The 72,089-nt window shown below is 38.4% G+C and overlaps 3 protein-coding genes across 4 annotated transcripts in view; 2 read left to right on the top strand and 1 right to left on the bottom strand.

The window, feature by feature from the left end:
- The first annotated feature begins 766 nt into the window (after nt 1-766).
- LOC137260227 (uncharacterized) lies at nt 767-11,472 on the top strand. 2 transcript variants are annotated; one of them, XM_067797922.1, is made up of 6 exons: nt 767-881; nt 2,280-2,316; nt 2,807-2,887; nt 4,133-4,174; nt 6,252-7,432; nt 7,654-11,472. In XM_067797922.1, exons 2-6 carry the CDS (start codon nt 2,304-2,306, stop codon nt 8,584-8,586), a joined length of 2,250 nt encoding a protein of 749 aa, XP_067654023.1. In that variant the 5' UTR covers nt 767-881; nt 2,280-2,303; the 3' UTR covers nt 8,587-11,472. The 2 variants fall into 2 exon arrangements, with proteins under 2 accessions (XP_067654023.1, XP_067654024.1); XM_067797923.1 differs by lacking the exons at nt 767-881; nt 2,280-2,316; nt 2,807-2,887 and adding an exon at nt 3,903-3,947.
- A 14,451-nt stretch (nt 11,473-25,923) lies between these two features.
- LOC137259832 (uncharacterized) lies at nt 25,924-51,655 on the bottom strand. Its single transcript, XM_067797453.1, has 8 exons — nt 51,556-51,655; nt 41,437-41,535; nt 40,710-40,957; nt 38,392-38,560; nt 37,365-37,612; nt 36,751-36,895; nt 33,554-33,685; nt 25,924-27,270 (listed from the first exon to the last, which is right to left on the bottom strand). Exons 2-8 carry the CDS (start codon nt 41,510-41,512, stop codon nt 27,227-27,229), a joined length of 1,062 nt encoding a protein of 353 aa, XP_067653554.1. The 5' UTR covers nt 41,513-41,535; nt 51,556-51,655; the 3' UTR covers nt 25,924-27,226.
- A 14,705-nt stretch (nt 51,656-66,360) lies between these two features.
- The window catches only part of LOC137259208 (NXPE family member 3-like), a 9,770-nt gene continuing 4,041 nt past the window's right edge, over nt 66,361-72,089 (top strand). Inside the window, exons 1-3 of the mRNA XM_067796808.1 lie at nt 66,361-66,537; nt 69,020-69,159; nt 71,483-72,089. The exon at nt 71,483-72,089 is cut by the window's right edge and continues 77 nt beyond it. Coding sequence (XP_067652909.1) covers nt 69,044-69,159; nt 71,483-72,089 — 723 coding nt within the window. The 5' untranslated portion in view covers nt 66,361-66,537; nt 69,020-69,043. The remainder of the gene's footprint in view (nt 66,538-69,019; nt 69,160-71,482) is intronic.

Below are 72,089 nucleotides of genomic sequence, written 5' to 3' on the forward strand. Positions count from 1 at the left end.
TTTGTCTGTTTGTTTGTTGTGACAAAAACAAGACCACCTCCTGGTAAAGTGGATAGTTGTATGTGAGGACAGCACAGAGTCGAAAAATTGTACTTGTTGTTGCTCTGCTTTTCGTTCAGCATTGCAAGGATAGACAAGTTCTGGCTGATATCACAACATGTGTGGCTACTAATACATGTATTCCAGTCGGGCCAGTAAATCTCCTCAGTCACTGGCCCGAATGACTTGCGAATGTTCATAGGGTCAATTTTTAAATATATCACTCTCTCCGACTCGTTGAGTTGTAATACACTTTTAAATCATGCACGATTGTGGCCTGATAAATGATGGTGTTTTATCTCTTTGTTCACTGTTTCGGAATTCAGATTTCGGAATTGTGAATTATTATGTGGGCTAGTAACTTCCATGCATAGCAATATATTACGCTCTCTGATTTGTTGAGTTATGATAAACTGACACGACCGCCTACTAGGATTTGTCAGACCCATTGTTGGAGTATAACGAATAATACTGGAGCTAAACTTACTTAGACTGCTGGCTAGCAAACCTTTCAATCAATTTCGCACACTGTATTCACGCGCAGGCAAGCGGATACACACGCACACACACACATGGGAGTACATGATGCTGTGTAATTGCTCAAGTGTAAGCTCCCGTTCGATCCAATGTCACCTCATGTGTCTTTTCTGTCCAGCAAAGTGAAGGACCCCCTCCTTACAACCCCTTACTAATGCAGTTGTGTCACGTGATATAGGTCTTCCTGGCGATCATGACAAGACAATGCGTTCGTTTTATCCACTTTAAATTACGGTAGTTGTGGAGTTATTCTCGCTAGTGGTAGGGCGAAAATCGAGTAGAAGAATCTCCCTCGTCTAACAGATGTAAGTATTTCATTTACAATGTATTCCAGCATAGCTGTGTGTGATTGTGGTTAAGTCCTCCATGGTTGGCTTCGGTCGATGAGCAGGTGTTAAAAGATGGGTTCCATCGTGTATGAGGTATACAGGATCAAGAGGATTATCACCTTCATTCGCACCGTCTTTCAAATGACCGTTCACCTGACTCTGGTCTACATGATACCACATATTACCCCACCAACAACACGCCTGACGACGTTTATTCGTTAAAAACAGGTCTCGCAGCGCAAACCAAGCATAGCGTCACATTCCAGGTAGAGGGCCTACACGTGTGGGTATGTCGGTCAACAATACCGTGTGTTCGTGTAACTTGTTCGCCTGAACAGATTTGTATGCGGAATCATAATTTACATGTGACCCAGTGAAATTTCTGTCATGCAAAGAAGATGGCGTGCAAAGGGAACTGTGTAAAAAATTACGGACCTATTACACTCTTGAGCTGTAGTTAATCTATTTCACACAATCAGCTCCCACTAGACGGTTGATCGCATTGTTTAGAATTTATCATCCTTCCAAAGTTCCAAAAACTGGATAATTGAAACCTGTTTTTCGCTTTTATTGATTTCCTTGGAAACCTTCAAAAATTAATGTTTCAAATGGTGGAAAAGGGTTATATCGAACAGCAAAGTTATTCATAGCATGTACCGAAAGGTTAAACCTTGTGATCAGGTAATGGCGTGATTACCAACTGTGTACGCCAGGGTAGGGTTTTACCTGACGCATGATTCATAGTATCAATAGTGTGAGTCACCATGACTCACAGGCCATAGTGTCATAGCGATGATTAAATATTTTTTTCTTAAATATATAACAAATTTGAGATGAATCCCGACTTGTAACGCTTCAGAGTGCAATATATCTAGACAAGGCCGGACGCTTCTGTGTACCCCACCGCCTGCTTTGCCGATCGCTACGCTACCATCGCATGGGATCGATAAAACTTTATCAAAACATAGTCATGGGTGACTGGCCTATCGATCACCGCTCATAACACCTACCAGTTCTTTATTGTTATTTCTACAAGCCGACTGAAATGCGATTTTGACCCTCAACTAAACGATCTTGACACAAATGGCGGATGATAGCATGGACGATTAGATGGGTGTGGTCAAAGCAAGCCCTCTCATTGGTATACTCTTGCTGTCGTCCGTCCGTACAATGTTGTTTATAAACAAATGGACAAACGGACAATACAGTTATTGTAACCAAGTGTTATTATCACAGAGCATGGGTTATGAATCTCTGTGAAGCTGACGTGTAAAAGCATGTTTCAGTTGGCATGTCATTCAGCTTTGTATATGCGCAGAAGAGTGCCTACAAATTTTTGCCGTCACATTATCACTGGCATACAATTTCTTTCAGACTCAACAAAACTGAGCTCCAGACATGGCAGAGAAAGGTGAGATAAACTGGTAGCGGAGGTTATCCATCTTATAAATCAACAGCCGCTCACAGTGTCGTTTGCCGGGCTGTGATCGAAAAGAAAAGAATGTAAAAAGAAAGATCGTGTCTACTGCACTACCCTAATATTCTTTTAGAAAATATTACAGGATTAATCCTTTCATTTCAAAAGAAATTCTTTCAAGTTTGAACAAACTTTGCTTAAACAATTTAGGGAACTTCAGGAAAGCAATTCTAAAAATCGTGGACATCAGTAAGGCGGGGAAGTAAACTTAGAATGGTCAATTTGATAAGTAATTTGGCTCTAGTTTTTGAACCAATGAAGTTCACAAAGATTTTCATCGAAATTGTTTTGGCTTTAAGAACATAACCTGTGTGCACATTTTGAAACAGCGGAATGACACAATATCTGTTATATTACTTCCAACACCAAACCTACTGGAATATCATTGTCTGTGCTTATCTTGATAACACGTTGTTTCTGTCAGGTACGTCTGTCCACGTGACTGGTAACCAAGGGAACGCCCACAATGTGTATGCCATCGGAATCCACCAAGGAACGCTAAATGGTAAACGTTCATATACTTTTATACCTCTAGTTATTCGCTCTACGCAGGTAGCAAAAAAACAAAAACGATAAGTCCCGGTGGTCCTTAGTGTGGTGATCTACCTTCAGGTGTCGGCGATCTATTGTCAATTCATATTGTCCTGTCCAAATTATGTTATTAGTTATAATACCCATGAAGGTCTCGGGGTAGAATAGGCCTTCAGCAACCCATGCTTGCCATAAAAGGCGACTATGCTTGTCGTAAGAGGCGACTAACGGGATCGGGTGGTCAGACTCGCTGACTTGGTTGACACATGGCATCGGTTCCCAGTTGCGCAGATCGATGCTCATGTTGTTGGTCACTGGATTGTCTGGTCCAGACTCGATTATTTACAGACCACCGCCATATAGCTGGAATACTGCTGAGTGCGGCGTAAAACTAAACTCACTCACTCACTATTAGTTTTAACTTTCGATACTAGTTTTAGCTGAAATTGTGACATTCTAGTCGTCTTACTGTCCTACGACGACAGATATATACATATCTTATATTTCAATGTCATGACATGGTTGAAGTATTGCCGATAAGATGTTAAATCTCAACTCAATCTATCAATTTATCTAACTATTCAATCTATCCGAGTAAAATCAGTTACTCGTTTTAGTTGTAATTGTGATATTTTAGCTGTTTTACTGTTCTACGACGACAGGGGTGTGTATATATCTTCAATTTCAATGTCAATTATGTTCTCGTCATGACATGGCAGGCCCTACACAATATGTCTATGGTATACATACAACACGCTCTTGTTTGTTTTATAGGCATGGGTCTAATCACACGTAAAGAGAATTAGTAGAAACTGTGACTTCTCATGATTCATAAAGTCCACAAATCCTTAATTTTTGTACGTTTTTTCTCTCTAAAATGCCATTATTTACTCAACAGATTGAAACAAATGTTTTCGTTCTTAGCGTGGGTCAGCGCGCCTGAATACACCCGTCGTTGTGCATATGCACGTGGGTTTAAAAATCCCGTGCATTTCGTGGCTATAGCGGGCGACACGGTTGAACTAACCAAGGGGGTAAAAGTTATTATTCATAAATTCCTTCCACTATCGGGAAGACATTTATAGATGGGTGCACTGTTTTGTTTCAGTTTGGGTGTCGTAAATATTAAGAAATGATTCTTTTGACTTTTCGTTTATTTTATACATGGGAAATATGAACTGCCTCATTCCAACTGACATTTTTTTATTTTATTTTTCAGTAAGCAACTCCGCGGAGGAAGAAAGACTATGTCATTTAAAAGGTAAAACTGGTGTGAGTTAAAGGGGCACTAATGCGGAGCGAATTATGCTTCTCGCCAACGGTCTAATTACGAAACCAAGTTACAAACTGGTCAGCACCCGCTCCCTCGACCTTGACGGACAAAGGGACTGGGACCCGTGGTATTCCTTATGTCATTGTTAAAAAATATCCCAGCAGTGTAGTTTTTTTTGCCTGGGCGGTATAGTGACTGACCCAATTTGATCCTATTTCTGTGTTTTTTACCTCGACATTTAATCCTATCTTGGGAAAATATGATGTCTACATACACGTAGCAAGCCATTTGTTTCATGTTAGTCCGAAAGATGGCAAAGCTTTATATTGAGATAGTTTTGAGTATTGGCCCAGCTGTGACAGCAAATGTCATACGTAAATTTTGTTAGCTATGGTAGCTACCCTGGTTCATTATCTGTGATAATAAAAACACACAGTTGATTTATTTGCATTCTTAAAGTAAAAACAACGACTTTGCCATTGGTAGAGAAATCTGAACATTTTCTTCCGTAAAATAACTGATTACACCTATTTACCCAAGTACACAGCAAATGCCTGTATGTATTTCTTATATAATGTATTTCTAATGTAACAGTTTCGGCCCGTAAGTATTTTCAGACTGCATGCGACACAGAGATTACATCTTCCTTGCTGTAACTCTAGTTTAATGGTATAAACCTACACGTGTTATTTGTCATCATTCACTTGATGGTCAGTTAATGAATTTATAACAGGTTTAATTAGTGGTGACACCATTCAGATTTCTCGACAAAGGTTCCCATTTGGCATTTCTCCTGTATGAGGTAAATACTCAACTTTATTAAGTAAGGTCTGATGTGGCAAATGTATTACATGTTATGTAATATGTGCATGTAAGGGTTTATGATAAACAAAAACAGACATCGAGCAAAGCATTAACCAATAACACACTGATTGATTGTGTGTAGATGTACTAATCTATATTGACTACACACCGTTGTGAAAGACCCGAAACGATGTGTCACTTTTTTCCAAATTAGAGTGTTGTAAGACACACGACATAGAGCAGGATTATTTACAAGGTGCAGGTGAATGGAATATCGTTCTTTTATGTGGGCATTGATGGATACATTCCCGAACAAGGTAGTAGGCTGACATTGTTGCTATAATATTAGTCTGTTTTAAATTCATTCTTTGCGTTTTGTTTTAATTTATTTGTTGTAACATTCAGTAGAATCTGTATGACAGAAAACACACTAGATCGCGTATAGGGAGTGTGTGAAATACGATCCGCATTGACAGTCTATACAATGTTTAAATGTTACAGTCATTTTAGATATTTACTAACTATAAGCAGAGAGTGTGTTCTTTTATTAATTTTCGAAATCATACAAATATGACAATAAACTAATTAGGGTTATGAGACAAAATATAAAGACGTACATTGGCTTCGGTTTTTTCCGTCCGAATAGCTTTTTACCATTTCTACAACTGGCAGATGATTAACCTTCAAAGTGTTTCATCTGTTTTCATAATGCATTTGTAATGAAGAAAAAATGACTTCACCTCAGTTGATCTGTCTATAATTAAACTCTCAGTTGCGCATACGGGCTGCGCAGCAGAGGTCACGAACCAGTCACGAATTCTGGGATATCATCCGGGTACTCACGGGAGAAAAACAATAACAAAAGGAACAACCAGTCCACGGAAATTGCTCCATTTGCCGACAATACATATATGCATTAGTCCATAATAATTACAAAAGTTCAGTTGTATTTATGTATAGCCTCTTAACATCACAGCATTTTTTTACATTAAAACACCACCAAATATGATTTAAAAGCAGATGATCGGTTACTCTTTATGATACAAATTTGTTTCTGTAATGAAACAAATAATCAACTACATGATTTTTTGACAACTACATGATTTTTTGACAATATATCTGGGAACATAGAAGTTAATGGCGAGCATAGATAGACCGTCTTGTCTTTTAGATACCTTGAAAAACGACGTAAACATTCATTCAGTTTGTACACTTGTCACAGGTGTCATGTTATCTCATTAAAGACCTTATATATTTCCAGACCAAACAAGGAAAGACATTGATATCTGGAACAGAGGAATGGTAAGAGTGTCTGCCATTGAAACCGTCATAGAGAAGCTTCAAACAAGACACAGATGGGTTACTGTCACCGGAAATGCTGGCGATGGGAAGACAACTCTTGCCTATATGGTGCTGAAGTGTCTGCAGGATGACGGGAAGGAAGTGTTCAAGGTCGATAGTCCTGAGGACTACTTTGTAGTCTTGAGGAAGGCTCCCCACAGTGTTGTTTTGATGAATGATGCTTTGGGCGCTTTTGATTTTGACCAAAGAGCTTTTAGTACTTGGTTTCCCGTTTTTCAAATAATTTTAGAAAACCAGATCAAGGAAACTGAACACAAAAATGGACCAAGTATAATATTTGTGAGTAGGCTCAATGTTTTCGAAACTGCAAGAAATCAACTTGGAAAATACGGCGACGTTGTTTTGGGAGAGAATTCAATAGTCACTCCAGATAAACTGAACACAGATAGGGAGAAACTTGACATCTTAAACTTTCACCTTTCAAGACATGGTATAAGTGACATTCCGGAAAGTACCAAGATGAAACTATATAATCGGAGTCCTCATGGATTTCCCCATTGTTGTGAGATGTACGTTGAACTGAGAGCTAGTGGACACGAAATTGATATTGTCAATTTCTTCTCTTCCCCTCTCAAATTCCTCAATTACACAACACGTGTTTTGATTGATAAACAGAAATGTTATGATCATTTTAAACTACTCCTGAAGGCTGGTGGTCAGTTGGATATTTCAAGCCTTACAGATACAACACTAAGAACAGAGATGCAAAGCACGGTTTCCAGCTTATTGGGCAGCTATCTTAAAATGAGTGGAAATGGTGTTGCATTCTCCCATCCATCCATCTATGAGAGTGTGGCAGTAGCAGTTGGAAACAAAGACCCTCTCTTTGCTGCACAAGAGTTTCCTATTTCAGTCATCATGCAAAAGTGTATGGTGCGTGTACCACAAGAAGGAGAAAATGAGATGTACATCTTCTTCAAAGAATCGTCATCAGCCATGAACGCACTTGTTCAGAGACTGGCTACAGAAATACGTCAGGGGAACTATACCGTGATACAACATGAGCTCTGCTGGGAACGGAAGTTCTGTGAGCAGCTGATAAAGAAAAGTGTCTCAAACACATTTTTTCCATTTGGCCAGGTAAGAAAAACGTCATATTCGTTTTCTCCAGTTGACGCACTGGCGTTAAGGGTAAATACCAAAGTAATACAGAGCATCAACATCCGAGGTCTTTCGTTCTTGTCCTTAGGTTTGTTTGTCGTTTATATTTTTAACTTTCAACAAAATATCAGCTATATGACGGCGGGATGTAAATCAAATGTCTGCTCATATTTATAACATCTGCCTTATTCCTTCTACAGGCATGGAATCGTATCAGTATCAACAAGAGAGACAGTACAGGGAGAACCCTGCTGCATGCAGCCGTTAGATGTTGTAACTACATCGCTGCTAAGATCCTGCTGGAAAATGGGGCCGATCCTAACGTTTCACCAAAGCAAGACATTTCACCTAAAAGTATCCTTGTCTGTGTTGTTGGAAGCATCTTCGAGCAAGACCCATATGCTCTTTTCAGATTTCTGGCTTACGGTGAGAGTGTTCTTCATGACGCATGCAGGCATCGAGATATACCCATTGATCTTCTTCGCCTGTTAATTGACTATGGAGCAAATGCAAATAAGGCTAATGAAGATGGGGAGACGGCATTGCACTATCTATGTCTGAGGGAAAACGAAGATGAGGGGGTATACCTAGGTGGATGGAGAGGGTTTTACAAAACTCTGAGAAATATCTTCTCAAAAGCCTTCCGAAGCCGAAGGCACACAAGCTCAGAAAAGGAACATACGGTCTTCACCGCAGACAGTTTGGAGACACTGATGGACCATTTGTGTGAGGAGAACGGTATGGATAAAGCGGAACTGGAAGCTACACGACGTCCTTCTGGGGAAAGGCAAGAGACGGAAGAGATGAAGGCCATCACCCTGTTGATACAACATGGGCTGGATGTTAACAAGGCCGATAAACATGGACAGACAGCCCTGCACGTACTGTGTCAGAGATCTCGTGTAGATGTCAGGACAGTTCATCTGTTGATCCAGAATGGAGCTGGTGTCAACACAGCGGACAGAGCTGGAAACACTCCTGTACACTACATCTGTCAGCGGAAGGCAGCAGATATTAGTACGTTGTATTTTCTGACAGAACGCAGGGTTGATGACACATTGCAAGATAGGTACGGGCGTACTGCCTTACAGTATTTGTGTGACAGACAGAACGTCAGACTGACCGAGAAATAGTTCTTTCGTGACACTGCTCAATTAGATTAATAGGGACAATTGTTGCATAATCTGTGCATGATGTATCTCGTGGAGCTGCCTTGCAGTATTTGTGTGAGAGACAGAGCGTCACACTGACCAAGAAATAGTTCTTTCGTGACACTGCTCAATAAGATTACTATGGACAATTGTTGCATAATCTGTGCATGAGAGACAGAGCGTCACACTGACCAAGAAATAGTTCTTTCGTGACACTGCTCAATAAGATTACTAGGGACAATTGTTGCATAAGCTGTGCATGATGTATCTCGTGGAGCTGCCTTGCAGTATTTGTGCGAGAGACAGAACGTCACACTGACCAAGAAATAGTTCTTTCGTGACACTGCTCAATTAGATTACTAGGGACGTGTGTTGCATAATCTGTGCATGATGTATCTCGTGGAGCTGCCTTGCAGTATTTGTGTGAGAGACAGAGCGTCACACTGACCAAGAAATAGTACTTGTTCTCTCGTGACATTGCTCCATAAGATTACCAGGGACGTGTGTTGCATAATCTGTGGATGGTGTATCTCGTGGAGCTGCCTTGCAGTATTTGTGTGAGAGACAGAGCGTCACACTGACCGAGAACCAAGAAATAGTACTAGTTCTCTCGTGACATAAGATTACCAGGGACGTGTGTTGCATAATCTGTGTATGATGTATCTCGTGGAGCTGCCTTGCAGTATTTGTGTGAGAGACAGAGCGTCACACTGACCAAGAAATAGTTCTCTCGTGACACTGCTCAATAAGATTACTATGGACAATTGTTGCATAATCTGTGCATGATGTATCTCGTGGAGCTGCCTTGCAGTATTTGTGCGAGAGACAGAGCGTCACACTGACCAAGAAATAGTTCTTTCGTGACACTGCTCAATAAGATTACTAGGGACAATTGTTGCATAAGCTGTGCATGATGTATCTCGTGGAGCTGCCTTGCAGTATTTGTGCGAGAGACAGAACGTCACACTGACCAAGAAATAGTTCCTTCGTGACACTGCTCAATTAGATTACTAGGGACAATTGTTGAATAATCTGTGCATGATGTATCTCGTGGAGCTGCCTTGCAGTATTTGTGTGAGAGACAGAGCGTCACACTGACCAAGAAATAGTACTTGTTCTCTCGTGACATTGCTCCATAAGATTACCAGGGACATGTGTTGCATAATCTGTGGATGGTGTATCTCGTGGAGCTGCCTTGCAGTATTTGTGTGAGAGACAGAGCGTCACACTGACCGAGAACCAAGAAATAGTACTAGTTCTCTCGTGACATTGCTCAATAAGATTACCAGGGACGTGTGTTGCATAATCTGTGGATGGTGTATCTCGTGGAGCTGCAGTCTGTGCCCATCCTGCTGGTGATCTTGTTTCAGACATTTGCATGTTTATTACAGTGGGGAGCGGTTGGGTAGTCTAGTGGTTAAAACATTGACTCGTCACGCCGAAGACCCAAGTTCGAATTCCCAAATGGGTGCAGTGTGTGAAACTCATTTCTGGTGTTCCTCGACGTGGTGACCAAACTAAACTCGGTTAATCAGTTATTACAATGTTTGCTTATTTCCTGTAGTTTTAGGAAAATATTCATGTGCATGAGGTTTGCAGTTGGTTCCCGCAAGTTTGTGCACTAATCAGCCGTCGATGTAACCATCTATATATACATAACACATCGTGAGTGTTTTACGTGAGTGTAAACTTTTGATGGGAAGTATATATTTACCGTCCTCGGCTTGTGGTGCAGATGAATCAATATGTTGAATACTTTTTGTGAAGTCTGATGTCGACTTATCTTTTTCAAGCATTCTCAGGCACCAAGAACACAACCACGCTCACCCCAAAATGGAATCTCCAAAAATGGTTCTAAGTACCTACTTCACCAATGTAATATATGGCATACATTGTAGGTGTTGACATCAACCGTCCACATACTACCTTCTCTATATGATCGCTTCAAATTATTTTTTTTTTTGTTTCTGACTTTTAATCCAAATACATATAATAAATATTGTTTTCAGGGAAGTGAGAATGTTTCAGGAGGATTAGATAACGTTTTAAAATATGTACCAGTTTTGACGTAGCTAATGTTTTTCATCACGGTTATTTTCCAGATCAGAGTCAAGTGTCCTTTCTTCCATTGTCAAAGCAGTGTATTATAAATTCATGATATGCATCGATTTTCGAGAGAAATCGGAAGTTGTCATGCACAACGTATCTTACCTTACGTTGTCATCCACAAAGTATTTTATCTTAAGGTGCCATGAACAAAGTATCTTACCATAAGATGTCACCCACAAAGTGTCTTACCCTATGTTTTCACCCACAAAGCGTCTTACCCGAAGTTGTCACCCACAAATTATCTCACTTTGAGCTGTCACCCACAAAGTGACTTACCCTAAGTTGTCACTCACAAAGTGTCTTACAGTATGTTGTCACCCACAAAGTGTCTTACCCAGAGCTGTCACACACAAAGTGTCTTACCTTAAGTTGTCACCCACCAAGTATCTTACCCTAACTGTCACCCACAAAGTGACTTACCCTAAGTTGTCACTCACAAAGTGTCTTACAGTATGTTGTCACCCACAAAGTGTCTTACCCAGAGCTGTCACACACAAAGTGTCTTACCTTAAGTTGTCACCCACCAAGTATCTTACCCTAACTGCCACCCACAAAGTGTCTTACGATAAGTGGTCACCCACAAACCATCTTACCTTAAGTTGTCTTCCACAAATTATCTTACCTCACGTTGTGACCTACATTTGTCGCCAATAGTTTCTGAAACATTGCTGATTCAGTGTTAAACTATATTTACTCACTCACTGGCAAAGGATCTTAGCCATCTTATTAATATTCATAAAGTAATTTGTCATCCATAAAGTGGTTTATGTTTCTGTTTATTCATAACTAAGTTGCATTTTATGAATTAATTCACTTTTCTTAATACATGTATTTATCAACTACGTTGTCATCCATGAAGTGCCTTACGTTTCTTATTATTCATGAACTAAGTGTACACTTGAATGAATTGGGACATTCTGAGTGAGTGAGTGAGTGAGTTTAGTTTTACGCCGCACTCAGCAGTATTCCAGCTATATGGCGGCGGTCTGTAAATAATCGAGTCTGGACCAGACAACCCGGTGATCAACAACATGAGCATCGATCTGCGCAATTAGGAACCGATGACATGTGTCAACCAAGTCAGCGAGTCTGACCACCCGATCCCGTTAGTCGCCTCTTACGACAAGCATAGTCACCTTTTATGGCAAGCATGGGTTGCTGAAGGCCTATTCTACCCCGGGACCTTCACGGGTCGGGGACATTCTGGGGATAAAGACGTCTTAAGTGAGTTCTTTAAAGCCAGAAATATCTACCGAATCACATGTAGAAAGGGAAGGGGGAACTGATGAACATGTTAGCGTACTACTGAATATTGCAGAGTTCATCACAGACACGACCCGTGAAGATCCGGGGTAGAATAGGCCTCCAGCAGCCTATGCTTGCCATAAAAGGCGACTAAGCTTGTCGTAAGAGGCGACTAACGGGATCGGGTGGTTGGGCTCACTGACTTGGTTGGCACATGTCATCGGCTCCCAATTACGCAGATCGATGCTCATGTTGTTGGTCACTGGATTGTCTGGTCCAGATTCAATCATTTACAGACCGCCACCATATAGCTGGAATATTGCTGAGTGCGGTGGGGTGTGTGTGGGGGTGGTGTGGTGGTGGTGGTGGTGTGGTGTGGTGTGGTGTGGTGTGGTGTGGTGTGGTGGGGTGGGTGGGATTTCCCGACCCCGATGGTTTTACATTGTCTACCAAAACCGAGAAGTGTTTCCTCTAACATATATACCGTCAATGATGGGTAATTACAATGTAGATGATCATTTAATGAAGCTACATAACAATAACTGAAGCGCGCCTAAAATCAATTTAATGACAGTAACTATGAGTAGATAATTTAACCCCACCACCTTCGTCGGCCTCGTGGCCGTGCGGTAGAGCGTGTACTAGTGCACATAGAGAACTGAGGTTCCTCTCCCGCTTTGGAAAACCTTCGTATTGTGGTTTTAATCTTGAATGATATTTTTCAATTGAATTCAAACACTCATGCATCGTTTAAATGTTGATGTTCATATAAAGTTAGGAAAAGTAAACCCTGGGAAGCGGCCTTACCAACGAAGAGTAAAAGCTATCCCTCAAATGCAGTTACTTTGGGAAAACAAGAGATGACCTAATATATAGTGAGAAGAACACTTTATGTTTATAAGTACGAAATTAATTGTTCTCATCACGGTATGGCTGAAATATTGCCGATGTGACGATAAATTTTAACTCGCTCACATCATCTGGGCTTGTAAGTATGTGTAATTTTCCGGACCCAAAAGTTTGAGACTCATTGCATTCAAACATTACCAATGAAAACAGGTAAGACACGTGTGCACTGACGGATACCTTATAATGTATGTTTATTTACCTGATCTGCATCGCTGTGTGTCCTGGGCCAAGATAGAAATACGACAGTTTTATTCAGAATCACCTCTTGTTTGTACTTCAGAAAACTTGGTATAATTGTTTCAAAACAATTTATGATAGGCCCTTTGTCATGAGTGAGTTTTAACAATATTTCAGACATATTTCTCCTTTGAAAATTTCAAGGTATGTTACCGATAGAGATGAGGATACAAATAATATGACCTATTATGTATGAATTCTAACCAGGACGGTAGTGTGGAATAGTAGTTAAAACGTTTGCTTATCACGCCGAAGAACAAGGTTCGATTTCTGACCTGCAGCTGGGTACAATGTTGAAGCCCTTTCTGGCGTTCCCTGAAGTAATACTGCCTTAAAAAATCTAAAGTCCACTAATGAGTTCGTTCAGTCAGTCAGGTGTTTGAGCTCACCGCTCAACACATACATTTGAATCCCAGTTTCATAAAAAACGTAAACGCTTGTAGATGTCAAATGTTGATAATGGCTGATCTTCAACAATAAAATTCGCTACTGCAAACATAAACGTCTGGATGATGTTGCCTACGACTGCAGCGTGTCAGAGTTGGAGCATGTGAATTCGGGAAACCCCGCATTAGTTATCTTGCTGGATCCCTCAAGCTGGCGTCTTTCATCACTGGTTTGGGTTTTGTTAATCTCTCCTTTAGGAAAGGGATTTTTCACGCACAATGTCTCACACACAACGGACGTACAAGTTTCAAGGGTAGCTGATTATTTCAGATCATCAGTACGGTGGCACACGGTGGCACACGGTCCTAGTGCAGCTGATCATTTCAGACACACGGAGCGGAGGTACAAGTTCCTGGTGTAGCGTATTATTTCAGAGATATATCACAGGGGTACATGGTCCTAGTACACCTGATTGTTTTAGGCATACAGAACAGTGGCAGGCGGTCCTAGTGTAGCTGATTATTTCAGACATACAGAACGGATGTACACGCTCCAAGTACACCTCATTATTTCATACAGAACGGATGTACACGCTCCAAATACACCTCATTATTTCATACAGAACGGATGTACACGCTCCAAGTACACCTCATTATTTCATACAGAACGCAGGTGCACGCTCCTAGTGCAGCTGATGTTTTTAGATCTACAGAACGGAGGCACATGAATTAAGTCTAAATGGTTATTTCAGACCTACAGAATGAAGGTACATGGTCCAAGTAAATGTATATGCACTTTATTTGAATACAGATCTGCATACATATAAATACTACACTGCAAAATACAACTCAAAATTGTTATTTCAAATATGCAAACTCTAAATTCGTAATTTCTTGTTCATTCACATAAACTCCTCTAATAAAGAACATCATGGTCACATCTAAAACAACAATAAACTTAGCATCAATGTAATCTCATTTCACGTCTTTAAACTTTATTTTTCATTGCTTAGTAAAATACTTTTAAAACTGTCAGCTGGTGACCACTGATTGTTCCCAACATTAAAAATTTGTTAGTGAAATTTCTGCCAAATGATTTGTAAAGCAAGTAATGAACGTAGCACCTAAACATGTAAAAACATAGCCTTCTAGTTCATTGACTAGATCTGAATACATCAGACAGGATATAGAACAACATATACATCAAATACATTGAATATAAATAGTGTTCACTTGGTGAAAAATGTGACTTATATGAATGTTGTGCCAAAAAGTCCTTTCTGGAAAAGTCAAGGATAAACACAGGTTCACAACTTAGCGGCAACGGAATGATACTCATTGTGTTACTGTGCCAGAATGGAGGACTGAGTGAGTTGGGCTTAATGCCATTTTTAGCAATATTACAGCAAAATGGTGATGGACACCAGAAATTGGGAATTGAACCTGGTGTTCGGCATGACAAGTGAGCATTTCGCCCATTAGGCTACCCCATCATCATGCCAGCAGTGAGAGTAACAAGTTGTGGCACAGATCTTCAATAACATGAAGCAAAAGGCTACCCCATCATCATGCCAGTGGAGAGAGTAACAAGTTGTGGCACAGATCTTCAATAACATGAAGCAAAATATCTCCTATCAGGAACTACAGACTAGGAGACTGATCACTTGGGTAACAGGCTCCAGGAAACTAGTTGTGCCTCTGGAATTACAAAATCAGTATGAAAATTGTAGTAGTGTGTTGGATCCAATGATAACTGTACGAAGACATACATCGGATGCAGACTTATGAATCCAGCGATGACTGCATTCAGACACGTGTTAGATCCACTGATGACCATTCAGACACATCTGATGGATCCACCAATGACTGTATACAGACACATCTGATGGATCCACCAATGACTGAATTCAGACACATCTAATGGATCCTTTGATTACTGCATGCAGACACTCTGACAGATCCTTTCATTACTGTATACAGACACATCTGATGGATCCACCGATGACCATTCAGTCATCTAACAGATCAACCAATGACTATGCAGACACATCTAATGGATCACCAATGACCATTTAGACATTTGATAGATCCATCGATGACTATGCAGACACATCTGATGGATCCACCTATGACTGTATTCAGACACATCTGTTAGATCCATCGATGACTGATGGATGCATCCAACATGCACCTTATGTCACCTTCTAGATCCATCATAAGAAGGGTATGCAGGGTCTGGCCAGCAACACAATGGGTTATGAGTTAAACTCGCACAATGATAATCTCACCTTACATGAAAGAAACATAATTTTTGACAGGCTAAGCTGATATGGCAAAAATGAGAAAAAAAACCCACCTGAAAACAGCACCAAAACACTATATTATTCCTAGTGCCAGGTAAGCTGACAATTAAACATCATGCACATCCTCAAATAATAATGCTAACAAAAAGAATATCATCACTTGCATAGTATATATAAACCGTTATATGTCAACACAGTTATAATACAAACTTCAAGCTGCATACATTAATTCTCAAGCTAAAGAAACACAACAATCATGGAAAATGATCTCAAAACTTAAAATCATTTTAAACAGATTCATTTTCAAATTATTATTTAAACATAATCTGATTTGGACCAGATATGCAAATTTCATAAACACAATATTTTATCTTTTGATTGAAATATACATTTGAATCAATAACACTTTTGAGTGTCAAAATTGTCTGACAAATCAACAAAATATTAAAATAAAGTAGAGAACAGAAAAAGTTGTGAAAATGAATATTTTGTGGGATGTTATTAGCAGTGTAAACTAAGAACAATTTCAGGACAATCACGATCCCATACCCTTCTGTTCAGTACAGTTAGAAAAGAACGAAACACATACTTATTAACAATTGATAAGTTCAAACTCAGGAGACTTGAACCAAATTCAATTTAACATATTCAACAGATTCCAAACATTTAAGAACGTAATTACATCAACAAGAAGCCAGTGGTGTAAATGGAAGCACATCAAGGAATCACATGTGAACTTTGGCCATCTTGAACCACAGAAATAGTCTCTGAACTACAAGCAATGAGAGCTGGCTAAAATGACTGAAAATCAGAAATATGATAGACAGCAAAAATTATTAATATGGAAATTTTGCCATTAATAACACTGTCCATAATCTTTTGTGATAAATTAAAGTTTGGGCTTAAAGTTACCTCTTCAATATTTATCGATAATTGATCAGTGCCTAGTTAACTGTTATCAATCTCTGTGATCATTATCAGTAGCCAACACTCTCATACTTCGCTGCAGCTGAGGTAAGATTCTTAATCCCCAGACTCGGCCACAGACACATTCACTACATTGTACCATTAAAAACATATTTACATATTTCTAAAAGAATGACATAAAGAAAAACACAATTCCAGGGAAAGCATGATTGAGGAAAACTGTCTCTTAAGTACACTTGTATATAAACAACTGAAACATTTAAAAATCAACAACATAAATACTTGCTCATTTATTACAAATATTATTGCAGTCAGTCTTAGGTATACACAAGGTAAGTCAAACATGAAAAACCCTCACAAATCAATGACATTACCTGAATCTGTTCGGCTCAAACTGATCTCACTTTCCCTCTCTCCAGGACCAGGATGAGCATGTACTGACCTAACATCCCAAACTAACCTGAACCAGCCCTAACTCACCTGCGCCAACATTTACTGATCTGACCTCTTCCAGTCCAAACTGACCTGGGCCAACATTTATTGACCTGACCTGCTCTAACCTGAACTTACCTGTCCCTACCCAAACTGACCTGAACCAGCCCAAAATGACCTTTCCCAGTCCAAACTAAAGTTAACTAACCCAAACTGAATGAAACCTATCTCAACCAAAACTGACTTGACCGCAAAACTTTTCGAATGCTCAAACTGACCTCATCCGGCCCAAACCGACCTGATCGAACCTTAACTAACTTGAACCAGCTCAAACTGACTTCATCCAACCCAGTAAGAAATAACAGACCCTATCCATGACTTTTACCTGACCTATATCCAAGGTTGACTGTAAGCACAAACAACACATATCACCTGTCTGTCTGTATCACATAGTCCTAACAGAATCTTTGCCTTGGATTCTCCACAGTCATTCGATTACTAATCACTGCAAGCTTCTTCAACAGAACTATCTGAGCACTAAAACCCCCACTCTTTAACATTCTTGGAGGTCACTGCACTAAAATAGCCGTGTGCAACAGGACCCTGGCCCAGTACAGTCTGATGACTTCACAGCATTCAAAATAAGCCATTCCCAATAACATTCCTCACATGTTGCATACTCCTCATGGAGCTGAGACTGGATTAATTATTAGAGTCTGGTTGCTGAACATTACTTCATTGGAACAATAAGGGTTCATCTTCATAGATCTAAAGAGCAGATAATCTTACCAAGCCAAACTAATCACAGTCTCATAGACTAAGCCATATTTAATATTGCTCTGCTGAACAATATTCCAATTACACGTATTCTGTTTTCAGCAAACAAACCCTTGTGCAAATTTACCCTGGCCAAAAAAGCAGAACAGTGCATGTAATCACAATATATACATCCTGCTTAGGTTGTATACTTCCCATGGAACTGAGAAATAAAACTGTGTGCATGATTTTGAAATTCAGAATATCAAAATTGTGGACTACACTTCTGTCCATCTTCACAGAACACTAACACTATACAGATCATTATACAGGCATGATACAGAGCAAAATACGGAGCATTACACAGAGCAATATACAGAACATTTTACATGCATTATCAAAGCATTATAAAAGCATTACTAAGGACATTATCCAGAGATCTCCACAGGTATTCTGTGGGATCATTCTTGATTTTCAAGGAACAAATGCACAAATTATTTTCAGGTATCACATCTCCATTCTTTGATGACAAATAACAAAGACCCTATCTGTACCAGACTTTATTTAGCATGTTCTCTCAGTTCAGAAGAGGCTTCTTATCTGGTTGTTGACTGATAGGTGGATAATCAGATGGAGATCATCTCTTCCACCAGGAATCAACAATTGTGTTTGTGTTTTTTTTTGTTTCCAGGACCAAAGTGAGAGAGTGTAGCGAGAGACAAAAATAGTGAATAGGGCTCCTACAATTCAGTTTGATTAATCTGCTGTTTTTACTTCTATGTCCAATTGAATCGAGGTTTGGGTGAAACGCTGGAGCTCCATTAGTGAAGCCAGGAATGAAGAAAGGAGGAAGTTATGGTGGTCGGTGTGTCCAAGTTTATTTATCGGGTTAGAATGGAGGTATAATACTCTGGATAATCAAGTTTATAAAGGAGGGAGTACCGCTGTATCCTAGCAACAGGAATACTTAGATTTTCCCAAGTATTTTTGAGAGAGAAATGTCATTTTCATATTATTTTCAAAACATTTTTCCCTATTGTTGACAAAATTGTAAACAATATTTTGAACAAGTCTGAAGTCTCTGTGGTGGACATTCTTGTTTTCAGCACTGTTGATATCATGTAATTTGTGTAGAATTTGTCCTGAAGAAGACTGAATACACTTTTCCTCAACCTTTCAATTCAGATTTCAGAAAGATACTTGTGCAAACATCCATATCAAGAAGATTGAATAAACTTCTCCTCAACCTTTCAATTCAGATTTCAGGAAAGATACTTGTGCCAACATCCATATCAAAATACAGACAGCATTGAAACAATTAAAGATGATGAAAAAGATAAGGCAATCCATTCTGCAGGTCATCTTGCTAATCCAACATAGATGTATCCAAAATATCATAAATAGTTATTTTTCAGGAATGTTTGAATGTTGCATGTGATCCAATACCAGCGGAACTCCCTCCTTCAAAATCCCCCAAAATCAACAAAACATATACTAGGGAAAACTATTGACTAAATACTGCTATATTACAGTTTGAATATAAATGCATCAATGTACAACATAATTGTACAACACTAGACGTAATTATATATACACCTGCTACAAGTATATAATGGACTGTACCACAAAGCCATCCAAGTGTTAAGCTATCATAATCCGTGTTAAAATCATCCCAGCTTGCAGATCACTATGTACCACAATGACATAAGCAAGATTCTACAAAGTGATCATTAGGTTCTTCTACAAACATAAGTCTGTGTTACAGAACAGGTATTCTGATGATCTGAGTGATAAGATCTGCTAGCGGAAAAGGTTCTACAGCATCAGACTGTATCAAGTGATTTTAGTTCTAAGGCTATTGTACGTTCATGTTAAAGCAGACCAGTTATGATCATCTTACATTTGGAAAAGATATATTGCATGGTAAACTTTTCAAAGCAATCTTGGTTCTGTACGCATCGTAAGTTTGTGTAACGTAATATCTTAGCACTAAAATCTCTTTAAGAAGATGCAGCAGGGTCAGTTTGCACAAACTAGGGGCACGATTCACAAAACATTCGTAATTTTATGACCTGTCGTAACTCTACAAATAAAATAAACTTATGACTGCTACAGTGCTATCAACGTTTTGTGGACTGGGACCCAGTCTTGGATCTAAGACTATTGTAAGATGGCTACAAAATATTAGTTACGATCATCATAACAGGAAGATCACTTGAAGATCGCTCTGGCAGGGTCAGTTTATAAAAAGCAGTCTTGATCCGACACCTATCGTAAGTCTGGGCTTCAACATATGAATTACGATCATCTTAGAACTAAAACCCCTTTTATAGATAACAAGGCAGGATCAATTAATACCAAGCAATCTTGGTCTGACACCTATCATAAGTCTTTCTTGCAACACTTGAATTATGAGCATCTTAGCACTATAATCCTTTTCTAGAAGGTAAGGCAGGAACAATTAATACCAAGCAGTCTTGGTTGATACCTATCCATGTCTTGGTAACAACCAATGAATTACAGTCATCTTAATCATAAGATTCTTTGTAGAAGCTGCTGCAGAGACAATCTGCGCAAGGCAATCCTAAATTCCTTGACATTACATTTATGATACGAGGTAAGAGCTATGATAATCTTAGCACTAAGATGGCTATGTGGAAGAAGACTGGTTATTTACAACAGGGAAAGTAGCTGGAGAGAGTCGTTTGAAAATCATCCGTTCACTAAATTCACTCAAAACTTATTTGTACATTCTTCTTAGTTGCCATCCACTCCTGGGCCTAGATTTTTAAAGCTCTCTTAGAACAAAGATAGTCGTATGCTAATGTTAATGTACGGCACTTACGACAATCTTAGTGCTAAGAGAATTTCGAAAATCGAGGCCCAGGAGTGGATGGTAACAAAGAAGAATATACAAATAATTATTGAGTGAATTTAGTTTTAAAGCACTTTTAACGAAATTCCACCAAGATCACAGTGGTCGGACACTGAAAATGGGATTTACAGATTGCACTCATATGGGGAATCGTACCCGGCCTTGTGACGAGTGAACTCTTTAATCACTAAGTTACCCCATTGCTCCTAAATATAATTAAAGTAACCTGAAAATTGGTTCTCCTTAAGAAGTAATCAAACACACAAAAAAATAGGAGTTGATAGTCGATACTTTTTGCCCCATTGTAAATGACCACGTCCTAATGATACATTGTGTAGAGTTCTAACCCAAGACAGCATTCTTACCCAAAACACATTTCCAAGGTTGGTCTTTATTAACATTAGGGCGTGATTGAGTTTAGTTTTACACGCCTTTCAGCAATATTTCAGCAATATCACAGCAGGGGAAACCAAAAATGGGCTTGACACAACGTGATCATGTTGTGAATCAAAGCGAATGCTTTAAAGACTCAGTTACCCCACTGAGTCATTTGTCATGATCATTACTAAGATTTAGTACTGGAAAGTTAGTTAAAATGATTCTCATTATCATTTGGGTCAAAACACAATTTTATGGTCATCCTGTGATTTGCAAAATTAACATATTTTTGAGGAAGAATTATCCGAAAAATTTCATGCCACTGAAAATGAAGAAAGAATGTCCTTTTCTCAAAAAGATATCACAGAAAATCAATTTCAGGATTTTGAATTTTACAAATGAATGAATTCTGATGTTGTGCCATTTTTTGTTAAAAATCTCATCAAATTAAAAGGCGAGCCACACTTAATGGCTATCCATGAATTCTTGCATGGTTGCTGATGAGGTACCAATGCTTACTCACATGCATGAAACACAAGTTACTGTAAATCACGAAATTTTTGAGTCACAATATTTTTGCGAGTGGCAACCAACAGAAGTTTTTGCGTCATGATACTTTTTGCAATTTTTGCAAAAATATCACACTTGCAAAATTTTCATGATTTACAGTATCTAAACCTAACTCATGGGCAGTACTTTCAGTGGTTGCCATGGCAACACAAACCAATCCTCTACAAAGCGAAAACAGAGTTAATGCATTTGACTAGATAAAAAGGACATCTTTCATGCAGTATTGTATTTTTTATGCTTTACAGAAGTAAAAAAACTTACATGAAGTGATAACACTTAGAATCTGATAATGAAGACTGGTAATGAAGATAAGACACTGACTTGATTTCATTCTCTCCGGGATTCTTTTTTGCTTTCAAATTTCCTCAAATATTTTTGGTAATATTTGTCTTGTGAAAGTGGCTAGTCTTCAACTGCCTTGTATACTCTGCAGTGCACTAAACCAATCGCCCTAGAAAAGAAATGATGATAATGTAAAGTTTATGCACAGACATTTTCCCTGAAAATAATTTATGATCTCTGTTATCAATAATATCAGTAAATTATTCAGAGTCACAGAAACTAAAACTAATTTTTCTACTGAGAGATGAATTGAAAGAAAAAAGAGAAAAAGTTGCAAAATAAACAACATTTATTGGTCCGACAGCCTTGCTCAAATGTAAAATTTGTTTAAAAACATGATCACAGTTGCACACAACACTATCAGGCATAACACTAGATTTTCACACTTGATAAATAATAAACAAAATCTTCACCATACTTGACCACTTTTCACCCAAGAACATTAAAATAACGTCTAAGTTATGATATATGCATAATTGATTAAAATGTGATCTTAACTTTGGACGAATCTGATTGTGCAACCTCTAAAACAATGCTTTTGTTGTCTATTTTATCCAAAGAGGTACTTATTGTGTGCATCTGGTACATTTCTAAGCCTGTGGTAGGCTTGTCAAGTTAAATATGACTTTGGCTATCAAAACTACAGACATACTTTTTTTGTCAATGCAAACTATAACGTTCAAAAGACTTAAGCACCATTGGAGGTTGTCATTGTATGCCTGTTGCCCTTGATAAAGTTGACATTTTATCAACTTGGACCATCCGCGATATCTCAAAGATAGAGTTTCCGGTAAATCTCCACTATACCCTGGATGCATCTATGACTCAGTCCAAAAGTTTTATTACCTCCCTTTGCTGGCTCAGCATTCTCACAATAGCCAATCAACCAAGCTGCCAATACAACTGAGCTTCCCAGTGTAAACGAAGATAGCGGTCGCGGCTGAGAATTTTGTTCACAGCGGGAGTCAGATTTCGGTGTAAACCATTCAAATAGACTGATCTCAAGCTCAAAAACATATATGCAATAATTCCTTCTACTTCTTTCTGAGAACCTCTGCATCATTTGTGTTGCTATTGTTATGAGAGTGTATTTTCTGTATATTTTCTTATTAATTAAATAATAATTATTATTTGGTCACAACATTTAGTATTTTGAATAATAATTATGATGGTCACATTTCGTTTGATAGATGGTCAGCACTTTTAAGATTTTGGTTTTCTGGAATTTGTCTGCTCTTAGTTTTCTATGTGTTTACTTCCGGGAGACATATTCGAGACCGATTGCTGTGTGTACATTCTGCATAGATGATTCTCTCTCTCACTTTGGTGAGTTTGCTATATTGTATTTTGTGACCCATTGACTTAGATTTTGTCTCTCTGGAATTGTATTTGTAATCAACATTGTGAAATTGACTTGTGACTTTGTATACCTTGCTCTCGTTGCACAATAATACGTAATTTGAACATTTATGACTTGTCTTTGTTCTGTTTCGCTGGTTCACAAGGGGATTTCTTACATCGTTTGTCATGGTAAATTCTTAACCATAACACTATGTTGAATTGGTTTGACAATTTAAGAAGCGAAAGTGAGTTGTGATTGGTACACACACCTCCACACAGTAGACAAATGATTGGATAAAAAGTCAGCCATGGGGAGTAATAAAATCATCGGGCCGTGCTGCACATGCATCCACGTTACACTGAAGATTTATCAGACCTTATACCCTGGAGATACTGAAGTTGAAACTGGACATGTGTTTGAAAATAAAGATGCTCAAAGGGAGAGAACTCTGCACTCATTCATAAACATGTTTGTAATAGGCGAAGAAGCTTTGCGTCTTGGCGTTTATCTTAGAAGCAGAAAAGATGAATCTGTTAAACCCCAACCCTTGCAGCTGAAAATCAATGTACCAAATATTTATTCAATTTTGATTCCGCATTTGCTAGAGAGCACAAATCTGTTGAACAACAAAAGACAAAACAAAAGTAAGGTAAAAAAACATTATTAGCAAAATAATCAAGAAACCAGTTTTTCATCATTTTCTTTTTCTCATAATCACACCACAGTCCTCACCAGGCAAGGCAGCACCATTTCAGGTAAGGAAAGATAACTCTTTCATTAAAATCCTGACAAGACATTCACATTTTTATTCAGACATAAATCAAAAGCTTCAAATGCTCTGAAAGAAAAATATTTCTTAACCAGCATGATTTTATTGCTCCGTATGAAGACAGAAAACATAACTTTGACATTTCATGACTTAGATGTAAGTATTGTGTGTTAATACCTAACTACACAATGTGGATTTCACTAAATGTGGGGCCATGCACAATAACTGAATACCCTAGGCAAACATGACACTGTGTACATACAAGAACATAACACATTAGTGATTTCTGTGGAAAAACTGCTGGTCCAAACAATGAGCCCAAGGCCAAAAACACAAAGCTCCAAATGAAACAATGCTGAACCTGTTAACTAAAACACAATGCACAACACACATTGTTCTACATAATCTGTCTAAAAAAGTTCTGATTTTCAGTACCAAAACATACAATGTTAACCACTGAAATGACAAAAAAAGCTATATTTTTTTCTGTGTTTTCTTCTTAGTGATATCTCGTCACGATATGGCTGCAATATTGCCGATGTGACGTTAAATGTTAACTCACTCACTCTTAGTGATATGTATCATAATGAAAATCTTTGTATGTTTCATTCTGCACTCATTCAGACACTCCAGTGATCAACAGCATGACCATCGATCTGTACAACCAAGATACAATAACACCTGTCAATGAAGTCAGCGACTCTGACCACCTGATCCTGTTCGTCACTTTCAATGACAAGACCAATTTGAACCTAGATCAACCACATGCCATGCCATGCAAATGACGTTGATGTAAACAAGGACATAATACAATGTGGAAGTTAAAATTAGATTGAGAAACAGGTTTATTTGCCTGTTCGAAGAAGCAGTTGTTACGAGAGTTGATGAAAACATTTCTGCCTGTACTTGTGAGTGCCATGAGGTTACATGTGATGAAATGATAGCATGCATCACAGGGCAGTTACAGAAGTTGACAAAGAAGCAATACAGTAAAGCTGGACACCATCTAAGGAAGCAATTGTAATGCTGCAATAGATTGTAATACTTCACAGTGTACACGCTGTATCTCCGACTGGTTTGCTATTCAACACCCCGTTTCACAAAGTGGTCCAAACAATGTATGTTCTAACATGCTGTGACAGTCATAACTGAAATCATTTTGAACAGGTTCAAGAGTCCATGTGTCGAGCAATAGTTGTTTCAAGTAGTGAGCTCACATAAAGGCACCTGATATGCGACAGTAAGGGTCTGATGCTTTTGTTGGTAGGAAATTGAATAAATGCAATTTAGTCTCATTTATATATGAATTATGATAGGCGTATTTACGATCAGCTTCACTGAAGGTACTTGTCGTATTTGGGAATGAAAAAAAGTTTCACAGTTGAAAGTCAATTTAAAATATACTGTATACAACAGTCACAGTTACGAACAGTTAATGAAACAGCGTTATTTGACCTGTTCACACAGAAATAGAAACAAGCAAGTTTGTCCACTTCGTGAAACAGGGCTGCATCCTACCAGTCCTGATATATATCACACTCACATAAAACAGTCAACGACTGAATATTATCACAGACTCACAACCACACATGTTTCTATATCATACAATCACCGGCGTATACTGGTACACACTTCAAAATGTTAGGTGCTAACATGCCATAACGATATACATACTATATGTCCATGTCTAAAGTCTATTATCCACTAGACAAGCAGTTAATTGCATTTGGATTATTTCCTTTTGCATTTCATGATATAGGCGAAAAAAGCCTTGTGGGTCTCAGAGTGAGGGAACACATGAATGTACAAGTGTTCCCTTACTCTTTTCCAGATTTCTTCACAAAGGTATGTATAATATTAATATTAATTTCGCAATGTGGCTGAAACTCTGGACATAAATGAAGGAACACTTGCACTTTCATGTGTTCCCTTATTTATTTCCATGAGTATACTTTCATCCACAGTTTCACTTAAGTACAAGATACTTGCACAAGACTGAAGCTTAAGTTCGATCATCTCTATGGCTGAATACTTTTGGACAACTTTTGATGATGGTTTCAGCAGATTTTAATTAATGTGGAATCTGAAGGTCCAGTGAACATGTTTTACACTGATTGACTTAGTAAAGGCGGTCCAAGACACAGATTCTGGTAGCATTCTTGGTGATAAGGAGTTTGTAACTTCCTTATTTGATGATAGACTACAGACGTCGCAGTCCTATAACTACTCTGTGGAATGAGACCTGAAGACACAAGCATCTATCCAGTGGACACCTACTACACCTAGTTAGTTCATTGACCATAAACATGACTGTCAACTCTGCTGAAGACAGAAGTCTACTTCAAGTTGTCTATACAGTTCAGAAGACTCAAACATCTGTGTCTACTCTGATACGTCTTGATAGAGTTCAGGAGACATCTGTCTGAGTCTATTTGAAGTTGTCTACCACAGACATCTAAGACTTCTGAACTGCTTTTATGCAGAGTCAAGAAAACTTAAACATTTGTCTACATCTACTTAACCACTTAAACAATCCATCTCAAACACCTGTCTACTGTTTGGAACAGTCTACAAACTATTCAAGTCTACTAGACAGAATCTAGATAAGAGTTCACTGGATTCCACTAGCAAACTCTGGATGTGTCTCCACAGAATCCAGCAGACTCTACTAGACACATCTGGACAAGTCTACTGGGTAGTCCACTGGACTCAAACAGTAAACTCTGTCTGGAAGCATCCAGGACTGCATGACAGCCTCTAAACAAGAGTCCACGGATTCAAACAGTAAATTCTGTTCTGAAGAACCCAGACGACTACTGGAAAGTCTGGACAAGTCCCCTGGACAGCTTCTAGAGACTCCATATTTGGCACAGTGTAACAGCACATACAGGAGTATCAAGCAGGATCTAAATGCGAGGAGGTAATGTTGTAGTATACAGAGACACACACATGCTTCAGCTCCTGGCTATGTCGAGGCATACATGCCTCTCAACATGGGACGATTCATGCATTCCTTGAGTCACGTGACAATGCATGCACACGTTACAACTTCTCAACTTCATGCTCATCATGGGGAATCGAGTGGCCTGAAAAAGGTGGAAAATTCCAGCATGTTACCATGGAGACAGAAATACTTCACACACAAAGGTTGCAAGGGTTAAATGAAGGTGTTAGTTTGAGTAGAAATACATAACTGCTTAATATATATCATCGGACAGGTGGAACTTCTGTTTCTGAGTGTCTTACTCATGATATGTAAACAGTATTGATAACGTTCACTACTTAAGGATAATCCAAATTAGAATAAGTCAACAGCAACACAATCTGGTCACACAAACTGTCTGGTTTCAACTAAATTAATTCTTTGACTGAGTAAACATACAATAATACACTCGTGTAACTTTGAGTCATGGGTATAAGGGACCTGTGGTGATAATCACATATTAATGCATGATTTCATTTCTTATACTCACTGATTATTTTATTGATTGATTCAGAAATTGCAAATGCCTAATATTCCCATCATGAATGAAATGTTTAACAAAACCATTTGCAATCATCACCATTCACCAAGGTGTAATGTCACCTGTTTTGCAGATTTCGTAGTTGGTTACTTTTTATCACATAGGAAAGTAGGCGACAAGATGTGAGAAGGCTGGTGCTATTAGTATTGTTTTTACTCGATATTTTGTAGAAATAAAAGAAATTTGAAACAGGTACTCAGAAATATTGGGGGCATTAGTGATCTTGGGCAATTTATGTATATGTGCTTGACAATGAGATTTAGTGTTTTACGTCTATTGCAGAGTTTCCAAACATTTTTGTCAGTACGTAAATCAAAAGTACCGCTTCTTGACATCATACAAGACTTAATTTATAGTCACGAGAAAGCATGATAATCACTGCGATCCATTAATCAAGGTTATCCACGATCTTAGTTTATAGTCATGTAATATAAACAAAATACATCAAAAACATTAGTGTTGAGGAGGTTGAATGTGACTTCATCTGGTAGAGCCTTTGCCTTAGGTGTAGTACTGGCAAAAAGTGAATCAGTGACTGATCCTGTCCAAACTAAGGCCCATAACCCTATTCAGAGATCTGTCCTGCCACAAGGACTCCTAATATTGTCCAGAAAAAAACTCAAGTAAAAACATGGAAAGACCAACAGCTGTGTATGTATTGCAGGTTTTCCTGTTCATAGAATCTATTATTTTATGATTTTTAAAGAAAAATGAGGTACTCAGAAACGAATTTTGATTGTCAAATTTAAGTACATCTCTCAGTAGAGTGAGCGAGTGAGTTTTGTTTTATGCTGATTTTAGACATAAACCAGCAGTATCAAAGTGGGGGGACACCAAAAATGGGCTTAGCACATTGTACCCATGTGGGGAATTGAACAAGGGTCTTCTGCTTGACGAGCGAACGCTTTAACCACTAGGCTACCCCACTGTCCTTCACCCCAGTAGATGAAGATTGAGATCAAATCTTGTCTAAAACTCCTACACATATTACACCACAAAAATGTTCTTGTCTATTTGTCTCCCTTATGAGGATTTTTCTGTTCATAAAATTCATCATTTGAAAATGTAAGAAAAAATGTGAAAGAGGTTCTCAGCAACTAATTCCTATTTTCAGGTTTCAGGGCATCACCTCAGCAGATGCAGATGAAGACATGTCCTAAAACACCTACACATGTATACCAGAAAGACGTTACTTGATACACTTCCACATCCTGGACAGGTTTAACATGCCAACACCAAGCAGTGATCAAATGGTTGCTTGTCAGTTAGTTCTGATAAACTGCTGTGCTGTTGCTGTGCCATTGCTTAGAGCAGCGAAAAACGAAGCTCACTAAGTTATGACTGCATGATGCCAATTAGAAAGTGGTCAAATGCAACATATGTCATATTTGGGATTTCACTTTCTTAAGTACAAATTCTACTACTTTTTTGGTTGAGTCCCATCTGGGATTTGAACCCACACCCTCAGAGTCGGGCACCTAACTGCCAGCACTCAAAGTCAGTCGCCTAACCTGCTCTGCCACTGCGACTCGTGGAAGTCGGCTAGGCAGCTGACTTTGTTCTGCTCCCAAACATGACATATGTTGCTCACTAAGTTAGTTGAAATTATGGGAATATGAACTTAAGCAGCACATGTTAAATGAAAGCATGAATTGTTGAATCTTCTGGAAACACATAAAGGAATGCAGGAAAAATCAAGTGTTCCTTTAATATTCTCTAGTTTTCATCACCAGCAGAAGTCTGAGAATAAATAAAGGGACACTGCCATGAAATGGTGTTCGCTTATTTGTTTCCGTCAGTATATAACCCTGCCATCGTAAGTGGAAATTGTCTTGGATGTGTGTTCAACTGGTTCTCACCAGTTTTATATCCTGCCTACAGACAAATGACCATGTCCGATCCAACTCAGATCTTTTCATAAACGATTATCATTCTGTGATTTTGTCCCTTTTTCATTTTCGCACTTGGTAGAATATTTCCAACTGTGCCTCGACAAACAAGTGTGAAAAAAGACGTGTTTTAAACTGACTGATTTGACTGGCTGTGATGCATATTTATGACTCAAATCCGGTTAAGAAATAAATCTAGTTTGGACACTCCAGTCTTTTAGTGATCCGTGACAAATGACAAAAATTCAATCAAACAAGACTACATTACAGGCTAGTGGATGGAAAATTTGCTCTTGTACGATTTCCTGTTCAAGCAATACCAACATATATGAAACTTGTTCTTTCCTTGCTTGGTGCTTTGTTTAAAAACTATAGCCTGCAGGACTGCCAGGCATAAGACAGACTAGCTGCAGACGACACACATCAGACAATGTACCACGGGTCACCTACCAGATCTTGAATTTGGTTGAATCCCAAAGCATAATTAAACAGTACAAAATCGAAGGAAAGCAAAAACAGGAAATAGCTGAGTACTAACTTTCATAAAAACAATAAAAAAAAGTCAGCAAAGAAAAAAACAAAATAAATGCCTAAAGCTAATCTTACCACTGGCATAAATTGTGTCTGACTAGAGGTCTGATTCAGAGTTACCTCCCTTGACCAAGAAAAATATATACCATCACAGTGGAGAACGATTAAAAAGAAACATGCATTGAGACTAAAATGAAGACAAAACATCTAAATATCTTCAATTTAACATTACACATAGAACAATGCAGTTATATTAAGACAGAAACGTATCAACTTTGCTATGGAATAAACAAACCATTCATTATATACAGACATTCTGTGAGTGTACATGCACAATTAACAGATATATATTTAATTGATGCACTTAGTTTAAAAACAAACTTTACAAAAACAGCCGAGGTTCATGAATATTTTGGGCTACACCAGCGTATATGTGGATATAAAATATGCATCACACGATTGGAAATAATTTAGAAAACATAGCAGATACACACAACAGCCATGGTGTACTGTCTTAGAGTTATTTACAGATGTATTTACAATACTCGCGATGCTGTGGTGCATATATGTAAAGAAATAGCAAGATGATAGATTCTGCACTGAATTTCAATGTGTACTTTAAATGTTCTCCCAAAGTTTTCCAGTACTCCTATATTGAAAAAGAAGGAGTACCTACTCCCAATGTTGAAAAATTATCTGCAGTCCTGCTTTGGGCATATTTTAGGCACTGAAAATGTTTCTAAAAAGATCTGGCCAAAATAATCATGATCCTTGACGACTAACTCTTGATCACTTAGTCACAGAATTACATGAAGACCATGCAGTATCATCCCAATAATGAGGTATTCGGTATTAATACATGAAACAAAGGACAGATACTGACACAGGACTTGCACAAGGTAATACTTTCGGTGTTTCTTCATAGAAAGGTATTTACTATTTTCTCCACAATGACAATGCCATTTGATTTGATATGGTAAATTATTAATTCTTCAAACAAAGTGTGATCCCAGAGTACATAGCATTTGAATATGCATTCTCTTCCTTCAGAGGCCATATTTCCCTGTTTCTCATAAAATCCCCTAGCAGCCAAAAATTGCGACACAAATTATCTCCCTTCTTTCTATTATTCAAACACATGTTACATCGACTTAGATCCAATATGGTGGCTGGCACTGAGTTAGTTGATCAACATGTGAAGGTTAGATTTGATAATTCATGTTTAACTGAAACGCAGAAACTAGCACAATTTATCATGCAAAACTGTGTTGCACAGGAGATATTGCTTGTGTGAGATCAGGAGATATCCCCTAGGCAAGCCTCAGATGTTTGTTACTGTTATCAACTCATGTTGATATATTTGATGTCAGTAGACACTTGGGTGAGATTCTCTATAAAAAGTGCAGGAATCAATCAACAAGATGTTTTTATTGATGTGACACTTAAGGCATTTAATAGCTAGCTTGTCCTTTGTCAAAGAGAGGGGAGGAGACACCATTGATCTGTGATTACATGTCAGGGTTCTGTCTAGACGAAACATATGCAAATCGTGCTGGTGAAGGGGTTCTAGTTTTTTGAAAGTATACAGAAATTACTCAGCCTTTGCAAATGATCACTTTTGAAACATTGCTGATTGCACAATTACATCTGATTGCAGCCAATCATGAATCTCGAACACTTACAACTTGAAAGGGTTGTATTAGAACAGATATTACGTAGGAAGATATGACAGTAGTACTTCTGTAGGAAGAGAATGTTGAATGTGGGACCATCTAAAATTTATACCTATAACATTAGAGCTAATCTTCAGCTGTCAACAACTTTGGAGGAACACAGTAGATATACAAATTGTGGATGCAAGTTGAAATTCTTACAAAAAATATATAATAAGAATTTATAAGAATTTTTTCTTTGAATCTGTATTTTTTATGAAAAGAGACAGCTGTCTTATTGCTAATATCAAGGGGAAGTTGTGAAGTGACATCAGAATACACTACTCAAGTAAAAAGAGGGATAACAAATGTCATTTCATTTACATATACACATTCTTGGGTATTGTGGAGATACAGAAGGTTGAGTATATTTTCTGTGAAAGTTCACCTGTCAACAAGTTTATTGTCTGTAAACATCACAATATTATGCATGATGTGACCTTATAGTCACCTCTCATTGGACAAGAGTACACCAATGTGCATATAATCAATCAGTTTAGACTAGCACTTTAAAATATTTCAATAATTCAGTAAAACCACTGCAGTAGTTTCTCTTAATCAACCAATTAAAATTTGAATATAAAAAAAAAACAAAAAAAAAAAAACACCGAACATTTTGGCAAGAAACATGACAGGAAAACTATTCCCAAAACTTTTCACACAAACTCAGGAGGTTTGAAGTAAAATAAAAATAAGCAAATTGTGCACTTTAAAGGCACACAAGAACAAAAAAGGATTATCATTCTTCAATGGACACTTTTTGCAAAATCGTTTTGTGTATAATGGAAGACATTGCCAAATCAAAGGATCATACTGTTTTAACTTAAAACATGCAAATATTCATACTTTTCTCAACTGTTCCTATTCACAGGACTTTGTTTGCTACGGAGACAGAGCCCAGTTTAATGAGACAATGTAAAATTACATGTTAAATACTCAATATATACATCTAACAATGCATCAATGTTCTCATGAAGGAAAGAAAATTTTGAATTCTATGTATACAAACAATTTACAAAATGTAAATCCTCATTTTCCTAATTAATGTAAATGTTAAGTTTTCTTTGACTAAACATGAAAGTATTGTGTTAAATGGTTACAACCTTGCTGACTGGTTACTGACTCTAACTTCTCCGTGAAAACATGCACCATACCAGTCTGCGAAATAGTTTCCAAATTTTGTTTGCCAGTCTGGCTGACTATGCATGACAGTTACTTGCCCACAAAATAATTAACTAGTGAGAAATGAGAATGTAGCACTAGGCAAACATCACTAGACCATTATCTTACATGATTCAAAACAAGTTAGACAGAGTGGTATATTTAAGAATGACCCAAAATTTGCTAGCCAGTCATGCCAGTGACACTGACGCACTAGCCCAACTGGAATTTTACTAGCCATAGGCTGGCAGGCCATTTGAATTTGAAATACTCTTGGCCCGAGAAAGTTCTGAAGGACAGGAACATTTACCAGTTTGTATCATATGATGTTAATATGTGAAAACAGTTAATTTCTAGCCATGCTATTCACACACATGTAATAGTTTTAAAACTAATGACTTGGTGTTTAAGGGTGGTAACATTTCCCCGTGGATTAAACTTCAGGTAGATTGCAACGTTGTAGCAGGTTACTGAAAAGCTGTAAAAACTGTTCCTGTTTTGTAATTCATACATGTTAAAGTTTCTGCATATTAACTTCATTTTGACTCCTACCCTTTGACTTCAGCACACAGCAGCATATGACAGGGATGAGGATGACGGCAATCACACCAACTACGATGAGCGCGATCTGCCACCATTTCCAATCATGATGGCCATTGTCTGGTTTAGGGAATACTGTCTTTCCTGAAAACAGACAAAAGTTTATTGTGAGTAAGGCACCTATTTTAAAAAAATCACAAACACTGAAAACTTTGACCATAACTTAAGTTGTACATGGCCGTACCAATGCATGTAGGAACATAAAATGTGCACCATATGGTTGGAAATAATTTAGAAAATGTAGCAGATATGTACTATATCAGTGCTGTATGGTCTAAGAATGATTTACAGACATATTTATCCAAAAAAGTATTGGTTTGTTTATTGACCTGTTTACACAAGAGTAGCAATTTTGTTGTACATATGTGAAATGAAACACAAGATTACTGATACTCCATTACATTCCATTCAGTACTCTAAATGTACTTCCTGGACTCCTTTACTGATTAAAATCTAAGAAGACAAAATCATCAATATCTCCCGCCATGGCAAAATACTCTTCGTGAATACGTCAATCTCATTCAATATTAGTAGTTATGATAGACCCCTGAAGGTCCTGGGGTAGAATAGGCCTTCAGCAACCTATGCTTGCCATAAAAGATGACTATGCTTGTCGTAAGAGGCGACTAACGGGATCAGGTGGTCAGACTCACTGACTTGGTTGACACATGTCATCGGTTCCCAAATGTGCAGATCGATGCTCATGTTGTTGGTCACTGGATTGTCTGGTCCAGACTTAATTATTTACATATTGCCACCACATAGCTAGAATATTGCTGAGTGCGGCGTAAAACTAAACTCACTCGCTCACTAGTTATGATTACAGTATGTCAATGTATGGGTGTGAAAATGGCCGAGTGGAAGGAGAGTATTGTAAGGTTTTACAGTTCTGCTCCAGAAAAGAACACTACCATCAAATTCAGTGAAGGATGAACTTGTTGCCAAGGAAACACAAAAATATTTTATTCAGAAATCCAAACCTATCAAAAGGCTCCCTTTAAAACCAGACCTATATATATGTGCCAAGTTTGGTGAAGGAATAGTGAATGGTTTTAAAGTTCTGTTCTTGGAAAGAGCAAGACCACAATATCAAAGTCAACTTTGTTGTCAAGGAAACCACAAAAAATTAAATTCACACACTGGTTTAACCTCTAAAAGGCACATCTAGGGATCATGAGGAACATGGAAAATACTTGTACAAAGTTTGGTACACTAAATTTTGGAAGACCTGATCTAGACAAGCTAACATCCTAGCCGCAGTCTATTCAATTTTTTTATTCAAATTTCTTAGGCTTTCTAATGGAATCGTATGGGTGTACCTTGAAGTTTAAATTGGTAGCGACTATGATAAAATCGTAGAGGTTGGCATCTCTTATATTTGAAAGCAGTGGGTAACAGAAAATGAAATACCTGCTCAACATTCCTAATACCCATTTCAAATACTATACAATGGGTACTGTGCGTATATAAATTTAGTCTAATCTGGAGTTCTATTGTTCGTTGTTCACTGTTTGACGATCTGTCACTTTTCTATGCGAAAATGCATCATGCAATCTACATTATAAAATCTTGTGTAATAATTATCACACATTTGGTGCAGCTTTCCACCAAAAGTTTGTAGATTGTGTGTAAGCTGGGCCAAAGGCCCCTAATACTGAATACATGAACTGAAACAATGTGTCCAGACATTGGAGCAATGGGTGTGTATGATGATTGGTTCAAGACAGGTTCACGTCTACTCGGCTGCCGAATATAAGAGAGATAGTACAGAACGTAAGACAGAATAAGTTTAAATAAACACTGTTGGCAGGGAAATAGGTACAGGAGTAAACACGCCTCAGAGGTTTTGGTAGACAATGTAAAACTGGAAGGGGTAGACAATGTAAAACTGGAAGGGGAGGGATTTCCCGATCCTGATGGTTTTACATTGTCTACCAAAACCGAGAAATGTTTTCTCTAACATATATACCGTCAGTGGTGGGTAATTACAATGTAGATGATCATTTAATGAAGCTAAATAGCAATAACGGAAGCGCGCGTGAAATCAATTTAACAAAAGTAACTATAAGTAGATAATTTAACACCTCCACCTTCGTCAGCCCGGTGGCCCTGCGGTAGAGCATCTGCTTACGGATATGGAGATTTGTGGTTCCAATCTCGCTTCGTAACACCTTTGCATTGTGAGTTTAATTACGAATGATATTTTTCAATTGATTTGAAACACTCATGTATCATTTGAATGTTGATGTTCATATAAAGTTAGGAAAAGTAAAACCTGGAAGCTGTCTTACTGACGAAAAGTAAAACCTGGGAGGATGTCTTTCTAGTGAAAAGTGAAACCTGTCCCTCCAAAACAAAAACCCTTAAATGTGGTTATTCTGGGAAAACAAGAGATGACCTAATATATAGTGAGAAGAACACTTTAGGTTTATATTGTAGGATTAAGTCTTTGGTCTGCAGCACTTTGTCAGTACTATTTTCTGTGAAATACCTTGACTTACCTAATATGTTATCAGTTGAGGCGATGGGGTATTCTAGTAGTTAAAGCATTCGCTTGTCAGTTGGGCTCAATTTCCCACACAGGTGTAATCTGTGAAGTGTATTTGTGGTGTTTCCCACCATGATATTGCTGAATATTGCTACCAGCACTGTAAAACTAAACTCTTTCATGTCTTTCTTTTTAATGTCAGAGGTACTGTAGCGGCCACAAAATTTTCCAGTCCTGTTCTGGGATTCGAACCATGAAGCTTTTGATCCTAAATTGGACGCCTTGTCCACATGACCAAAGAGGTTAACCCAGTCAAGCTGACAAGGTAAGGATGTATCTGTGGGATGACTCCACACCCTCCTACACACTCCTACGTCAACAGAAGGCACGTCCCAGACTGCATAGTTGGGTACTGATGCTTATTTAGCTCACATTTGATTTGAACATGCTCAGGCCCACGTTGGGCGTCAGTGTGGCTGTCACAAAATTTCCGAGTCCTGTGCTGGGTTTCAGACCACGGACCTTCTTGATCCGAGTCGGATGCCTTGTCATCATGATCAAAGAGGTTAACCCCGCAAACTGACAAGATACAGATGTCATCTGTGGGATGACTCCACGCCCTACTACGGTACTAGCTGTTTTTAGACTTCAGATTTTTTACCTTTAACACCGTCCTTAACATTGATCGTGAACAGATCAGCTGGTTCCAGTGAGGCGTTCAAAGGGGCCTTTCGGGTCATTTCCAGAGTGAGGTACCTTCCTTTGGAGCACCATGTTTTGGGCTGACTGCTTGTACAGCTGTAAGTCTGTTGAAGAAACAGATAATCATCATCATCACCATCAACATCATCATCATCATCACCATCAACATCATCATCACCAGCAGCAACATCATCATCATCATCGCAATTATCATGACAGATCACGAGGTTGAAATTTACATCATCATCATCGTCATCATCATCATCATCATCATCATCAGCAGCAACATCTCAAATCATCATCATCGCAATTATCATGACAGATCACGAGGTTGAAATTTACATCATCATCATCATCATCATCATCATCATCATCATCATCACCATCATCATCACCAGCAGCAACATCTCAAATCATCATCATCGCAATTATCATGACAGATCACGAGGTTGAAATTTACATCATCATCATCATCATCATCATCATCATCATCATCATCATCATCATCATCACAGATCACATGGGGCTGAAAAATAACACTATCACACTATAACACAAAATATCACAACTTACATGGGCTGGAGAAAATGCTGTCAGATTTCCATCTAAGACATTCAGCTCAAAGTTGCAGTACTGATGCTTGGGCAGATACTGCAGACACACTGTCTTGTTCTTGTCTTCTCCAATGTATTTGAAAACTGCTTGGCAAAGTGCTGGCAGATCCGATGTTCTATCACTGTGACGATTCCTAACAACAACTGTCTGACTTTCATCGACCTCCCTCATCCCACTGACAGTTCCGCAGTCCCTGTCCAGGTAAACTGTAACCATGGCAACAGTGAGTGAGGGCATGTTGTTTTATGCACAGCAGTAGATACTGCTTGAAAGAACATACTATGGTAAAGGATTGCCAAGCTACTGGAATAAATACATTCAATACAGCCTTCATCTCACCCCTACTCACACTTCCTATACATGTGCTCAATACTGCCTTCTACTCACCCCTAACCACACCGCCTTCATCTCACCCCTGCTTATACATGTGTTCAATACAGCCTTGATCTCATCCCTACTCACACTGCCTATACACACGTTCAATACAGCCTTCATCTCACCCCTGCTTATACATGTGTTCAATACAGCCTTGATCTCATCCCTACCCACACTGCCTATACACACGTTCAATACAGCCTTCATCTCACCCTGCTTATACATGTGTTCAATACAGCCTTGATCTCATCCCTACCCACACTGCCTATACACACGTTCAATACAGCCTTCATCTCACCCCTGCTTATACATGTGTTCAAAACAGCCTTGATCTCATCCCTACCCACACTGCCTATACACATGTTCAATACAGCCTTCATCTCACCCTGCTTATACATGTGTTCAATACAGCCTTGATCTCATCCCTACCCACACTGCCTATACACACGTTCAATACAGCCTTCATCTCACCCCTGCTTATACATGTGTTCAATACAGCCTTGATCTCATCCCTACCCACACTGCCTATATATTTGTTAAATACAGCTTTAATCTCACCTTTATCCAATTTGATTGTAAACAATTGCAAGCGATCACCATGTGTACCCACCAGTTCTTCGGTTGCCGTGCATGTTGCGGACTTTGATGTTGATGTCAACGTCTTTGATGCTGGCTGTCATACCACTGCTCTTCTGAGCCAAGGACAGAGCTGCATATCTCCCAGTGGAACAGATTTCCATTGGCACCGAAAAGGAGTCGCCTGAATCATCACTGAACACCTGTGTGAAAGACCATCAGAAATATTAGACTGAATAAAGAAAGTGAAATGTTTCTTGGGAATCGGTGCGTCACTTTTATTTGTGCGTGTAACAATATTTTATTGCCACTTACAAAAAATACTGACTTTGCCGCATCTTGATCATCCATTTGTCCACTGTAAGAATGAGTGGGACTGAATCCATAACTCATTAACACATGTAAAATTTTCCAAGCTGAGCGAAAACAACATATTCCTCCCTTGTCACTTTTTTTCAAATGAAAATTAAAAGAAAAAGTCCTACTGTCCTTGTCACTTTGACAAGGGGTTAAAAAATCCCATCGTCTGATGCCCGGGACAAGTCAGTGTTCATTTTGGGCAATCAAATAATGGTATCTTACTTGTCCGTGGACTACTAGATAATTTCCACTGATGGTTTCAAACTGCAAATAATCTTGGGACTTCATTTCATATCTGCTCATAATGAATTTCACAATAACAATTTAGTACAGCTAGTAGAGAATGAAATTATCAGTCTTCGATAAGTAGCCAATAACCATCAACATCAAACATTGAGTCATAAAAAAGCAGGGCAAGCGGAAAAATAGTCAGGACAAGTTACTTTCATGACGTCACTTGCCCTGTGGCAAGTGGCTTTTCAACATATTTTTGAACATCTGAGCATTATGTTTATTGGGATTTGTTGCTTGTTTCGTTGAACACTACATCCAGCTATATGGTGACGGTTTGTAAATAATCAAGTCTGGACCAGACAATCCAGTGATCAACTAGATGAAGCAGCAGATCAACTAAAGATATGTTTAAAAGGTGTGGAGAATTCGGATTTATAACCAGTATGTTATTCCAAATTTTACCAGCCAGTCAGGCTAGCTATGCTTGAAAGTTACTAAAGGTACTAACAACTCACAAGCTGGAAATGTGAATTCTGACACAGGTTTCATCATCAAGCTACTGATATGATGAACATATTTAACAGGCCATAATCCTGCATGATGCATTAAAAGCGAGTAATAAGTTGGAGTCGGAGCGAGGGATAAATCTCCAAAATCACCACATAAAATTCACTAATGCGTCGGGCTAGTGACTGTGATTTACTGGCCTGACAATATTTTTACTACCCACAAGCTAGTGAACCTGTGGTTATTTCGCACACTGTTTGAAGTAATTTGTTTATTGTCTGTTTACAATGTGGTGGGTATGTGGGTGTGTGGGTGTGTGGGCGTGTAGGTGCCAGTTGGCATTTGTGGTCAGGGCTGGATTAGGAGGAGGTCTTAACTGGCCTCTTGTGGTTTGAACACATCTTTTTGTTGTCCAAAATTTTTTTGCTTGGATCTAAACTTTTTGTGGTATTAACAGAACTCTTGTCTGATCTGATCTTTTGAACTGCATTGAATTGATCTTACGAGTGAGAACTGAATTTGGGGGTGTGAACATATCTTTCGTTGTCTGACCTGACCCTTTTGGGTCTGTGATCTGAACAGGCCTTTTCTGATCTCATGTTTTGTAACAGACTTCACTGAACAGATAATCATAACCTGTACAAAGGCATATACTGTGCTCTACTCTGACAGTATGGAATACTGAATATATCAATCGTTGGTTTATCTGCTGGAACACTGCAGTGAGTGAGTAAGTATAGTTTTAAGCCACTTTCAGCATTCTATAAGTCAAATGATGGCAGGGGACACACTGAAAATTGCATTCATATGGGGAATCAAACCAAGGTCTTCAACACTATGAGCGAATACTTTACCAACTGGGCTACCCCACCAGCCTGGAATACTGCCGACTTTAGCACATCCATCCATCCATCCATCCATCAACTAACCATCCATCCATCCATCAACTAACCATCCATCCATCCATCCAACTAACCATCCATCCATCCATCAACTAACCATCCATCCATCCATCCATCCAACTAACCATTCATCCATCCAACCATCCATCCATCCAACCAACTAACCATCCACCCACCAGCGTAGAATACTGCCAACTTTGGCACATCCATCCATCCAACAAACCACCTGTCCATCCACCCATCCATCCATTCCCCATTTAACCAACCGTCCACCCCATCAATCCATCGATGCAACCAACCAACCAACCAACCATTCATCATTTGATCGACTAACTAACCAACCACATACCCTAGTTGGCGTGTTGCCTGATGATTCTTGTGCATCAAAGAAGTTGAGTTTCAAGTTTCCATTCTTGAAGTAAAGCTGGTCGATTTGTAAACACAAAGCATCATCCAGCCCGGATGCCTTGAAGAGGATCTCACAGGTTGAGAAGGAGCTTGAAGACAAGTCAGGATTGCGTTCTGCATGTACGGTCACCTGACTGGTCAGGTCGACAGTGTTTGTTTGACCGCAGTTTGCGAAGGCGTCAAAATACACTGAAATCATAATGTCCAAGATTACCTTGAGCTCCATACTACATGCGAATACTACATATTTTAAGGCTGTAAAAATCAGGATCACTAGTGAGTGAGTTAGTTTAGTTTTACGCTGCATTCAGCAATATTCCAGCTATTTCTATATGTTCGATCTGTAAATAATCGAGTCTGGACCAGACAATCAACAACATGAGCACTGATCAGCGCAATTGGGAACCGATGACGTGTCAACCAAGTCAGCGAGCCATACCACCTGATCCTGTTTGTTGTCTCTTACGACAAGCACAGTTGCCTTTTATGGCAAGCATGGTCACTAACTGACTAACTGACAGTAATTTGTAGACACACGCTAAGGACACAGTAGTAATAGTACAAGATGAAGATGGAAAGGGTTTTGTAGCTTTTAATTCTAAAGCTACGAACATTTCATCTGAGTGACATGACCCAGGTGAATTTCAGTTCTGTTGCAGCCTACTCACCATCAGTATCTTCTGCAACACAGGCTAGGGTCATTACTAGAAGGAGTAGTCCGCATCGTCCCAGAAAGGTCATCATCGCTGCTTGTTTACCAGATCTGCCTTAAAAAGATAAGTTGCATCGGGCATTAGAAACACCTTTTTCACAAATAAGGGCTCCAGATAATTTTGCAACATCAGGATTTTGTAGTTGGACTCTTTGCTTTTTTTAGTATAGGAGTACTGAAAATATTTAAGAGTACATTTAGAGTACTGAATGTCACTGTGACAAGATGAACAAGAAGACAATATTTCTGCAATGACAAAATACTGGTCAGGGATATGTCTGCTTGATATGTTAATGTCAAATGTTTTGGTGTATATATGACAAATTGGAAGGAGAGTATTGAAAGGTTTTCAAGTTCTGTTCCAGAAAGGAACACTACCATCAAATTCAGTTGAAGTCTAACATGGACTGGAATGGAAGCACAAAAAACATTTTATTTAGAATTCTAAAACTACCAAAAGGCACCAGTACATCACCAGACTTACCGAAAGTTTGGTTTAGAAATAGTGAACAGATTTAATATTCTTCCCCGAAAAAGAGCAAACCCACCAAATTTAGTCCAACTCAAAGTTGTTGCCATGGAAACACAAAAAAATATTTTATTCAGAATTCCAAACTAGCAAAAGGCACCAGTACACCACCAGATCTATTTATGTGCCATGGTTTGTGAAGAAATAGTGCACGGTTTTGAAGTTCTGGTCAGGAAGAAACAAATGTGCAGGGATGTATGGACGGTGTGCATTTGTATACTGCCGCAAAATGAGCTGCGGGGCATAATGAGTGATACTAGTAAGCTGTTCGTTCATTTTTCATACAACAGCTTCATTACATGACTGTTGACAAGTGGTCGAGGCACAGCCTTGTTTCTGAAAGAAACCCTTAACTTGTTTCTGTGCTGCCACCTTTCCATACATGTGCAATTCTGACCAATGAAATTTAACCAAGCAATTTCTCTGCGGCATGTGGTTTCCTCAGAAACCATGATTCCCAGAACACGACAAGGGAAATGCCAGTGTGTCATTTACATTCAAATATTGGCCACTGACTGACATATCTTACATAAATACACCTGCAAATGATCTTGAGACATACACAATTGCTGTGACCAGTATAACCTACATTTTCTAAATTATTTCCTAACGTATCATGCATATTTTCAGGTGTACATACGCCGATACGGTCCTTATCTAAAGCCTGCACATATATAGCAGTGTTAGCTCCCAGGAATATACTCATGGTTTGAAAACATTTATACTGCCATTAGTCTGCCATGTCTGTGAATCACGCGTCATGTCTAAAAACCGATGTAAAATCTCCAAACCAGGGATCGAAATTATTCATGCCATTACACCGATGACATGGCTAAAATTGAAATGGCTCAGTTAATTTACTACCAGCCTGCTCTTTTGGCACATATGACTTGTTTGTCAAAGTGCATTAAAGAATGTTTTCACCATTATGATTTATTATCTTTCATGACTTAAAGTGACATTCTGGACAATGACTAATGATAAAGTTTACAGGTCAGGCAGCCAACTAATCATCAATGTCTTTACAAAGTTTGACGTCATTAAATAAAAATAAATACATACTTAGCAGTGTGTTATTATTTGTTATGATTTATTACTGAATACGGTCCATATCTGAAGCCTGCACATATATAGCAGTGTTAGCTCCCAGGAATATATTCATGGTTTGAAAACTGCCATTAGTCTGCCATGTGTTTGAATCACGTCTGAAAGCCGATGTAAAATCTCCAAACCAGGGATCGAAATTATTCGTGCCATTGCACCGGTGACATGGCTAAAACTGAAATGGCACTTTAAATTTAGAAACAGCGTGCCCTACTGACACACGATTTGTTTGCCAAGGTTTGCCATTAAGTGTGTTTCTTTCTTGACTTAAAGTGACATTATGGACAATGACTAATGATGAAGTCTACAGGTCAGGCAGCCAGCTAATGTCTTTTTAAAGTGTGAGGTCAGTAAATAAACAGAAATGCATACCTAGCACTGTTTTATTACTCATGACTTATTTGTGAATGTTACAATACACTATCAACTTGAACATTCACTTCAAGTCATGTTATGCTTTGAAGTTCAGCTGAATAGATTATGAATGTATGGCACAACAGAAATTGAAATGGCACACTTAAATTATGATACGAGTGCCCATGAGGTACACTTGAAAAAAAAAAAAAATTTGATCCCTGCCAAACAATTATCACATTGTCTGTTCCCACAAATGAAGGCTGCAAAAGCACAATGCCAATATGTACTTATCAGATGGGTAGACAAAGTACATGTCAGCCTTCCATTTTGGTGGAAACCAAGGTGACTGAGTAGGTTAGATGGCTCACTTTGTATGCTGGGGATTAGGTGTCTTTGGCTAAATGAAAGTGAAATATTTCTCGCGCATCGACAAGTCACTTTTTTCATTGCCATTTAAAAAAAATATTTTTGACTTGGCTGCGTCTTTATCATCCATATGTCCACTATAGGAATGAGTGTCTGTAATAACAAGTGTAAGTTACACTGCAACTGAATCTGCAACTCATTAGCACATGCTACACTTCCATAGCTGTATTTCTGAGAGAGAAAAAATAAAAATGTGTTCCCCAGCATCATTTTTTTAAATAAAATTTCTTTAAAAAAGGTCCTACTGGCCTTGTCACTTTTGTAAAAAAAAAACTGCCTGAGAAAACTTTATTTTTGAATTTTTATGCAGCCTTACACTAAAAATGTGTGTTTGAACCCTGGATGGGACTAAACCCGAACGTAATCTGTACTCTACTAGTAAAGTGTAATCCCAAATATATTGTTACAATTGTCCACTTTCTAAATGGCATTGTGTATTCACATTGTGTTTACCATGAACCCAGTTTCAATGGCAGACGCATTGTGCAGTCACTCTGAAATATGTTACAGCTGAGCTCATAAATACAAAATGCCTACAAATAAAAAAGACAAAAGACCTGACAAAAATGCACAATGATGGAAGACGTGACTTTGAAATACATCTGCCAACATGATCATAATGGCAACAGCTTTTCAGAAGCTCAAATTCATTCTCCTTGCAACACTAATATGCTTGCCAGCAAAGGCAGTGCACGACGCCCTATGTCCGAAGACACTGCATAAAGACTCAGTTACTTCCCTTTCCTGCACGAGGACTTAAAAATCAGGTCCTTTAAAAAGCTCAGTGATAATAATTAAGACAAGATCAATAAGGCAGTAAAGAAAAAATAAAATAAAATCACCAAAGCAACATTCCTACATACTGAAACTGTTTTACTTAAATTGGCAATGTATAAAGTGTATATGGGGCAAAATACAATCTAAAAAGGATTTTCTCATAAGTCTGCATTTTTCACTAATAAAAACATTAGGATCTTACTTCTTGAGAGGGGAAAATTAATTTTAATTATTTTTTTGTATTCTAAAAAAAAAAACGACTGGAGGATTCAGAAAACAAGCAATAAAATGGGTCTGGATAAATCATAAAACATAACGAAATTTAATGGCGACCATCTTGGAAAACAAAATGTCTGGTTTATATGCTCACAAAGATGGGCATATCTTTTGATTTGTGAAAATTTATTTCATTATTTTCAGAAATAAGACTGTGTTGCTGGATGATGTAGAATTTCCTTGTCTGTTGTCAGGAGTCACTTGAATCGAAATGAGTGACTCCTCTCAGGCAGTCACTTGAATGCTTAATGGAGGACCGTCACGCATACACTTTGTGTCCTCTACTGTCAACCATGTTAATCACGTAAATTCATCAGAAGCTGGTATTTCAGTGCACGGCCACGACGAATCATATGCAAGCCAATTTAGTTAATTGAGTAATGTATGCAAGATATTATAGACCTATTGGGCTTTAAGTGGCTCTTTTGTGTTTTTTGCACTCCAAGATCTGTAATTAATTGAATAAATGTGATTCTCATTGAGTAAAATAAATATGCAAATATGCGCCATATATGAAGCTCTACCAGACATTTTCAAAAGGTTAATTAATATAAGGATGAAACAAAAATACAAAACTTTTGGATTTCATTACAGTATACTTAACCGAAGGCAAAATATACTACCCTAAAGTTTAGCCTCTACACGTTCTGCATATGGTTACACTGAAAAAGAATTTTTCCACTAACTTGGGGAAACTGACTGTAAACTTTATGAAGATGAATTTCACAAAGACCGTGCATCAAATTGCACAACAGCATGTGCAAATACCGTGCAAGTGAACAGCTGTGTTTTGGTGAAAAACTTTGTTAAGAACTCACCAATTTTCACTTTTTTTCATCCTTTAATAACCTTTTCAACATTACGAATCTGATTTACATACGTTCAAGTGTAAACAGTACCTTAAAACAGAATGGAATACTTAGAAAAATCTAGTTTGGAACTGTTGACTGAAGCCAGCAGCCACAATTACACTAGTGAGCCTAAATGTCTGATGGGCAGTATATCATGGCTCTACCATAAGCGTTATACGGTTTCACCTCTACAGAATACCCTTTAAGTTTTTTGATAAAAATAAAAAGTGTTTTTCACTCTTTTCGACGTAAATGATATGTAGACACATGAATTTGAAAATGTTTGTATAAAAGTAGCCTGACCTCCATAAGGCTCATCCAGATAAGAATAATATCATGGACATGTAAAGGTTAACGGAGATTACGTTAAAAAAGTTATATTGCGAAGAGGCATAAGTTTAATTAAACTATTGTCTTAGGTGGTATAAATGTTGTGACAGCTACTGTCCACTTGTAAACCATATATTTTGTTTAGTTTTACGCCACATTCAGGCATATTTCAGACACATGGAGGCTTAAAACATGTACATCATTTAGAAAGGCAAGATAAATTTAAAATCACTGGTCAAGAGGGGGACATGAACTGATGTCCGAAAAAAAAAACATGCCAGGAACATCAACCTATGGGCCCTGATGGACAATTGAACAAAATATATTTAGCTTACCAACCACCTCAATGTTATTGTTGACTATGAACTGTTCACGGCATGGATATCGAATCATAAGAAGGAGTACCTCGGTGATGCAATTAGCCAATACCAGAAACGACAGATAAGGAAAACAAATTTAGAGTTATCTCCCTTCCATCAATTTGAATTCGCAAAACATAAGTAATATCCGTACATCATACATGACCTTAATGATTCAAGATAAAGAATTACTAACAATAGCCAAAAGAATTTCTCATAGTTGTGCATTCTGATCAGGTAACATTGAAAGTGCCATGTTACTCACTTGTAAGCTTAGACCTTAGCAGGGTATGAAACTCAAAAAAGTTTCAGCCAGACCACAGGGATGGTTAGATGCAAAACTTGCCAGCCCTAACCAAAACTTACCTGCCCACATAAAAATCTCACAAAAATTTGTATAATTAAATTACAACTTTGAATGAAAACACTGAAAAAACACTTATACCAATGCAAGAAAAGAAATAACTGTTTATTTCATATCTGTCAGTGAATTAGTAAGGATGCCTTATTCTGAAATATGATAAATATTTTCATATGTCTAAACTGTAGCCCCACCCTCTGACGGGTGAATTTGAGAATCTGGCAGTATCCTGAGCAGTTGAGCGCACAGATATTTCGAATGCTGCGATTAGTATCTTTATGACCGGTTTCCTGTATAAACGTTTCTGCAGATATGATGATAGCGTTCACAGCCAAGAACTAGCTTTGGTGGCAGCCTTACATTAACCACTATACAATGCATCGGTGGTCCAACTAACTGAAATAATCAAAGATTGGCTGAAATGATTAAACAAACAAGCAGTCGATCATGTTTTCTCATAATCAAACACAAACCATTTTGGAACAGTGTATTGCTTATCAATATTTTTCACGAGGTTGGTTTTCTGTGTTAAATTTCATAAGCACTACCAGCTGGTTTCAAATCAGGATTGACTTTATCTTGATGACTCCGGGAACTTTAGGTTCTTAAGATATTAGTAATCCTTCAAAGATGTAACATTTGCGAATGCATTCTGTGAAATTTCGCAAAAATATTGTCAGAACTACATTTTTCTCCCTTATTTTTGTGCATTAGTGAGTGAGAGAGTTTAGTTTTATGCAGCACTCAGCAATGTTCCAGCTATATGGCGGCGGTCTGTAAATAATCGAGTCTGGACCAGACAATCCAGTGAACAACAACATGAGCATTGATCTGCACATTTGGGATCCAATGACATGTGCCAACCAAGTCAGCAAGGCTGACCACCCGATCCTGTTAGTAACCTCCTACAACAAGCATAGTCACCTTCACGGGTCTTTTGTGCATTGACGGACATAGCCAGTAAAATTCAATAAATGATGTTAACCAGTTATTTTCGATGACTGATCAGTTGTAATGAAACAACCACCAATGAGATTTTAATCAAGTCATAACACTACTACACTGTCTAATACAAGGAAATTGAAATTTGGAAAGCTTGTTATTGTAGTTTGATACCTTATCATAAAGTGTGAACAAAATCGCCAGCAACAGGAAATTATTTTGATAATTACTGTGATAGTACACATGAAAAGCCATACATTTCAGAAATACAGTGTAAATATGTCTCAATAGTTTTGAGATGGTCCCTAAACATAAGGAGATTGACTTCAAAGTGCATATCAAATTGCAGAGGATATGAACAGGCATGTGTAGGAGATCATGTGACATGACAAAATGGTTGGTATACGGAAGCAGGCACAGCTACAGAAATACTTATTTTGGTCATTGAGCTGGAATGTGCCCATGTCAGTTGGGCATTTCCCTTTGCATTACTAAGTAAATGCTCACCTCGCTGAGACTCAATGTGGTATTTTGCCATTTTCTAATAATGGTAAAATACAATATTAATAAAGTTAAAATGCTCATTTACATGTTTATTATTTATGTTTGAACTGTAATGTGAGATGTGATAAGACGATCAAGAGTGAGTGGGTGAGTTTAGTTTCACACCTCAGCAATATATCTACCTATATGGAGGCCTGGATCAGACAATCCAGTCATCAACAACATGACCACCCATCTGCGCAAATGACGTGTCCGATGAACTACGCTTGGTGTCCGAACCAACTGATGATGTGTCAACCAAGTCAGCGAGTCCGACCACCCGATCCCTTTAGTTGCTACCTATGGCAAGCATAGTCGCCTTTGTTGCAAGCATGGGTTGCTGAAGGCCTATTCTACCCTTGGATCTTCATGGGTCAAAAACGTTAAGAAACAGTGCAAGCTGCAAAGTTCATGTGCTAAGTGAAATAGAACCTCTCAATATACCTCAGTTATTTTATCTATCTACCGTGACACAAGCTAAGATTTGACATTTTGTGTGTACACATGTAAGATCACATTTAATGACCAAAAATTCAAACATATTTTTATGCAAAAGGAATTGCATTTTCACACAAACATTTGCTTAATTTACGCAGATGCGCCGTTTATCTCTACCTCTAGGAAAATAAAACTGATAGTGCAAATGCCCCTATAGCATATTCTCAAAGACAATAGCACCTTGCCTTCTCTGTGCGTTTTATCATTGATTTTTGCCAAAATGTTCGTATTGCGATATGTTATTATTTATGCTGACATAGTGCAATCTGTATTTCAAGTTACTACTTGCTCATATGAGATACTGCAGTGTAATAATTTCGCGGCAATAATACACTAGTGTAATAAATTTTTTGTTTTGAAATACCCTTTTTAATAAATTTTTGAAATGAAAGATTTAGCATTTAAGTTCACATATACCCTCGGGGTAGTACAAATACATAACCATTTACTGACATCATTATAAATGAAACCCAGTAATTCAAACTACTCCTTTTGACATGTAATTACCTTAAATCAACCTTTTTGACAACCATGCACAATTCTCTCCGGCAAATGAAATTTGAATCAATCAGACGGGCGCGCCTCCTTGACGTAATATGATATATATCTATGTGGGTTGCTGTAGTATTCATCTACATTTCTGGGGATAGATTATCTTGTTTATACTATAGGTCTATGTTCTCAATCTACTGCCATTGAATCTTGTCAACTGCTTTGCTTATTTTTCGAGATACAACGTTTTTTCCACGACGATTCTGTCAAAATCACTTGTTGTCATAATGGTTATAAATCGTTCTGTTACAAGCGGTGTCATGCAATATGTTTTAGGTCATGATTCAAACACATACTTAACTGTAAGCAGGAAGTAGTTCTCTTAACTTGACAAAAACAAAACATAACCTAATTGACACTCAAACTGACCTAAGACTGTGACGCTATGATATTGAAAATGGTGGTGATACTGTTTACAATATTACTGTCACTTAAACCACAACATTGCTTCCAAGGAAGAAATTATTATTTTACAAATTGTGTTACCCAAAATCCTTGAGGTTATCAATCATTTACCACAAATTGTTAGTAGTTTTGATTTTTTTTCAACTCGGTGAAAACAAATCAGCATATTCTATCTTGGAAGTGAGGTTGGTGTTGAACCACCTGATTTAATATATACAGACTACCACAATGCTCGCTTTGCACTCACAAACTACTTATTTTGCACAAACTGAGGGGTCCAGAGGAAATCAGTGCCATCACCATCACCAGAAACCTGGGAGCATTTGACAACAACACAACAATTCGGCACGTCTTTGTTAACATCAGGAAATCATCAAAATGATTGAGATTGTTATACATTTTATAGACATGCAACTGAAAATCCTTCCTCACATGATGTCGCTGCGGTTTGGTCCAGTGGACTGATGACAGAGTTACGTAACCTGTCTGTGGTTTCGTTGGTGGGCGAGAGTGAAGCAGATGACTTTTTGGCAACTTTTAATCACTCAGTATTAATTAACCACCCACTCTTTAAGAATGAATTTGGTGTTCTGCTTAAGACTGACCACAAGTATTTCATATGTAATGTTTAAAAGAGAACAAAAAATGTGTGCTTATTCATTCTTTAAACAAGCAATTTAGTATCATTAACTTGTTTAACATAAACAGGGCAGGTCGTTCAGTTTCCTCTCCATATTGTGTGTAAGACATGGTTTAAGGTCATCAGCCTAGGAGATAATTGTATTCCATTTTCATTTTTTCAGTCATTCAGCTAGTGTCATTTAAAGCTGAATGTGTTAGTGTGAGGTTTTAAATAGAGCATTTACCACTGTGTCATCACTCACCGCTGATTTCAAATATGTAACTTTATTTTGAATATTTTCCCTCATTTTGTGTTAAGTTACTTCTCCAATACTTACTGATTATGAGTTGATATGTAGTTGATGATTACCGATCCTTATGATAAATGTTTATAATCTATATCAGTCTAGCCCAGTCTGGTTTAATCTTAACTGGTCTTTTTGTGGTGTTAAGCATTACAGGCACAGATCCATTTTAGATTTCCCACATGCGTACAATGTGTGACACACATTGGTAAGTCATGGCTGGTGTTCCTCAACGTAATATTGCACAATGTTCCTAAAAGCGATGTAAAACTAAATTTAATCACTAAGTGTGTATACAGTAAAGAACCCTTTAGTTACTTGTCATCCTTACAATAAGAAACCTATCAATTTAATATACGGCCCCCAATGAGTCAGTGCGCGAAAATATTATGATGGTATTTTGCATGTCGCAATATTTCCCTGTTTCATAGTCACTGACACTCACACTAATACTAGTCTTATACCTTTTTTTCACAAACGTTACAAAGACTTAGATGATTTTAGATCCGTATGCGTGATTTTCTCTGACAGCATGAAGCATTGAAGGCACACGCCCAACACAATGACGTAATCTTTCTGTGATTACATCCACATGTGGACGAAGGCGGCTGTTGAAATAACAACATGGCAGTAATATCCAGTAAGATAAATCATCTCAATCTGTTTAACAGTTATCGGAGCTGAGACATTCACAATACCGAAGATTATCGACAATGACAGTCACTGATCAGGGATGTGACGCGGGTTTGGTGTCATTTCTGATCGGAACCAAAGCGTGTACTATTTGTGAAAATAAACTATACACCGGTTTTCTACAACTCTGAATAATTTGGTCTTACCTTTTTCAGCTGAAATTGAAGTCACTTTTGATTTGATATCAACTCGTCTACTTTCGCTGCCAACTCGGTCGGTAATCGCAAGCTCTCTTTCACTTCCGGATACAATAAATGCGGTTGCAAACTCCAAACAGCGGCTTGTTCTTGGTAGAGCTTCCGCAAAGCATAGGACTGGTTACGCATATCGCTGTCAGGAGTCTTGGGTATGAAATTACCTCCCCTGTATAGCATTTAACCCTCCTGGATGCCGAGGGTTATTTTTCAGGCGCACATTTTCGTAAGGTTTGAAAAGTGAACGTTGTGCGCGATTTGCGCTCGCGTGGTCCTGGATCTGCGTACGGCTATAAAATTGCACAGAAATGTAGAATATTTAATTTTCTATCCGTTGGTATAAATATAACTGCGGCTACCTCAGGGGTTTGAGAAACAGACACTGCCAAAAGTTGTCCAAAACTTTTGTGTGAGTTGAAAAACAGTCAATTTCTCCGTTTTTTATCGTGCACCAATAAAAGCACTCTGCTACGATTTTTTTAAATTTGGCATCTTTACGGAAAGTGTGAGCGAAGAAAATACAGCTTGATATCTGAACGACATAAGTGTATATGAAATGGATGAATGTGCTAATGCATAACGTCATACTCACAAAATCAAAAATGACATGCGATAAATGTGAAAAATCGATTTTCTTCTATGACGTCAAGCGTCGACAGAGAGGATAAGGGGACATAACTCCGCTATCTTTACATTAGGCCAATGTAACTCAGATCACATGGAGAGAATTTGCTGTGGATACGGACAGTGTATTTTCGTTGTTTTGCTCACAGTGAACCAAACTATTCCAAGGCAAAGTTACCCAATGTGAGAGGATACCTTTTGGTAGTTTCACTATTTGTAAGAAAAGATGCAAGTGTAAAGCAGGTAATAGCGATTTGGATATCCGTATCCGATGTATATTTTAGTTCTGAGATTCCCATATTCTCCTGTTTGTGTAGATGTATTTTGATTAATTTTGCATCATCATTAACGGAGTAATTAATAGCCACATTTTCAAATGTATTGAAATAACTGAAAATAATGCGACATTTTAGTTGACGTCACGGCATGTTTTGTGCATTTTGTGACGTCAGAAAAAGACGACTCTAGTTGCTGATTAGTATATATCTAACCTAATTTCCACTCAATGTGTAAAAGATCTCGGCTTCTGTGTCAGAATTCAACACTTTTTAGCCAAAATATAAAATGAATGGCTTTACCACTGAAATATTGTCCAGAATATATCAACAATTACACGGTTTTACTATACATCGTATTGTGAGCAACACGCGTATCTGTCTTGCATCAATTTAGTTTAAATGAAAATTTCACAACACCTGAATATTCATTGAATATTCATTTAGGAAACAGACTTTTCTTCTTATGATTATGGAATTATTTCACTTCATAAGTATATGTAATGAAGGGTACAAAGAGATCGCTTTTTCAGTACACGAGTATTAGAATATGGATGTAAGGCTTGTCCAAATTAAGACATGACCTGGTTTGTATATTTTTAACACTTTTCGTATAAACATTGTTTGAGTTAGATATTCTGCCATTAAAGTAAGTTTTAATCGAATCTATTTGACTTTATGATCTAAAACAATTATAATGAATCATAAAACGATTTTTGACAAACTCGCACCTGGTCAGTCAATTTTCATAACTGTTTTGTCTATAAAAACGACACAAACCAATCCAATGAAGAATACAGTTCTTTTAAATATGTGTGCCTATACATTTCATACAATGTACAAATCATTTTCATTAATATTATCAGTTTTACTTATAAGGTTGAATTAAATCGCTGTTTATTAACCTGTTCATATGAAATTGCAATATTTGTCCCAACGTATTGAATATTGTACATCATGGGAACTAAAGCACATGTTGCAGTAATGGCTACGTGTGATCTTCTAACTCTTGTGTAGAGGCTTAAAATGTGATATAGTACACTTACTGAGTCAATTTCCCGTGTAAATATTATTCAAACAATCAAAAGCTTTCAAAGAATACAAACGCATACCTTATATCCACACATGATATGGTGTTGAATATGGATATATGTAGATACTGAAATCAGTTTCATGAAAAAATATCTGCACGATACGCAAAATATACATCATAATCACATCTAAAAGTGCAATCGGAATGGTTCTGTTTTGTTTACGCTTGTTCAACCGACCTTCACCTCAAAGAAATTGCCTACTATGTGCAACAATGTTGACGTGTGACATCACTACGGATGACCGATTTCCTTAAAAATGGCGCCTTCGCTGAGAAGGGTACACGGGATTTTGTGAGGACGTTTTCCTTGATTCACTGATCTTTTGTACATAAATGAGAGATGTAAGTAATAAGAATTATTCTGACTATCTGTGTATTGTTATATGTTTTTATCATTTACATTGGAAACGACGGAAGAAGCCAGAAATACCGATAAGTACCGTTGTCGTTCTGCGTGAGTTTGCATCAGTCATGGCGTCACGCTGCACTAAAAGTTTGACAGTTTCTTATGAATTACCAAATCATTTTGTTGTATCTATTTTTAATTTGCTATTTCTTGCTACGATCCTCTTCCCCTGAATATACTAATCGTTTTGAGCCATTGTAAGCAACGATTAGAGGCTGGATGCTGGAAAATGTCCTTAAAAGCTACGTAGTGTAAAATTGGATTTTTTCTTTGTTCATTTCAAACAAGCACGCGCTGTCTTTCGAGTACAGCGATCGTTTTCATACCAATTATCTTTCGTTTCGTTTTACCTAGACAGTTTATATTGGTGATAAAGACCATTTGTAATTTGATTCTAAGATGTGTGGTTAATTCAATGATGCATTTGGCGCAGCTGACTATGAAATACACGTGATGTTATAGGCGTCTCAATACATACCTTGTCGAAACGTGATTTTGTAAACACTAACCGATATGGCGGAAAGCGCACTTCGGCGTTTGTGTAAGTGTATTTTCGAAAACATCCCAAACGATTCTGGGTACATCGGTGACGTTTCAGAATTATCATTCCTGGTTACATGAAAACTTGATATCAGTGATCATTAATTTGCTAAATAAATTCATTACTCCCAGTAATTATCCGATTTTCACATTTCAAAACATACTGCAAGCAACGCTGTGAATCTCGATTTTGTACAGTTTGAAAAGTGACGACATTTACGATTAAGCCTATTTTTTGAAAGGCAATTTTAAGCACTTTAGCTTTAGCACTTTAGTACATGGTATCAAGAAACAGGGAATTTTCCGCCAAATTCAAAACTGTGAAGTATTTATATATGCGTGGTATATTTAGAATTTTATTGGACTTCAAAGTGAGGGATGTAGAGGAAGGACATATATGTCCCTGTGGCATCCAGGGGGTTAAGGCATGCTTCTAAAATCATTATTAAAACAAAATGAACGAAACATGTTTGTACACATGGAACAAATCTGGCAACAGATAAGAACTGAAGTTCGTAACTGCATTTATTGCTTTCTAGAGTTGTGACGATTAATCGATACGCAAGTTATCGCGATTCAAGAGCTGCACGATACGATACATCGATACGATCCCAGCTAACACGCGACGTTCCCACAACGTTATGTTTACGTCAGGGTTTGGTTACGTCGGGAAATGACGTAACTAGGACGTTATTAGAACGTCCTAGGATAACGTCATATCACAACCTTGCCACAACGTTACACATTACGTTCTCCGTACGTCCTTGCAACGTATTTTTCATACTTTGGTGTAACGTACTTGTAACGTTGTGAGGACGTTCGTTTCATATATTTTGTTTACTTGACCTGTTAGAAGGCGTTTGTATTTGCAGTTGACCATCTAATTATTTATCAAGACGATATCGAATCTAGAACAACTTTTGAATAAATTTGTTTTGTTTGCTTTGTTAAATGCGTTCAACTGAAGCAAATAGATAACTTCACGTTTGAAGGTTATAAGAATGTCATTTACAGACGTTGTCACAACGTTACGGTTTACGTAACCAGGACGTCGTAACAGCGTGTATTTCAGACCAAGGTGCAACGTTCGCATAACGTTGGGAGGACGTTCTGTCCACGGCTTGCCAGCACTGACCCGTTGGAACATCGTTACATCTTATTCTCCTCATCCCGGAGTTTACTTGATGGAATATCATATTTAACAGGATCGAAGCATGTGATATTTTCTATTTAAATTACCATATAGATCTATCTCTTCAGTATATAATGACGTTTATTCATAGTATTTACCTTATTTTTGTTGCATACAATTTATTATTATATTATACACTTGTTGTTTTGCTCTTGACTTCACTCATTTCAGGGAAGTTATGAAACATGTCTCCTTCTAGATCTTTTAACCCACAAGATCCAGATTGAGGCACATTACACATGACTTCTTCATGTGACGTCATTGCCTGTGCGAGCACTTTCCCGCTCGCTGACATCACACTTCTCGCGCGGCTGCCAGTCCTACGTGTACAGGGTTCTGTGTCTGTTCCTCACTTTTAAAACGGGCTCATCGCCATAACAGTGAGTATTTTGTTTATTGTTTTGTTTAGATTAGTAAATTATATGTATTAATTCAGAATGTACTCATTAAAAATAATGAAACTGACTCTTGATTGGATCTATTTACTTGTCCTACTTTTTACACATCCGAAATTCACAGTGTCATTTGATATATTTTTTGAACTGTTAAAAATCGGATAATTACTCGGAGTTCTGAATTTCTAAATAACATATTAATGATCACTGACATCAATTTTGCATGGAATCATCAATGATAATTCTGAAACTTTGCCGATGAACCTAGAATTGGCTGGGATGTTTTCAAAAATACATGCTAACACTAAGTGCGTTTAAAAATTCCGCCATTTTGGATACTGAATAGTGTTTACATACCATATTGTACGTTGATTCAGGGTAAGCGATTTTATTCTTTGAGTGTTTCTCTTTGTCTGAATAATATTTACATAAATATAGTCATATTGAATGTAGTATACCACATCTGAAACCGTTAGTTGTTACACAAGTATTATTAAACGTAGGCATAACTGTCGCATGCTCCAAGGCGGTACGGAGGCCCATGGCTAGGCCCATGGATGTAATTCTATCCTTCAAAGAGGCAAGTCTAGATAAGAGGACATTTCTGCCGTGTGAAATACCATTCCCCTCCCTCAACCCACCCACGTGGTTATCTTTTTGAAATGAAAAAAATCCGATTTTACACCACGTAGCATTTTCGGAAATTTTCAGACATCTAGCCGTCTAATCATTGCTTACAGTGGCTCAATACGCTTTGAATATTCAAGGGAAGAGTATCGTAGCAGGAAATAGAAAATTAAAAATAGATACGATGCAATCATTTGATCATTCATAAAAAAAACTGTCGAGTAAGTGCAGCGTGACACCATGACTGACGCAAAATCATGCTGAACGACAGCAGTAATTATCGGCATTTCTGGCTTCTTCCGTCATTTACAATGCAAACGATAAATACATATAAATACATGGAGAGTCAGAATAATTCTGATTACTTACATCTCACTTTCATGTACAAAACATCCCTAAATCAAGGAAACAGTGCTCGCAAAATCCTGTGTACCCATGTCAGCGAGGCCGCTATTTTGAAAGAAATCGGCCCTCGATAGTGATGTCACACGTAAACATCGTTGCACATGTTAGGCAATTTCTTGGAGGTGAAGCTCGGTTGAAGAAGAGTAAACACAATGGCCATATCATTCCGACTGCACTTTCAGCATTGTGATTTATATTTTTCGTTCAGATACTTTTTCATGAAACTAATTTCAGTATCTTGATATATCCTTGTTCATCATCATCATATCATATGTGGATATAGGGTATGCGTTTTCATTCATTGAAAGTTTTTGATTGTTTGAATATTTACACGGGAAATTGACTCAGTAGTGTACTATAGGATCTATCACAGTTTACGCCTCTACACAACTGTTAGAGGATCACACGTAGCCATTACTGCAACATGTGCTTCAGTTCCTGTGATGTACAATATTCAGTATGCTGGGACACACACTGCAGTTTCATATGAACAGGCCAATAAACTGCAATTTAATTCAAAGTTATAAGTAAAACTGATAATATTAATGAACATGATTTGTACATTTTCTGTGTAATTTTATAGCCGTATGCAGACAACAAAAAAGACCCCTCGGCATTCAGGGTGTTAAAAATGTAACGGCATGTTCTAATCTTGTGCTTTTGAATAATATTAGGTCTTAAAGATAAACTATTCTCTTTTTTTCAGATGCACGCTGCCGCTGGGAAAGATGAGGAAGTGCAAGTCTAGAATGAAACGTTTCTAAGCAATGTATTATACTGGAATAAATGGTTCAGTGTAAACAAAAGAAGAATCTCTGTTATTTGTTACCAGGGCTCAAAGTAGACAGTTTCGAAAAATGCAAAAAACACATTCATAATTGCCGAAATGAGTTTTCGAACTGTTGATCACTTTACCTTTTTTCAGCATTCGTAATTTAAATCTAATAAAAACAACGGAAACTATGACTTTTAGCCCTGGATAGTGTTATGATCATGGTGACAACAACCCAGAAACCTAATACAAATATTTTATCCTCAGACTACTGTTCGTTCTGAGTACGTATATACCCAAAACAACTATAAATAACGTTATTACAACGTTATGTTTATGACGTCACGAGGACGTTATTTTTGGGTCGTATGAACGTAGAAAATAACGTTGTGACAACGTTATGTTTATAACGTCGCGGGGACGTTATTTTTGGGTCGTATGAACGTAGAAAATAACGTTGTGAGGACGTGTTTTCGACTCCACAAAAAAGACGTAAGTGGGACGTTATATGCTGACGTTCTGGGGACGTAAACGTAACGTTGAGACAACGTCCTCAAAACGTACTTTTGTTAGCTGGGTTATTGTCGTGTATCGATTCAACACGATACTTACATACTAAGCAATCTACAAAAACACCGTCTCCTCTTCTATTTAGATTTTCGTGGAAAATATTGCCATGGACATGCTCCGACTGAGATAAGTTTCACAGATTTATTTTATCTGTGCAAAAAAGCCAGTTGTGCCAATGTTGATCCCTGCTGTTCCATTTTTGGGGGAAAACACTACTTTACTGACATTTTTAATAAAATGTCTTGCATGATCACGTGTTTTAGTTTTCTTGGGAGAAGAATACCTTCCCTGAAATGATAACATAACACAACATTATTTCCAGTACTTTTATTTTTCTGTATACAAGGAAAAATATCGTGATACGTATCGTATCGTATGTATCCGACTACCAGTATCGTGATACGTACCGTATCGTGGCATGGGCGTATCGGCACAACTCTATTGCTTTCTTCCAACGTATAGGGGTAGGCACTGACAAGGATCACAATGTCATGGTTACAGCAATTTTGTATTGATGATGCGTTTGTGTTGTAAGTCATAATGCCAATGATTATATTAATAATAATATGTTGATGTTGAGTAAATGCGAGTACGAATACACAGGTGTGAAGATGTTGGTTTTCAGATTGGATCACTGTAAAGGTTTTCGGGGGGAAAATTGAGAAACTTAACTTTCATGCAGGTAGCATGTTGGTTCTGTGTACGCTCTCAGTTCTTTTACCCAATTAATTACAGTTTTTGCAATGAATAAATAAAATGACAACACGTAAATTGAAACAATTAACAAGAATTTATTACATATACATTTGACAAAATCACTACGGTCAAATATAACGACAGGCACCCGTGGCGAGCCACCTCCTCGTGGTGGGTGCTGGGTAATGCTAAGAGCTCGCCGACACCCCTGTTGTGGACCCGGGGGGATATTTGGTCCACCAACCCGTTTGCCGTGGGTTGCGGCCCTGTGTCGGTGGAGGACGGGAGTCTGGGGGTTGAGGGCACTGGGGGCCTGTAATCGTGTTCCCTTTGCTCAACACACCCCTTCGACCCTTACTTCACCTAGACGGGTGGTTGAATGGGCCCGGTTCAACCAATCGGCTGGTCATGCCAAGCCCTGTGCATGGAGTTTATGTTGAAATGTGCACAAACTGTGATTTGGAATTGTTTAAATTTTGGTCTTGGCGCCCTTGGTTTAAGTAATATTATCTAACTATAATTTTGTTTACATGAACTTTGCCTAGAGTCTAATGCCCACAGGACGGTGGCTCATGGGCCAATCTTGTGGTGCATATCTCTAATGCTACTGCTTGAGTATATCCTCCTGGTATCCTTGGTGCCGCCTGTTGGAGGCCCACAGGCATTAGGCATCGTCCTTGTTGACACTCCGTGGTGGGTGGGGAGCCAGGAGGATGAAACACAAATCTATTACCATGGCAAACCAAAACCCCAAAAAGCAAAAACGTTATCACATTGATGATACTGATGATGAGGATGATATCATTACCAGACTCTGTTACTCTGAACGTAACACATGGCCTCGATTCATTGTCGCTGAATCAAGTGAGAAAAAGTTAGCATCTTGTTCTCCCTTTCTGCTAGAGAAAGCAATACAAGGAATTGCTGGGACTGTCAAGAATGTTACAAAAACTCGATCTGGTTCAATTCTCATAGAATGTCTCAAGAGAGAGCAAGCGGCCAATCTTCTGGAAGCAAAATCATTTGCAAATATCTCTGTAAAATGCTATGCTCACAAATCTTTAAATTTTAGCAAAGGAATCATCCGAGACAGAGATAAGAGTCTTGCTGATCTGTCAACCGATGACATTGTTAGTCAGCTGCGTATGCAAGGAGTGGATCGAGGCTAAGCGATTCAGCTTTAAAAAGGACGGAATATATCTACCCACAAATACTTACTTGCTAACGTTTGATGTACCCAGTTTACCTCAATCAATTAAAGTAGGATGCTTCTCTATGAAAATTGACATGTATGTTCCAAATCCACTCAGATGTTTTCACTGTCAGAAGTTTGGCCATGGGCAGAACACTTGTAAGAATCATGCTTCTTGTTCACGCTGTGCTGGTAAAGATCACGACAGCAGCACGTGTTCGTCTGAAATCAAATGTGTAAATTGTTCTGGATCTCACATGTCATCTTCTAAAGAATGTCCGATATGGCAGTTTGAAGTGAGTGTCCAACGTATTAAAACCGAGAAGAACATAAGTTTTTCAGAAGCAAGGAAGTTGGCAACTTCAGCTACACCATCTGGTAGCACTGCATTGAGAGGTAAGTCAACATATGCAGAGGTGATGAGACCTTCCACTAAGTCTATTGACTGCCAAACAGACCTGACTTGGCTAACAGCTCAGACACCTATGAGTATTCAGGATCTTCCTTCTGTTTCTTCCTCACGAAAAACTTCACAATCCTCTGAAACTCAAACAGCACCTACACAGGTTATCACAAAGAAGAATGTAAATGTAGATTACTCTAAGAAGCAAAATACAAGTGACCGTCTTCCTAAAGGACAAAGAGGCTCTGTGTCACTTGTAAACAGATTTGATCTTTTAGATGACATGGAGGTGTCACCTCCTCTGACAACCCGCTCTCGGAGCCATTCTCCTAAGAAAAAGGGTCGTGAACTATCGCCGATAACACATCCTAAATGACGGATACACTAATGCAATGGAATTGCAGAGGACTTAGGAAGAATTATAATGAGATTCTTCTATTGTTACAGGACTTTAAACCTTCAGCATTGTGTCTACAGGAGACGTATCTGAAACATACTGATGTTTTTAACGTAAGACAATATAGTTGCTACCATTCATTTTCTCCCCATGGGGACAAAGCTACAGGAGGATCTAGTATCCTTGTCAGACAGGACATGATTCATAGTGCCGTTCCGCTGAATACTAATCTTCAAGCTGTTGCTATCCGGCTGACCTTGCACATTGCTCTTACTTTGTGCTCACTGTATGTACCACCTTCATCAGTTCTTCGTCAAACTGACCTTCAAAGTTTGTATGACCAGCTCCCAAAGCCCTGCATCATTATGGGCGACTTAAATGGGCACAACCCTCTATGGGGTAGTACAACTACAAACAATAAAGGGAAAGTTATTGAAGATTTTATTTCCGATAATAATTTATGTGTCTTTAATGATGATTCCAATACTTACTTGCATCCAGCCACTGGCACGTATTCTGCATTTGATCTAACTCTCACAGAGTCGAACATTGTCAATGAATTTGAATGGTCTGTACATGATGACCTTTGCGGTAGCGATCACTTCCCTACGCTCCTGAAATCTATAACACCAGGTGACAATCCACCTTCATCCCGGTGGAATTTCACTAAGGCAAATTGGCCTGTATATGAGCAATTATGCGTTGAAAAATTAACACCTGATCACTGCAGTAATGTACCAGATCCCATCTTGATGTTGGGGGTTAAGTTGGGGACGTGATGCATACATAAAATGTAGAGAGGAAACAAAATGTATTCAGGAAACAATGCCCTCATGTAAACAAGGCAATGAATGAAAAAAATCACACGTGGTGTAGTAATACTTGTAATAACAAATAGCACTATTAATTTTGAATTTTTTAGGTGTACGTGTATGTGTGCACGTGTCAGAAAAATGCATCTTTGACGGTAGGGGTGCCAGTGGGTGACGCTGAAATTTCCAATGTTTGAGGAAAACAAATCGATATACCCCCAAGCGGCAACAAAATAACCGAAGTGTTCGGTTCAAATTGAAATTTAGTCGCCATCAATTCAGTACAGTATGGCCCTGGTTTTCAAACACACTATGCTTGTCTCCTAAGTCTAATACGGTAATATTACACTTGTGTAATGACGTCATTACGCTACAGTTATGACGTCACAATGTTAATGACGCTGTAGCAGTGATACTGGACCTCGGTTGGCTCGCGGTAATATGGCAAGCCGTTTTCACATTTATTCAGGAATTACAGAAATCTTCAATTGTTTTAAAGATATCTGCATTATATTTAAAGATATCAATAATGATTTGAAGATATCTGTAAGTAATTGAAGATATCTCTAATTAATTTCACATATCAAAATAGAATTACTGATATCTCAAAATGTCATAGAGATATCAAGATAATATTTCGTGATATCTCTAAATGGTTTAAAGATATGTGGGAAACAATTACGATCACAGTGTACATAATTGTATTAGAAATTAACTCATGATATCTTGAATTCAATTCAACATATCTGGAATTCAATTCTAGATATGTTGAAATGATCGGTACATATCCACAAAAGTATTACAGATATCCTCAATTCAATTACAGATATCTTTAATTCAGTTATTGATATGCTCAATTCTTGCTATCACTGATATCTAAAATTGTTTTACAGATATCTTGAATTGATTTGAAGATGTCTTGAATTGAATTAGAGATATCTTGAAATGAATTAAAGATATCTTGAATTGTAACGGTTTCAAGGTATCTTCAAGTACTTCCGGTTACATATCTGTAAATACTTCCAGTTGGAAATGGTTGGTGAGCATGCATGTACAGCCCTTAGAGCCGAGATGCGGTCAAGACATGATCTTGTATCGCAACCGATAACACCACCTGTATGAATTCTACCCAGATTCTCGTGGTCTATTACCCCTCGTAGTTTTTTGAGTCAGTTCCTGTATCAACGCTAGCGAGCTAACATATGTGGCAATGCGCCACTTTTTTATAGTTTGTTTCTGATAGTGTTCTACAGTGGCGGTGCGCAATGTTCATTCGAGCTTTCATTTTCGCCGTTTTTGCACTGTAAAAGAACGAATAAACTTTTGGGGTTTTCATACACTTTTAACCATTAGCATATAAAAGACTTCTGGTTAGGTTTTTGCGGAACACCAAATTCATTCTTAGAAAAAATTGTGGTTAGTTAATACCGATCGATTAAAAGTAGCCAAAAAGTCGTCTGCTTCCCTCTCGCCAGCTAACGAAACCACAAACAGGCTAGTACATCTGTTGCCAGAACACTGCAGCGAACCGCTGTGACATCATGTAAGGAAGGGTTTTCGGTTAGCTTTACACATGGATATAAAATGTGTAACAAGTTCGTAATTTTGCTGAATTCTCGACGTCAACAAAAACATGCAATCATTGCTTTGCCCTCAAACCAGGGGTCGGGTGACGGTGTCACCATGCACAAATATCCATCGGATCCGCAGTTCCTGCTTAATGGGTTGTTTGTGAAGCGAGCGTTGAAGAAGCCCGTGGTACCCTCCCTTGCTTAAAGATAGAAAATGCTGTTTTAAGATTTGTTTTGATCACGATAAAAAAAAACACACACACACCAAAAAAACAAAACAAAAACAAAACAAACAAAAGTACATACTAGCTGTAGTAAGTGCTTAATGACCAAAAGGAGTTTGACACTCACCTCGTTTTCAAGAGTGAAATTGTTATCCTGTAATCAATGTCCCTCAAAATCCTACAGGACACCAATTAAATACGTATTTTACTACCAGTAGAAAGTACTTTAGATTTTGCCCTTAATGGCATTTATTCTCAGACTGGCGGATGTTAGCCACTGGGCGCTGCTACATTTTTTTATAAATCGTGGCGTCACGGGTTAAATTCAATTTGAGAAATTGGGTTTAGACAAACCAGTAAACAAGACAAATTATCCTCGGAAATGTACATGAATTCTACAGTGCCCACATAGGCATAAATCACTTTATGTCACGGAGGCCACCACTCTGATTGGTTGAATCGCGAGACATTTAAATGTCGAAATGAGTAGTTTTAATGATGGGTTTCATTTATAACGATGCCAATAAATGATTTATACAATAATAACACTCACCAAACCCACCCACCCCACCACACACAGACACACAGACACACACAGACACATACAGACACACACACAGAGACACACAGACAGACACACACACACTATAGGGTATATGTTTAAGTTATATTTGCGATACCGATTGTCTTTTTCTGACGCACAATTTCATAAGATCGCTGTATATGTATGTTGATTAGCATACATCTAACCTGATTCTCGTTCAAGGTATAAACATATTGATATTAGAGATAAAGCTAATGGATTCCCCAGTTCTAATTGTCTAAACAGCTTTGATTTAAATGAAGTACAAATATTGTCTCACAACCACAACTCTTTAGAACATTGCCCTGTGATTTGGCACACGGTGATACTGTAATGTAAACACTCGGTGAGTCTGTCCAGAGAAATGTACTTTATGATTTTAATAACAGTTACTATTGAATTGCTTATCATGAATTTAAGTTTGCTTGGATTTTGAAATCTAACTTTGGGGAATATTTGCTAGCATTACCTGCCACCAATGCTGAACACATACATAAATGGACTATAGAAACTTGGCGCATGCGCACAACATGTCAACAAGCCAGCTCGCTACCGTTGATACAAGAATTGAACGGTTTACCGGCCTATTATTGTCTAACTTTATGGTCATAATCTATGATATCTGGGAGTACATCGATATCAACGTTTTAGTGAAAACCCTACGGGAAATATTTCTAGAACGTCACGAGAAAATACGAGGGATAGTCGGCCACGAGAATCTGAAGAGAGTTGTGGTGACTTTTTACGTCGCATTGACATTATTTTGACCGTACATATAGCGACGAATCTGGGTAGGATGTATAAAAGCGGTGTTCTCGGCCGCGATGCAGGATCATGTATTGACAGTACAGGACCGCTTCTCGGCTCTCGGAATGTGCGAGGTGCACATGCATGGTCACCCGCCACCCGGAATTATTTACGGATATGTAACCAGAAGTATTTGAAGATATCTTGTAATTGTTTCTATTCAAGATATCTTTAATTCATTTCAAGGTATCTCTAATGCAATTTAAGATATCTTCAATTCGATTCGAGATATCTTTAAAACAATTTCAGATATCAGTAATCCCTTAATATATTTTCTCTACTTGAGATATCTTTAATCGATTTCAAGATATCTCTAATTCAATGCAAGAAATCATTAATTCTTTTTAAGATATCATTAATATGATTCAACATATCCTTAATTCAATTCACGATATCTTTAATTTTATTGGAGAGATCAATCATTATCTCAGTTCGAGATATCTTTAATTCAATTCAAGATATCTTCAATTCAGTTTAAGATATCTTTAAAACAATTCAAGATATCTTTAATACCTTAATAAAAGTAAAAACGGAAAGCAGAGCGTCATCACATGAAGGAAATTTCGCTTCCGTGAAATACATTTTTCAGGAAACTCGTGAAAGTTTTAGTATCAAAACTCAAATCATTAACCATATATACCATATTCCAAGTCATTAACTAGTTTAATAAAAATGGTATTACACAGAAGGTCGATTAGTATCCTCTCTCGCTATATATACATGAGTGGCGGCATTAGGTATTCGTACCTCGAGTGAAAGTTTGCAAGATCTGAAACAACGTATCGACAAGGGGTAACTGTAAACGGTAATCGAGACTGCTTTATTTCCTGGCATTGACGTACGTTTGATCTGTTCTCTCTTACTGGTAATGGAACGTTCACGTTGAAGACCTAGGGTCCACTTGGGTTCATTGTCTGAAGCCCGTTACTGGTATCCATTGTCGTGATATTGCTGGAATATTGATAACAGCGGCATAAAACCATACTCATTCGCACTTTATACTGGTTTATCTAGACTGTGCATACCGACGACAACTAACGTTCTCTCACCTAGTTGCACAATGTAAGCAACCGTCACAAAACCGTTGCATAGGCATACTTGAAAGACGTTCTGGTCTGACGCCCACCGAGGCCTTGCCTGGTGCAGTTGTAAGTTATTATTAGAAGATTTGGGTTAGATTGTTTTTGCTGTGACAGTGGGGGATGTCTGTGGGCCATAAAGCTCGTCTAAGGCGCAGAATAAGCGTTAAAGTACCTCTGGTTGAAAAGTGCACCGTCTGAGGGAAGGTGAACTGTATAGCCTATGTTACTACCGCAGGGATAACCCACCGTTCGGGATCATTCGTGTGAGGTTTGTCTTTGCCAGTTCTTGTTTTATTTATTGTATTTTGTTTTCAGAAAAAAAAAAAAAGCTGGCAGGCGTTTGTTTCGTTCATGCCAGGATGTGAGGTATCGCCAGCTAAACCACGACGGATTGGAGGTGTCTGTGCACAGCTGACCTATAATGGCTGATTGTCTGTATGGTTAAACGACTCTTTATTGCAGGATATTTATTACTACAGGATGTTTATATGGTGCATATATCCATGCATCTAGGGCTTGCTCAAGGCGCTGGTATATGGTTCCCTCGACCGCTGGATGTCAGTCTCAGTGTCACATCGCATTGTCAATCTCAACTCCTTCTGCCACAAGACTCTAGATCTATACTTCATCCAAATTTAGACTCACTAGAAACACTCACTATATGTGTTGCATTTGTACATATGATTACATCGAAGACTGATTTCTACACTAACTTGTAGGAACCAGCTGTAAACTTTATGCAGATGAGTTGCACGAAAATCATGCATCAAATTGCTAAAAAAACGTGCAAATATCGTATATGTGAACAGGTGCGTTTTGGTGTAATGTTATGTTCAGAATTCGCCAATTTTACAGATTTTTATCATTTATGGTAGACAATAATCTTTTCAACGTTCCGAATTTGTTTAATTTTTTGCAAGTATAAAACAGTTTAAAACAGTCACCTCAAGCTAGTGGCTATTTTCACACTAGTGAATCTAAATTAAACTTTTTGATGAGAAGTATAATGTCGAAGCTGTATAAACCGGCACTCATGGGCAATGTGCCGGATTGAAGAGCTAATAACAACCCGAGGATGGACTGAGATTTTATGCCGGTTTGACAACGTGCCGGATTGGACAGCTGGCGGTTTTGATAGCTTCAATCATCGAACAGTATCCCCTGCTGAACACATGTTTGGATGATAAATGTGAAATATCCATGTAAATCAGTCTAAGTAAACTTATCCTCAGTACTTTTTGTTACACTCCACCACTGAGTCTAACAAAACCTTATGGGAGGTCGCGTCAAGTAACCTTTGAGACTGACCAATCAGAACACAGCTTACCAAATCTCGAAAGTGGACATTCGCACATACCTTCTGAACTTTTTATCTCGAAAAGGTTCGTACCCGAACGATTACGAATGCTATTTAGGGTACGCTCGCTTCCGGGCGATGCACACGGCGTACGTGCATCCATGACAACGGAGAGTAAACAGTCGCCGAAAATAGTTTTAATATTAGCTAATGGTAACCATGTCGCCATTTGTCGCTCAAAGGTTACCTGACGCGACCTTCTACTAGGTTTTGTCAGACTCAGTGGTGGAGCGTAACGAAATACGCTGAGACTAAGTTTACTTAGACTGTAATGACCTCTTTCGTGGAGAGACAATTTTATTGCAGTGGATGCGACGTTTCGGGGTAGACGCTAAAACCGTTATCAACCAACTGATACACAGCATTATCAACAAGGAAAATAAATATACCGCACAGTTATGTGCCGCACTCAGCAATATGGCGGTGGTATGTAAACACTCGAGCCTGGGCTAGACAATCCAGTGACTAACAGCATGAGCATCGATCTACGCAACTGGGATACGATGACATGTGTCAAACAAGTCAGCGAGTCTGACCAGCCGATCCTGATAGTCGCCCCTTACGACAACCACGGGTTACTGAAGATCAGTTCTAACCTGGATCTCCATGGGTAATATAGTTGTTGTGATAACAGATCATTGTCAACACTGACTCATTGACTTTAATTTCAGGCCGCTTTTAGCATTATTCTAGCGATATCATGACCGGCGACTCCATGAATGGGCTTCACACATTATACCATGTCAGGAATCGAACTCGGGCGCTCGCTTTAACCACTAGGCGACTCCGATAATAGATAAAGGTATGGTGCTGTTTAATCTTGATTGGCCTTAAATCATTGAGGTGCTTCTAGATTAAATTGTGCAGCAGGCCGTACAGGCAACGTTTGAATCAACATCCTTATTTATTACTTAAACTGAATTGTTTTCACGTGTAGTTACAGGTTTACATAGTTTTCACAGTCACATTGGTTTCCACCCGGGCGATGTGATAGCCTAGTGGTCAAAACTCTCGCTCGTCAAGCCGAAGAAGGGGGTTTGATTCCCAATGTTTTCACGTGTAGTTACAGGTTTGACAGTCACATTGGTTTCCACCCGGGCGATGTGATAGCCTAGTGGTCAAAACTCTCGCTCGTCAAGCCGAAGAAGGGGGTTTGATTCCCAATGTTTTCACGTGTAGTTACAGGTTTGACAGTCACATTGGTTTCCACCCGGGCGATGTGATAGCCCAGTGGTCAAAGCTCTCGCTCGTCAAGCCGAAGAAGGGGGTTTGATTCCCAATGTTGTCAATGTTCGAATCCCATTTCGTGTGTGCCCCGCCGAGGTGTTGCATGAATATTGCTAAAGCCACGTAAAACCTAACTTCCTAACTAACTCATTCGCTTTCACGACAGACACCATAACAGGCGACACAAAGAATGGTGCCATTTGGGAAGAGGTACATGAGACTACTAGCGGTGACTGCCGTCATCAGCACCATCATCATCTGTGTAACCATCAACCAGACCTGTTCATCCACAGATCGTGTACAAAGGTAGGATGAGGACCCAGTTTCACGAAGCGATCGGGAGCGATGAAGTAGTCCCGTGGTGAAAGCGTCGCTCGTCACTCCAAAGACCCATTCGTAACACCTCGTCTCTTTCCGTGACCCACAAGAAAAAGTACTCCATTGTTCCCAAGAGTCGTCCCAAACCAATCAAATCGCGCGTAGTAGAACACATTTCAAAACATGAAAATGGCGGAACCTTTGAACACTCAAACTTCGTTAAACTATACAAAGCACAATTTGAACATAAACTTTGAGCTAAAGAATGAACAACTTTCAACACTGCAACATATTTTCAAAGGGAATGGCCGTATTGCTGTTTTGCCCACGGGATGTAGGGAGAGTAAAACTAAACTCACAGTTTTATCGTTAAGATCGCTTTGTAAAACGAGGTCAACGTAAACAATGCTTTGGAGAGCGAGTAATTTGCTTTCTGATTCACCGGTAACCGTTCTTATTGCCTTTGGAGAGACCAAAGTGAGCTCTTTAGTCGTTACTCTATGATGAGGTATGGCCATATGTGGTGTGCGTGGTGTCAAGAATAATCTTAGGATTTCAGTGTTAATTTTAAAGGCCATCCTAACTTGTTTCTCATACATTTGGTGGTGGCATTCCTAAAGAGTCAGGGATTTTATATATATCCTTTATTCATTTTCACCCTCAGTGCAGTACATGCCTTGTCAGGAGGCCAATAAAAGAGTAAAGGATCATTATTTGTTTCAATGAGTATATAGAGAATCTCACCCAAGTAGAGAATATCACTTTGACATCAAATATATCAACACGAGTTGACAACGAAATAAATGTCCGAGGCTTGCCGGGGTTATTTTTACCTTTATCAGACAGACACCAGGGATATCAGATAGACACCAGGGCGAGATTCTATTTATCATCCAAAATCATTCTTCAACCATCATTCTTTCAATGAAAATTGTAAACCAAAAGTTACTGTGTTCTGTAATCTGATTGGTTGAAAAACATGATTAAATGGTATTAGATTCCCGGAAACTGAAAGACTATTCACCGCGTATTGACGCGTAAACAATTGTTTTGTTGTGTCATCAACAGTGGTGACGTCATTCAAATCATATTGTGACGTAAAGTTAGAATGACGTCACAAATGAGCAACTCCTGATACTACCATGGGAACCAGCTGAAACGGCCATCTGATGACACTTCACTGCTGTGTCCGTATTCGATGTACACGAGTGCAGACACTAAAACCCCTTTGGTTTACTTTTGTGTTTACAATGTAGATAAACATCATGTGTTGGCCAATTTCCGGGTGTTATTGAGTATTTGAAGCACGGGAATATTTCATTTGAAACCTCCGGCTGCTGACGCCGGAGGTTTCAAATGAAATATTCCCGTGCTTCAAATACTCAATAACACCCGGAAATTGGCCAACACATGATGTTTATCTCCTAAAAGTAATCTCTGAACACAGTACTGCTATTAGATTTACAGTGCAGCGATGTCATAGCATTGTGACGTCATCAAGTTCATGACGTCATAACAATGTCAGGGCATTGTACAAAATCTACTGTCAAAACGATATCTTCTAGGAGATTCGTCAGAACTCACACAAGCGATATCCCCTGCTGAACACATGTTTGGATGATAAATGGGAAATACCCATGTAAATCAGTCTAAGTAAACCTATCCTCAGTACTTTTCGTTACACTCCACCACTGAGTCTAACAAAACCTTATGGGAGGTCGCGTCAGGTTACCTTTGAGATTGACCAATCAGAACACAGATTACCAAACTGCGACAGTGCAGATTCGCACATCCCTTATGAACTGTTTATCTCGAAAAGTTTCATACCCGAACGATTCCAAATGCTATTTAGCGTACGCTCGCTTCCGGGTGATGCACACGGCGTACGTACTGCCATGACAACGTTGAGTAAACAGTCGCTGAAAATAGTGTTTTTGACAATATTCAAGGATGTTATCTTGCGGAAATATTAGCTAATGGTAACCATGTCAACAGAAACCCCAAAGCGTATATACAGCAGGTCAAATAACTGTGTTATATGCGGATTTTTGTTTGTGGAGAGATCTGTGTTGGTGACCTGAATATTTTGAGAGTCCCCCCGATCCCTAAATAGTAGCCGTTGTCTGATTGGTTAAATCTATTTAACCGTCTCGCATTTGATTGGACTGTCACTGCTTGCTCAAAGGTTTCCTGACGCGACCTTCTACTGGGTGTAGTTAGACTCAGTGGTGGAGTGTAACGAAATGTACTGAGACTAACTTTACTTAGACTGCTATGTAAATTAAATCATTGTAAGTTATATTCCCTCCAGCTTACAGATCTCCACGAACGAACTCTTTCGTCCTTCTGATACTGAAACAGAAAATATGGGTATTCTTGAGAGTGAAATGTTCATAGAAGAACTGATGACGGATGAGCCAACATACGACGTCTTACGGCTTCCGTCAGGGACACACTCCAGACTTCATCTCGACAGACGTGCTGTCACACTGGGAGAAGTGTTCAGGATCCGAATCCATCTATATGACCACTACAACCAGCCGCTATACAGAGGAGGAGACTTACTAGCTGTACTGATGGACAATACCACCTTTGGAGCAACTTCCGTTGGACGCGTCATTGACCACCGCAATGGGAGCTACACTGCCATGCTTCGGGCGATGTGGAGAGGAACGGCGACCATTTCTGTGACTGTCCTATGCGCCCGTGAGGCAATCTCTACGACCATGAGGATCACCAATCTGTACACTGCTGCATTCAGACTGTACTGTGTGTTTGAATACGATGGATCGAGGACGGAAACCCTTGGTTACCCTTCAACGGATCCATTTAAGGGGATGGACTATTGTAATATGACAATTGAAAATTACGGATTGGCCTGGTACTGTTTGGAACCAGATAATCGGTTCTTGTGTTCG

The sequence above is a fragment of the Haliotis asinina genome, chromosome 13 (genome assembly GCF_037392515.1).
Source record: "Haliotis asinina isolate JCU_RB_2024 chromosome 13, JCU_Hal_asi_v2, whole genome shotgun sequence".
NCBI lineage: Eukaryota > Metazoa > Mollusca > Gastropoda > Lepetellida > Haliotidae > Haliotis > Haliotis asinina.

Coding starts and splice junctions, on each gene's coding strand:
- LOC137259832 (XM_067797453.1), bottom strand. CDS start 41,512: ATGATGACCTTTCTGGGACGATGCGGACTACTCCTTCTAGTAATGACC. Junction 40,958..41,436: donor TGTTGCAGAAGATACTGATG/GTGAGTAGGCTG, acceptor TTATGATTTCAG/TGTATTTTGACGCCTTCGCA. Junction 38,561..40,709: donor CAGGCAACACGCCAACTAGG/GTATGTGGTTGG, acceptor TCTTTCACACAG/GTGTTCAGTGATGATTCAGG.
- LOC137260227 (XM_067797922.1), top strand. Junction 4,175..6,251: donor AAGACTATGTCATTTAAAAG/GTAAAACTGGTG, acceptor ATATATTTCCAG/ACCAAACAAGGAAAGACATT. Junction 7,433..7,653: donor CATTTTTTCCATTTGGCCAG/GTAAGAAAAACG, acceptor TTCCTTCTACAG/GCATGGAATCGTATCAGTAT.